Genomic DNA, 72089 nt, shown 5'->3' with positions numbered 1-72089 from the left:
GTACGATTCTGCTGATGTCATCACCTCGTTCTGAATGAAATACCTGGCGCAATGAACTGATGATGCCAAACAGATCTCACCTGCACCCGAGTGATGCGCAACACGCAGAGCTGTGAGCGAGGGAACGGATTTAAACGAAAGACAGAACTGGAATTCTCAGATCACTGCGAGGGACTCCTTCACACCTGGACGGTGACCAGGGTATAAAAGTGTCACAGCTAATAAGTACAGTAATTACAAGACTATTGACAACTGAACAAACCTTTAGATCTCATTAAGTTTGAATCTCACGAATATTAATGGAGTCTCACTTTTCTTTCTATACTATTTAAGGAGGAACTGTATTTCTATACTCTAAGTCTCCACCTGAAACAAACCGTGCCGATCTGGAGGGATGAGTGTAAATCTCCGTCAAACCACATTTCCTCCAAAGGATCTTATTTCACGCCCTCCGATGCTTCTCACCGGCTATTTGCTCTTGCAATTACGGATGAACTATCTTCTTTGACAGAACCTCGTTTTATCAAAAGCTGTTTTTCGCCAGTGCGGGAGGAGAACAGATTACTGTGGCCGCCCCCCCTCGATGAGCAGGAAGATACGAAGAGACGCAGAGATACGGCTGGCCGGGGCTGCTGAACGTCTCCGGGGATAATGAGATCTGCTCGTGCTCGTTTGTCACCGGGGAACATGGTGAGGCGAACACAAAGACGCTGCTGCTCATCTGCAATGCTGTGACCTTATCTTCCTATTAAGCGTAGGAACAGGGGGATAATTTGGCAGAATCGTGGACTCTGCTCGGCTGCTCCCGTCCCTGTAGCGGGGCGAGATATCGTGTGGGTGACACTGTGGCTAATTAACCACCGGTGATGTCAAAGCTCTCGGATATCGTACGAAACACACAGTGACTCACCGCCTCGATCTCTTCCTCCTCCTCGTCGATGGTGGACACTGTGACTGAGCTGAACTTGCCCATGTCCTTGGTGCGCTTCGTCATCATCACCTGTCGGGCGAGAAGAGCATCGAGTTGAGCGACGGTGGGGAGGAGTTTGGGCACAGACGGAAGGAAGAGAAGTCACACTTTCCAGGGGGAACAGAAAGAGAGATGAGAAGCGGACACTGAAGGGCATCCACAGGGGAGTCCATGTGGGAGGCAGAGACAGCTCGAGTCAGATGGGGTTTCTCTACACCAGTAACTCTAGAGAAAACATTTCCATTAGAGATTGAATGTCACTGGACAAACTCTCATTTTTGTCAGAAAAGCCCTCACACTTCTTAATGCTGTTGTGGAGGCGTGTGTGCGTGTGTTTAGGAATACTGTGCACACACTGCTAGTACTGTGTTAACTGGGATACAACTATGAAATCGCAATCCAGGGAAACACAAGCTCATGCAGGGCTTTTTTTTGGACGTATTCACACCCTTCGCCTGACCAATTTCTATAGTGGCAATGAAATATTGATGCACCCCTTTCTCGACTCGGTTCAATCAAGTGTGATCTTGACAGTTCTCTCCACGATAAATCATTCAATCAACTCTGAAAACACACTTTTGACAATAACTGTGAAGTTTAAAAGACTATAATTTAAGATAAAAGAATCGCAGGATACACACTTGAAAAGAAAGGTACAAATACCTTTAACTACAATGGTTTAGATGTGTAATATGTGTTTTTCCCATTATTACATATACTCCTTCACTCACCTTGGCCAATATGACATTTTGCAACAAATCCCAATCATGAACAAAGATACCAGCAATTTCATACCCTGCTCTTTTCCGTGACCCTTCCTCATTTCTGCTCCGTGAAACCACTCTCAATCCTTTCGCCATCACTTGTAATGATACAAATCTGTCATTAAGTTGAGACGAGGGACTGAGAATAGGCTTTCTCTGTCTCTCCTGAGGGACAGTCCCCTTCCGGAGGCAATAATTCAGCAGTAAAGTTCAGGAGGACGTGGCCCATAGTTTATAAACAGCCACAGCGCTTAAGCTGCCTTTGGGCCATGACTGTGGGGAGAGAGCAATCTCAACCAGCATTGCGCTGATAAGATTCATAATATAAACCAAAGGAGCAGTAAACACCATTAATCCTCTTATTAACAGGCACTTTACTTTGAGGGTTTAAGATACAAAACGTTTTCCGAGACTGAGGGGGAGAGGAGCTAATGCAACACAGACCCACTGCTCAACACAAAGTTAGGGGACAACAAGAAAACTCTGAAAACACGGGAGCAAGTGCCTCTAATTCTCACAATATTGACATTAATCTATTGGTTTACATTACCGAGGATACAGTTCATGCCAGCCTCTGTAGCTGAGCTTCACTATTCTTTGGGACTGAGGAATATTTTAATCATGACAGGATTGCCGTTTATCATATTCATACCCCGCCCTGCACTGACACAGGTGTAAACAGGACTTGTGCAACACCACCTGACAGGCTCTGAAGCGTACTGAAGCACAGGAGCCGACTCTCTCTTTCTGGTCTGGCCTCGTTATTGAGCCAACTGATGCAGGGACGGGTGGCAGGATTTGCTCAAATTAGGATTAGACACCAGCGACCTTCATATCACTATCCAAACACGGTATAAAGACATGACGGGTCTGAAATGACAGCTTAATGGAGCTGCGATGAGTCTAATGCATCCCGTCTATCCCCCTCACTGCTTCAGAACCAGCGATGTGTCTCTAAATAAATGTTAAATATTCCGGAGGAGCAGATGGGCTGCACCCACTCATACCTATCAGGCGGCACCCCGGCAGCACATTATCGGCTTTTTTTACTTCGATGTGCATCCGTTTGATGATGTTTTTCAATCCAGTGAGTCACGCTGGTCGTGTTCACTAGAGTGACACTGATTACTCTCCCTGTGTCATTTACATCGACTGTTTAAATGGCTCGAGGTATACTTTTACAGCTGAAAGTACCAGGACTACTACTACTACTGCAACTGCTACACAACTAATGTCAACATCAAAGCAAAAACGAGAACAAACTGCCTCCTATGCATCTCATTGTGAAATACCAACAGAATACTGAACAGGAGACTCACATTCACACGCAGAAGCAATTACCCACCCTCCGCATAAATCACATCATGGGCGCAGAGGTGGCCAGCAGGTCTTCTCCGGTGGGATTGTGCCAACTCCAAACACGCTCACTCACAATCCCGAGAGGCGGCATTGTGTGCAAAACAATTGAAGGGGTTAATCCTTCGAGATGTGCTAAATCTATAGTTAAGATATGTTTATATTACCACTTAATTAAACCCGCTACCAGCAGGAATGTGTAACTGGCACATGGAGAGAAACCAGGACACGGACGGGAAGGTATGATGATCGTTTCTCGTATGGCCGCGTATATCAGGGTTAAGAGGCAGAGAAGTGTGAGGGATAAATACATAGTGAAGAGTTATAAAGAGGGATAAGGGGAGGAGGCAGAAAGATCAATGGTTATGTTTTATGATTATTACAAATTATGGTTTTCACAAGTGCTCTGATCTGCCACAGTGTTTGTCATCGATGTGGTAGAAACCAAACTCAGAACAAGACATAAAATAGCACTTTTGAAATACTGGATACAACAATAACATCATGCATATTGTGCCACTGTCCCATCCCAATTTAGATTGGGGAAAAAAACCTCTCTCTCTCAGTAACTTAATCACATTACATTTAATAGCTTCATCCTCTCTACCAAATTACCCAATGCCAGCAAGAAGACTGGACTGAACCAAAGTCATGTTGAACAGTTCGGTTAAAGCTTAGAAAACTGAGGTAAATCAACGGACACTTGAAGAAGAGCTACGTTTATCTGGGACAACAAACCAGCGCAGGCCAAGAGGCTCTGGAAGAAATGAAATGAAGAATAAAAATAGGATGGAAGGCATTTGGAAACAGCAGGGTACAATAGGGATGAGATTATTATTGAATGAAAATTACATTAATAATTGAATAAAACTTGAAATAGAAAAACAATGTGGTTGGTCAGGTTATTTGCAAAATATTCAATATATTTCGGGAGAAGCCCATATTCTACAAGCAATAAAAAAAAAAAAATACATTTAAAATAATACATCCATCACAAACCTTTATAGTTCATTTGAAATTGTAATTAACATAAAATGTTGTGATAATATCAGGAAACAATAACTCTTGCCGACACGAGATGCGCGAGTTGACAGGTTTGCTAACAGCGTTTTTTATTACAACATTTCAGTACGTCTCCTAACAGGAAGGTATTTTTGACATTGTCTAATGTTTATTCATGTTTATTTAACAAAGTTTTTTTTAAATAAAGCTCAGAAGTTATTGCAATAGCAGTAACTGTCACATTGCATTATTTCACATTTAATTTAGTCTAATCTTCGATGGGGGGCGACTAGTCGAACAGCCATTGACAACAGCTGTGGAATTATAGATGTCACGCACATCCCTAAAACCGATCTATTTCCAAAGCACAGCATTGAGCCTCGATCACTAAATGCAACGATGACACAAACTGCAAACGTGTAGAAGCACGGATAGATGTACGTGACATCACTAAAAGAGTGAAACTGTTAACGGTCTGGACACTTTGGAAGACAGACAGACCAGAGATGAATTCAAGACGTTATAGAATGGATCTAAGACGAGACAGAAGATCAAGATGAAGAGGAAAATTAAACCAGAGGCAACAAGAGGAGAGATCTGGGGGAGATCCTTGGCCCAGCAGAGGATCAACACATCCATCGCACAGCTTTGGGAAGAGTTTGACGCACGCTGATCGTGAACTGAGTGACCGGTTAGCTCCAGGACGGGTGAGAAACAGTGGATCACATACCCGCACTTTCTTAGGAGCCTCCTGCTTCTGGCTGTACACGCTGGTGTTGCCGAAGCCCTGGCCGAACTTCACCACCGCCCCCTCCACGATGAACGTCACAGGGGTGTTCTTCATCTGGTGCTGGTAGAACAGGAACAGGCCACACCTGGGGAGCGAAGGATGCAGCTCTGTGGTTATTCAGCCCTCAGCGTGACTCCCAGGGGTCAGATCACGTCCAGTTGAGTCAACAGGTTCAACGTCATCCCCACCCCCCCGTATTGTACACCTCTCAACCACACTGCTATCCCTGGAGGTCTGCACACTGTAATTTGTCTATTTAAAAACACACTCATCAGGCAGCACCCATCAATTACACTCACTTCAGATGCAGACGGCCGAGACGAACATGCGCCGCGACAGCTGAAGTGATTCACAAATTGGACACAATGGTCGGTTGATGGACAGCTTCTCCCCAACTAGAGCTAAGGGTCCTAAACTTTCAAGTGATGACATGATTAATTGAGTCCTGATGGGCAGTTTCGATCTTTTCTATTCGCCATTCGTCATGATGGAAGGAAAATCTATGGCAAACAGGCGTGCTAGGAGCTGAAGTCCTGGGCTGGGTCACCAATGTCTTATTTGAATTTCTCCCCAAATACACACTTAGTTTATTTTAAGGTACTTGATCCAATATTTATCAATTCAATACACTGTGGTTGTCTTTGCGAGCTCTGATGCAGCAGTTCTCTCTGACCCCGGCACCTCGCTACAAGGAGTTCAAACTACGAGGTCTGGACAAGAACAAACACTGGCGTTAACCACTTGAGACTTGACCTTGAAGATGGGTACAGTGCTGAGCTGCTCCGCTGCGCAGGGAAAGGTAGGACAGTTTGTAGTAATAAACAGGTAGAACAAGCTCAGAGAAAAGGTTCAAAACAGCTGACTGGAGGACTGGAGGCACTTTCAATCCATTTTAATTTGTTATTGTGCCCTTCACAAGGCACCTCACAGAACAAAAACAATACGACACAGAACCGACACAAGACTTTCTGCTGTCGTCTCACCTGGGAGTGCGCCGGGTTTGAAACAGGACAGGGCTGAGTCCATAGATCCTCCCAAGCGAGACACAAGATCGAGATCATTTTCTGATCGTTTTAGTTCCCAAATGTCTGTCACATGACTGGGTCTGATATCTCATAATAAACAGCAGACTCAATCCCGAGGTGTCTTTCAAAGGCCTTGTGAACAGTATTTAATTAAAACAATTATCATCAACAACACTACTCCTTCTATTAGTATTAAGATGATAACTCGTCTGACGTATCACACTCCAGAGATGTAATCTGAATGATTCATAGATCATTCAAGATCTTGCACACAGACTTGACTCTCTCCCTCACTGCCAGATCGTGTTTCTCATTCTCCATTGATAACATTGATCCAAGTCTTCAAAATCATGAAAGGCATCGACCACATCAAACCAGAGGAGCTTTTCCAGATCAGCAGGGACACACGCACCCGGGGACACAAATGGAAATTGGGCTTCAAGGCATTCAAGACAGAAAACAGGAGACACTTCTTCACACAGAGAGGCATCATAACCTGACTCCCCAGCGATGTGGCTGAAGAGACAATTTGGGAACATTCAAAAACAGACTGGATAGGATCCTTGGATCACTTAGTTATTAATGGACACCAAACGAGCACAATGGGGCTCACGGGTTCCCATACTTTTTCTATAAATACCAGTCTTAAGCCTTCACAGCTGCACAAGGTGAAAACGAGTTTAAACCAGCCTTGCGTTTTACGATGAAGTAAGAATTGCTATTAATTAACAGCTTCAAGATCAAGGTGTAAAAAAAAAAAAAAAAAACACTAAGGGTAGCTGTGATGTCTCACTCGCCATCCGCTTACACTCCGAGGATACGTTTAAAGCTTCAAATCTGGAAAAGCGAACGGTGCGTTTCCTCTGGGGATGACTCTTGGCTCCGGGGACTGTGGAAGCGGCACTAAGATGAAACGCCAGTGCGGCAACAGCTGGTACGTCTGTCCCCCGCGGAGAGAGGGCGGTTGGCTCCGACTTCTTAACCACGCTAGCGAAGTTTGAACACAGGGAAGAGCTGCTGTCGGGAGGACAGACATCCTCGCCAGCGCACACCAAAATCTGATGTCGGACAAAGATGGCATAAAAAAGCATCCATCTGTCTCCCATTAGCTAAAACATGTCTGGCTTCGGCCTTTCAGTTGCTCTCAAACTCCTTCAACTGCCCTTAATTGACACAGAAAGACAAAACCGACACAAAAGCCTGCGCCTCTTCTCATATTGTCTCTGTATATAAATAAACGACAGACACATGAGAAACAGCCTCTGTTAACTCGATGACAGCGACAGTCTGTTGAGAAATCCATCTATTCGGAGAACACACTCCAACCGTCACAAGATCGCAACAGAAATCACTAAACAGCGAGACTATTTACAGAAATAAAATAAGATCTTGCCATAATAGAAAACCGGTTAAATGTCATATTCGTGTCTGCCGAGTTTCACCGGCTTTTCAGGGTTTTTTTACCCGTCGACTATAATTTCCCGAGAATAAGTATGTGCGGTGAGAATGACAGCCAGTAGAAAATAGAGGAAATAAATAAAGAATAGCCGTAAAACGAGATTATATCTGCACAGTCGAATGTGCACTTATCTCTCGCTGTAGACACGAATCTCCGAACTGATCAACAGGGGTCGTGGCGAGGACTTATAATGTCACAGATCCTTTCATGACTCATCAGGGAACACGGGGGAAAAGGAAGAGCACAATATAGGAGCGATATCGGTGCTGTTATTATTTCCTTTTAGCACCTCATTTCCCAGCAGCCCTCGGGGGTACTTCAGATGGAGGCGATCTCGCTTCGCATCCAGTGACAAGCTGTCAGTCAGACAGCGAGGGGACTCGAGTGCCTTGGACAGGGACATCACTTTCTTGAAACCAGCACATATAGTGTGAGTGTGTGTGCGTGTGCGTGTGCGTGTATGTAGATCAGTTAATTTTCTTTGTTTTTTGGTCAAACCCCGGCCAAGGAAATACTCACTTTCCACATTTCTTGCGGAACTGCCTCTCAATTCCTTCTGGTCTGGACGGAGAAAAAAGCACACAATTTATATTCATGTCTGCATTAACATCAACAACCCTTTTCTCATTAGATGTGTGGAGGGGATTATCTGTTCTTCATCCCATATTAGTTTTAATGTTCAGCGTATAAAACTTACTCCCAACAGATTCATACATTTTAAGAAGGAATATAAAACGTTAAACAGTAATTAGTGGCGTCGTTTTAAAACTACACAGCTGGTGCAAAAAACAAAAAATCTAAATGAAATGACAGTTCAAAAATATTACACTCATCGATTCTTCCTTTAAAAGGTGTAAAGAAAATAAACCCAACTCTTCTGCAAACCGAACATTTAAAAAATAATGGCGGGTGTAAGCCATCATTTCCAGCTGATCTGAATATGTATAAGGCGTGTTCTAGCCTACTTTAAAGGCAATATTAATTGAATAAGATAAATAATTACAGATGACAGCTTAATCCCGGCCTGGCTCCACTGAGACCTGTCAATTCCAATGATATCCACGGCGCAGAAACCCCTTCTTATGTCATCCGTACCTTTTGAGATAAACGCTCTCATCCTCGTCGATGTTGCAGAATTTATGCGCGTGTTTGGCGGCATCAATCACTCTGGCTCGGTCCCGCGGCCTCATGGGAAGTTTCTCCAGCTGGCAGTCTGCGGATGATCAGAGGATCGGTGCTCAGTACGGAAACTCATCAATGGGACGCTTCAAAGCATCCCTCGTTTGAGATGTATAAGAGAACGAAGTGTGCGTTCCTGTAGGAAGTCATCACTGGCGAGACGTAAACAATCCACAGTATAATTACCATGAAGTTCTTCCCAAGTTTGCAGTTTGAATTTATGTTGTTAACATGCAAAGCTACAGTACAAAGCTGTATATTTTACAATTAGATTTCCTATAAACTGGATTCTGTTGGGAATGTGTCATAAAACAAACTCCAGAAATATGTATGCTTTGTTAAATTCATAACAAAACTGTCCCGGTCACTGTCCCTTATGAAATCAAAATCAATAAAGGACACAGCATAGGATTTTAATTTTCCCTTCTAATCTGATATTGTTTATTTAAAAAGGAAATCCCAGGACCTTTCGATACACTAGATGATTGAAATAGGAAGTGACACAAACAGTCTGCCGAGTTTGTTCAGCTCAACACAGGTATCGGAAATCGGTGAGGAAACCAAATGCCAGCACACATTAATGTGCCACAGCTGCTGTGAAAGTCTCTTTGCACTCGTGTTGCCTATCATCAGGTTTTCCCCGTGACACAGTCTGTGGGGGATGTCACTGCAGGTGTTAAGTGCGCTCTACAATTACAACCCTGTCACCCTCGTTAATATCGAGGGGGAACAGAGAAGTGCTGTGCCAGAACTGATACGGCACAAAACAGAACACAAACGCCAGGTCTGTTTTTCCTAGACAGCAGCTCAGCCCAGCACTACCAAAGCAGGAGCACAGACTCACAATGGTATTGTCTCTCTCCTATTGTCACTTTGAGAATCACGCAAAACACTCCTTTGAGCTACAGGAGATAGGATGACAAATTATGGATCGGTAATAAACCCAGGAGACTGTTTTCCCTTTCTCCACAGCTTTGCCAATCACCTCAAACCACTGTGGTGTCCAAATTGCTGCAATGATTACCCAGAGGCTGTAGCGAGCAAATCAAGATATTCTTGCTCTCACTCCCGGGGTGAATTAAATCTCACACTTTCTGACAACAAAGAAGCAATAACAAGACTTTTCTTCTTTATTTCCCACCTTTCTTTCTTGTGAAATCTCTAACCCCAGGCAAGCTATTAAGCTGCTAAAGATCTAACAACAAAACTCCAGGCATGCGAGAGTTGATAGCTTCTTTTCTTGTCATACAATATGCCTCAGTTTGGCTTTGTCGAGAGACATTAAATAAAACATTTGCCACTTTTCTGTTCCCGAATCTGACCACAGAAATGTTCACTTTAAACACACTAATTAAAATATACCTAGAAAGTATCCAATGCACTGAAAATGTTCACAATTTATCATATGCTTTTTAGAAAAACATTTCTTTATGTAACGGACGTCTGTGTGCATTCGATAAAGTCAGGAGATGCCCCAAGGGTGAGGCACATATCTATGATTCATTGAACTTGTCACTGCAGACAGATACATGTGCAGATAAGTGTGTGTATGTGTGTGTGTCAAATAAGTCAAATTAAAAAGAAATTAAGTATTACCTAAACCTGGATGTTTGATGGTGATGTTAGGTATAAAATTGGAGTCTCTAATTCTCTTCAACACTCATCCAATTAAGAAGAGACAGCTTTAGAGCCTAGAACAGCAAATTAGCTTCTCACACACTTTCTAATTGCCAAGACTGGAAATATGTTTCATCTCAAATGTAGCCAACTAATGAGTATATAATGACTTTTGTTTTACAATTATTGTTCTGTTCTTCTCTCCCTACTCTGAAAAGCTGTTAACAAGCCAGGTTTAATACCCCCCCCCCCCCCCCCCCCCGCTCTTACTGAGACAGCACAGATCAGCTTACAGGCATCATCTGAAAAAAAAAATGCATTTTCAGGCCAGTCATTGATTTCTGCAGTGCTGAGGCATGCTAATCAAAGAGCTAATGGGTCTCACTAATGACACAACTGCCTAATAAACCACAGGGGTTGTGCTTGTGTGGCAGGTCAAGGAAACTGACTGACTTTGAGCTCAAACCTCAGCAACTCTTGGCCAATTGCAAGCTACGTGTCTGTGAATCTGTGAATTCTACTAACACTCTGCCACTGCCCAGATGGGACCCGAGAAACATCTGGACTGCAGGGCCCAAACTGCAAACTGGAGAGGTTTGTCAACTGAGCCACTCAGGAGTTTTTAGGCATGGGATTCTCTCATTGATGTAAAAAATACAACTTCATATTTTGAAGGCCGTTATGACAGCTATCTCGCTTTCTGGAAAACTGTCCATAAATTGCTTTGTTGGAGGAAACACCAATGTTGAGTCAATTTCCAAGTCAATTTCTGAAGAGGTTCTGCCATTGCACATTTAATATTGAACACAACTTTCACACCCTTTTCTCATTTAAGCCACTTGAATAAAATAAGTACTTACAAAGTTCCAAGGACTAATACTGTAGCCTTAACACAAAAACAGATTAAAAGTGTAAAACTGTTAAATATATATAAGATGCGTGTGCTCTGTCTCAAAGCCAGGGCAGTCCAGCTCATGTGCGATACAGTGCGTCGGTCAACACTGACGTCAGCACGCAGCAGCAGGCCAGTTCAAGTGGACGTTTTGAAGGAAACCTCATCAGCAGCTCTGACTCTCACAAGATGCGTCTGGTACTGAAGGACAGGACTTGACCAACGCATGCAAACAGTAATTCCCCAGTAGCTGAGCGCCATGAGTTAATGTCCAGTAGCTGGCTGTAAAGATGGACACTTCACGCTGGAGAGGGAAGCTCATGTTCAAACAAACTGCAGATGCTGCTGCAGCCGGTGGGCTGAGAGGCTGAGGACATTACTGTACACAGAATAAACCACTGACCCCACAGGGCTCACGGGTTCCCATATCACAGTTTTCATTTCGCATCTTGTTTTACTGTTGCAAATACGCGTGCATCTGTGATCTTCCCGCACCAATATACGAATTAGAGTCGATATTTTAGATATGTAAATCGAGTTATTATTTAAATAAACTCTTAAGCTAGTATGCGTGGGTTTTTTAATGCAAGTGATCCCCCGTACAGATATCGAGTCGCTGGTTCGTGGGGACTGCCGGCTCCAGCGCACACAAGCTCGGGTACTGAACTACTCGAGACCGTGGCCACTGAGCTCTAGGCCTTCCGCCTCCCGAGCAGCAGCGCTTACCCAAAACCAGCACCATCTGTCCGCACAGGCAGTAGTAAACGTGGAGAGGTTTCTCCCCGTCGTCGTACTCCTCCCGATCCCGGGTGTCTGAGCACACGACACTGCGCGACACGACTTTCGGCATGGTTGCGGTGAGGAACGATATCTACTGGAAGCGGTCCTTATGGGAGAAACACAACACAGCAGCCTGAGCGTCGCAGGGTGATTACATATGTGTAGCGCAGATTTCCGCAGGTGTGCGCATAGCTGCAGAATCTCTCCGCTCCTATTGGTGGAGCCGGGCAGAACTGCGGACGTCTGCGCTACTCAGCAATCACGGAGTCGCAGGGTGATTACGTCTCATGAAGTTTTACGTCATGTAATAACAACGTCACATGGATCTACAGCTCAATGGATCCTGTGTGGAAAGACGCAGGGAGGTCCTCAGGTAATTGGATTGTGTTAGAGAATCTCCTGCACCACAGCCAGGAAAACAACTACACGTGTTTATATTTTACAGCAGAACGGAAGAGGGGAAGTATATATAGTTTATAGTCTCTCCCTACCAAGCTAGAAACGTCAATTATATGTTTAATATACTTAATCTTGTTAAGTAGGGTTTGCAAAGCCTACTTGTTCAATGAGATTCCCTTTGAAAATAAGAGAGACTAACTCTATGGAGAAAAACAAACTTTGAGTTTTAAATAATGACTGCAGAAAGATAGAAAACAAACACTTTATCATAAATACATATATCACACATGCATCATAAACAGATTACAAAACATGTTTTATATTTGATGATGTAACAATTCATACTTTGTTAGTCATTTCAATTCAGTGGTTTACTGGCTGAGAGGGAATACAAATTTTGATATGTACAGAATAACACAGGCTGTAGATTTACACTCACAAGTATATATAGGTAGAAAATGAGTTTGATATATAGTCATAGAAAGAGGTATGCACTAATTCCCTGTAACTTAATTGAGATTACTCACATCTATAACTGCATACATACCCTATATATGACCATATTTCATGTATCATGTATGAGTCACGAACAAAATATTAAATATGTGCTCTGAAGTAAATTAAATCATATATTTTTATGAGAGATGTGCCATTGAAATGAAATGGCTTGGTCTTAATGACACAGCTTGAATTATACATCAGTAACTATTAGGACATTTCTATTCATTTTTGAAATATATTACAAAGAAAAGCATACAGGACTGACACCGCATGTATATATTACCTGTAAATACATCTTACATCTGACAATGATTGTATTTGCTGATGCGATTGAATTAGTCCGTGTGCAGAGATAGCACACCGGAAGCCTTTGTACACGGCCTATTCATTAGTCTTCGGTGCCAGCTTGAATGACTTCTGTTGTCCATCACAATCCATGCAATATGTTACATTTGGTACCTGTTTAATAGCTGTTCAATATTCTATTATGTCCCCTGTCTCACTCTCCATTCCAATCTGTTTTCTTTTCCTTAAAAGTTTGCTCTTGACTCTCACCATGTATTAGGATTCGGAGCTGAAACCGGAAATTAGAAAAGTGTCCTTGAGGGTATTTTTTCTACTAATGTCTAAAGTAAGTTGGCTTGAATGACATTGTAGAGTAGGGGTTCACAGTTTCATTAACATTTGAATTGCTAGGTTGTCAGAATTAACACACATCGTGACTATTCTCCCTCCAGACATGGTGTAGCTGCTTTCTGTGAATCTGTGGGAATTCTGCTACTCTGTCAGACCAAATCAGTTTGTTTTATGCGACTCTTATGAAAAATGCATGTGTTTTAATGTGTATATGTTCAGGCAGAGCTGAGGAGTGTATTGTATATCTGCAAATATAGCATCTGCAAGTCGGGGCCCCCAGCTCCAGATTCGAACCACACCAACTTGACTAAGCACCACACAGCGCCACCCAGTACAGCAGTGTCCCAGCCCTGGCCATGGGGAGTCAGAGTCCAGCTGGATTGTGTTCCAACCGAGATCTCAGTTCCTTAACTGAAGTAATAATTGGCCTAATCAGAGCTTATTCATAATTTTAAACCATTGGAGATGTCAAGTTAAATATGGAAGTATATAAGGCACCCGTATTCTCCAACATTTCATAATCGAAACCATTTTAAAAGTCGAGTGAAGGAAATTACAAGTTCAATTAAGGTTTCAATTAATTAATTGAGAGTGCATTTGGATAAAAAAAAACAGCAGGGCAGTGGGTCCACAGGGTTGGGAACCACTGCAACAAAAGGCAAAAGCGCTACACCAAAATACACACACTCTCCTGGTTCCCCACAGCGGCTACATCACCGTAAGGAGCTCATGTACACACTGAGGTCTGTTACACAAACACCTGTCACACCTGTTAAAGCTGCAGATTCCTCATTTTCCTTCAGTTAATGGAAAGGAATCCATCTGCAGCACATGATGCATCCCCAGATACAATTTTACTGAAATGCAATTATAAAAGCAATAACTAAAGCCCTCAGGATTTTATAAGACATACTTTAGCATGTACTACATAGGTAAGTGAGCATTATATTCCACTTAGGCTTTGAGTAGGTCAAGTACTTTCACTTGCAATGCAGTCATCATTACTTATTACCTACTATAATGATTCTGAGAATTAAATTGATCATCTTAGGGGAAGGAAACCATTAACATTCATGTAGGATTATTGTTCTCTGGGGCAATCTGTGAATCAAGTGCAGCAATCTTTTACAGACTTCTCTCTACAAAATATGTACATGCTGATTTACATCTTTATGTCCTGATGTGTAAAGTGGGAAAACAAGAGCCCTTTTAAGTTGGGTAAATATAAACAACATCATGAAACAACAGATGATACAGTTGTGCTGGACACCCCAAAAGACCAGCGATGAATATGAAAATGTAATTACAGTCTCTACCAGAGTGCTCCTCCTGCGGGACGTATTTGAGGACAAGCTCGCAGGAAGTGCCAGTTATTGTCGCTGCCAAAACTGCACTGCTTGTTCAGTCAGAATCAGTGCAGTCAACCCCCAAGCAGGTACAAATTGAATCAAAGACAACACATGTGTCACGACTGGCGAGATATTAATGTTTTTATGAGGCCATGCATATTCACAGCAGAATTATTGTGCTGTGTTCCCTGTAAGATTATTCATTTAAAAGACACTTTGGTGTTCAGTGCCAAATGCAGTTAATCTTTTGTCTCCTTCTAATGTATTCAGGAAGGGCCCACCCAACTCCCAGCCTCTTATAAGTATTCTGGGAAGTATGCGTGAATCCTCTATTAGCACCATCAAATATAGTGTCATATGTCCTCCCATATTCATTAATATAACAATGGAAGCTTTATTCCCCCCTTGATAAACAAATGTGTAAAAAAAGATTTGAAACTAAAAATAATAAATACAAATGGGATAGACTTAATTAAAGGGTGCACATATTGAAACAACTACAATATATTTCAAAGTCTCAAGCCATGCATTGTGCTCAGTTCCCTCAGATCAGCATCTAATGTTGTTCTGCGACTTGTTTACAGTTCAGTGGTATCAGATATTGTGTGTTATTCTAGTTTACTCCCTAACAAAGGAAAGGGTCACCTACTACACTGTGGGTAATGGAAAGACCAGTAGGTACTGGAGTCGGGTGAAGCCAGGTGGAGCAGATGCTCGTGTTCATATCTGCTGTCTGATGCTGATGCTCCAGTTTCCATGGAGTCCCGCTGACACAAAACAAGAAAGTTGGCAGCAAAACCTGTGTTGGCAAATATGACCAGTGATGCACTAACACACACATCGGGCTTGATTTGTAAAAGCTGCATTCAGGTGTAAATCAATACAAAGTACAAATCAATACAAATCAGTGGCTTTGTGTTCTTGGCTACTTTTGAAAACCCAGCCTTTAGAAAGTTAGAAATAAACCACGGGGTAAAGAATCAATGACACCTGAATGAGCTCAAGCCACAGTGTCAGTGCGGGTGCTTGTGAATCTCAGTTGTTGTTTTCTCTCACATTTCACATCCCTCAAAGCGTGATGAGACGTCAACAGTTAATGTGTACAGCTTACGGTTCAGAGTTCAGCAGTTCAGACCAAAACAAAAGTATTTCACAGTAGCCTGACGACTGTGTGGGGTGGAAAGCCAAAGATCGGAGGTTCCGTACTGTAGTGATCGTGATGGGGAACAGTGACTAGTCTGTTCGACTGTTATTGGAAAAGGCACTGGTTCCCAGCGGCAGTGTGAGCAGCGTCAGTTCATTGAGCTCCTGTTAATACAAACACTGCACAGCCAGAGAAGAACAATTGTGTTCACTGATGTAATCAATAAACCAGGTGGAATGAAAACCAAAAGAGAGTCCAATTTTGCAGACCTCCTATAAACCCACAGCAGCAACATTGTCCTTGTAATGAATACTAAACACCATTCCATGATTGTCAAAGCCTGCCACATATTTACCCCAAAGCATCTGTTTTCAAATAAACACATAAAATACAGGAATGCAGTGAATGGTTTGCTAGCATTGGGTTGGTGCTCCAGATGCACATATTCATGGATTTGCTCGTTTGACAGTCTCATTACCTCCTCCCTCTCTTTCTCTCTGAAATGCATCCACTGTGTGGATATGATTACTCAGCATTTCTGCAGTGGATGTTTACCTTTATGCATTTCCTATTCATTAGCTCAATCCCCTGGCCATGAATTAAATGCTACAGGGAATCGATCCGCAAATCCTTTTACCTCTCAGAAGCTTCCTTTTCTTCGCTGTTTTGATGAATTTGTGAAAATGGCAATGCATCATTGCAGAGGTGAAGAAACATGGAGTGTGATCGGGCACCGGTGTTACTAATTCTCTGATGCGGATTAATTTAGCTCTCCAGCTACAACTTTGCTTTTACTTTCTTGGCTGTACTCTCTTCAAACAAGCAAGGCAATCAGGTTAGCAAAGCTGTCTGCGGCTCTATTACTCAGAGCACAGCATTTTATCCTTTTGCTTTTGGACAGGCCATGACGTAATGCTTCTTGAAGTGCTTATAACACACGTGCATTGTAATACAGGTGTAAAATGGGCTCTGGCGAATGAATGATTGGACTTCACTAGTGCATCTTTGAAAGGTTACCAATCATTCACACAGGTGATGTGTTTGATGTAAATTATAGGGCTAAAAATGTACAATAGCTCTTTTTCTATTGTGAAATTATAACAAATCACTTTTACTGAGGTGAGAGGGTTCCCGATAACAATGGAAGAACAGTGAAACAAAACCAGAACTCGGTGTTAGTCCAAAGGTTGAAGGCCAACGGTGCGAGAGGAGGTGAATACTTACAGCCCACTTCTACACTGGCCCAATTCAGTCACCAGCGCCTGACTCAGCTTTTAAAGGGTCCCCAGAGGGTTCATTATAACTGTGAATACATGTGCTTTTCACCGTAACCCATACAATCATTTTACTTTTCTTCAATGTTCAGGTGTCTTGTGGTTTAAATTGGGTAAAACCTGTTTCAGCTTTATTGGGATTTTATGAGGGTTATATGCAGTTTATTTCTCTCTCTCTCTCTCTCTCTCTCTCTCTCTCAGTGCTCCTCTTTTTTTATCACCTGAAAGCAAAAAGGTTTTATGAGCCACTTTCTACAGGATTTTTCCTTGACAGTCTTTGTCTGCGAGGAAAGAGATTTCCTACCTGGGAAGTCAAGCTTCTTGCACTTGTTGACACTGAGAAACAATTGAAATAAAACACAGAAATGTGGTCTAATAAAATAAAAAAACAGCCGCTCAATAGTGCCCTGCAGATGATGAGTGTCTTCCCTTTCGCATTAAGCATATTTGACTGAAATGAGAACTGGCAAGTTATGCTTGAATTAATTGCAATACTCTTAATTTCCGAGCCATTGGGTCAAATAATGATAATGGTACAAGAATATGTCAGTAAAAATCAAAAACCCCAGCTAAGAAAATGTAATACATTATAACATATGAATGAATTGAACAGGTTGTTATTTTAGCATTTGGAATAAAGAGGATTTTTTAAAAGAACATTGGAAGCTTTTTTTTTTTTTTTTTTACAAATAATAAAACCTGTCATCGTAATACATATATGTATTAAATTGCAGGACATAGAACATTGAATAGAACATACTGTTCTATTCAAGGAAACAGTTATATTTAAGGATAACATCTTGCGTTATGTAACATTAATTAATTATTAATATTATTTATTTCTTAGCAGGCACGCTTGTCCAATTTATGCTTCATTATGTTATTTATGCTTCATTATTTTCTCCTATACAAGAGTCTTATTAGTTGAACTTGTACATTGTGCACACACAAGAGTGTAAGTAGGCTTTTGTAAATAATTTCAGTAAGAGGTGATGTATAAATAGCTTTTAATAATGATCTTTCAATTGGAAAATAGCACCCATGGTGGTTGGGACATTACATCATGGAACAGATGATGTACACCACTGATGATTGGCCTGTTGACGCAGATAAACCCTCCCACAAGCCGGACTTCCTCTCTTGCATTTCAAGCTCTGAGACAGACTCTCCGTCAGACTTTTCACTTTGCCTTGTATTTTTATTACTTGACAGCTCGAAGAATGAAAAGTGTAAAAGGCGTTTTTGTTTTGTCACAGAAGATGAACCTGCTGATGTGACATTAAAGCTGGTCTCATAGACCTAGATGAACACTAATCCTGAACTACCCTACCTGTGATAACGTTGCTGTTGGAAAGATTGTGTGTCCATACAGTAGTCACAGTGTGGAGCTGAGCTGAGTCAGCAAATTGTCAGCTGCTCATTGGGAAGTCATCGGGAAAAAATCATGATAAAAAAGAGAATACGTATCAAGTGTATTGCCTTGAGGACGGCAATATTAATGGTTAAAAGTAAGTGGAGAAACATATGTTCTTATTCAGCACTTTCCAGAGAAAAAGCAATTACTTTATTGCTCTTGGTATTGTATAAGTTGATAGAATTGAAATGTGATGAATTACATAATTTAAATAAGATATAACTTTAATTGAGTCTCCACCATCTCCACACAGATACACTTTTTACATGTTGACAGACATGTTTTAATCAGATCCTGAGTTTGTGGGCATTGCATCCATTGACTTTGAAGAATGAGGAGTATCAACATTAGGACTTAATTAAATGCATACGAGAGTCTTGGGCAATATCAACTCAGTCCAAGTTTTACTGAAGCACATAACTGTAGGAGATAAAGCTGTGTCCAACATTATTGATTCCAGTCTATTCCATGACTTTGACAAGGTACATTTCTGAGGATTCATGCTGTTTAATCCCTTCTCTGACCCAAATTAGTAGCTGACAAACCCAAGAAGCAACTTCACAAATTAAGTCACTTCTGAACGCCAAAGAGAATATAGAACACATATTTAAACAGGCGCCTGTGATCTGATCTTTTATAGTAGGCAGTGGTAGTAATGCTGTATTGATGATTTCCATATTGTTTATTTCATATTTAGAAATACTAATACTGAGTCCAGTTCATTATAAATGTTACCACTGAACAATATGTAACGCACAGATGCGTTTTACTTTTTAACCTCCACAGAACCATGCAAATTAACTTTAGAGTGAAATTGAAAGTATATTCGATTGGGAAATCAATTATAAAATGATAATGGTTAAGAATGGTGAAATAATCTTAGTTCGTTTTCCCAAATTAAATTGGGATGTTGCAAGACAATTACTTTTAACCAGAGATAATACACTCAAAATCCCTCCTGAACATGTTTGATCGAGATTCAGTTCACGTTGTCTAGTATTACACTAGACTTACAGGTCAGGTTGTATTGTAATTTCTAGTCATATGAAGAACACTGAGAGAGACCTCAGTATACAACAGTATTTTGTTTATGAGCAGAACAACCGTATGGATTGAGAGAATAAAGACTGTATTCCTTACCCTTGTTTTGCAGAGGATCAACTTTAAGCATGAAATGGACGCGTATGTTCAAACATCATGGATATAAAAGCACTTTTATTCCAGAAACCACAATACATTAGACCTTTTAGAAAGCCCTGCTTTCATGTTCAACCAATACCAGGAACATGATCAAATATTTTCTGTTTACAAAATGTAACATACCTAAATGTAAGACTGATTAGCCATTCTACCAGTGTGGAAAACTGTTAAAAATAAATACAAATTAACAGGTGCTTTGAACTATGAAAGAACAAGGTAATACAAGAAACCATTTTGGGCTGAAATCAGTATATTGGATGATGCATTGTAGCACAGTCCTCAAGCAGCTGAAGGGAGGCAGAGAAAAAAGGCAAACATCAAGTGTTCCCGTAATAATGCTGAATATATATTTTGTGTTTATACAACAGGACTAAAAGAATTATAGAACAAGGCAGTCTTTGATCATTTTTGCGCAAATGCCACCTTTTCATGGCACCGGGTAATAGATTTATGCATGAAAAGGTTCCTCCTGCTAAATGCATGCCTGTCAAGATCATCTGAATGAAAATCTCCTGCTGAATTGAGAGCATTTTGTTTTCTCTTGAACACTTAATTTCCCCATAACCATTCAATTTGTTTTCACATTGAACGGGACAAAATAAAAGCACTGCTGTCAGATTCGGCCATGATGCAAACACTGGCAATCTCTGGCTTTGATATTCTGAGCTCTCCCATTGGTGGACTGAGCGAGCACTGACCAATCGGAGAGCACGTAACATTAAGTGACCTGTTAGTAGAACATTCAGTCTTCTGACTTCTGACTTCTGACTGAAAAGATTTTTTTTGGACACTTGCGTATTATGATTGTTAAGCAATTATTTTCTACAAGCTTGAGTTTTAGCACTGCGGTTGCCAGAGTGTTAAAAAGAGTGTGAATGCACCCCAAAATGCCTGAGAATATCAAGCCTTTTCTAATAATGTAATAATGAATAATGTCTGGCTTTGTAAGAACAATGCAATACAAATCTAAGCTCTGTTCATATTCAGGTTATTATACATGACACTCCGTACACTGATTTCTCGTTATGAATTTGGGTTCATATCAGTTTATGGGAGAACAATACTGATGTACTGATGAACAATACTCTTTTAACGAGGTGGAATCTTCTTTATCCTACAACTGAATGAAAGACTGCTTTTCTAATCACACTAAACACCAACGCTCAACAGCCAGCACGACATTCTCCACATTTTCTTTTCTATTTGCCTTTTGTGTGTGTCTATTAATGTCTTACTCTATCTGTGAAGGAGGCTAAGATTTGAAATTAGCATCATATAATAGCGCTTGCATTTCGCTTGCACAAGGCACTCTGTGCACGTTTTCTGCTGAAATCCACATTTGCCTCCCTAAGTAGCTCTCCTGTCTTCTGAAATAACTTTTCAAAGCTTAAGCTGAAGACTCCACTGAAGATATATATATATTATTTCAACTGGTATTGTTGATTGAAGAATATATAAATGCAGACACAGTCTTCTCATTACTTTTATATACTGTAGGCTGAGGCCGATTAATGACACTGGGATACGGAATATAAGGAACTTAATGTAGTGCATTTTCTGTAAGCTACACTGGTACTGATATTAAGGTCCATTTTTGAATTGTGTTGTAATATGTATTTTTGTACAACTGGACTGCTACGTACAGTACACATTTTCTGCTTTGTAGCTATCAACACACTATTACTACTACTACTAATAATAACATCTATGACTACAAATAATAATAAATACTTTATAAAAATGTATTATAAATACAAAATACCAAAAAACAAACAAAGGTCAAGGAGCTTTATGTGATCTATGTCATTGATCTATTGTCCAGATGGGTTTTTTTCCAAATTAGATCTTAATTGCTTAACTGAATCCTTAATTGAACTAACAATGAACTTAACATAAGGCTCAATTATGTATTTAAGAGCTCAGTTGGAATAAAAACCAGCAGGACTGTGGGCTCTCCAGGACTGAATCCCTGATCTATGTGGTCTCCCTCATTGGCATTGTCCCACTGTGCCATTCTTGTACTGTGAGCTCTGGTGGAAGAACCTAAAGAGACAAGACAAGTGAACCTCAGGGGTGACCTTTAATGCGTTGCTTCATAAGAGTCCGGTGACTTACCTGTGTCTGGACAGAGCCGATGCCAGCACTGCGGTGTCCTGCAGGTCCTCAGAACTAATTTGCTCTGAAAGACAAAGCTCAGCTGCAGGCAGAGAAGAGCACAGTGAGTTTTTCATCTGTCGGGGGCACAGCTCACACACGGTGCCCAGATTCGGGTCAAGAGTTTCCGACGAGCCGCTTGATTAAGGACAGCCACAGTGCACCCCCGTGATTCTTCACCTTGGAGAGACCGATGAGGAGGGATTGAGGATAATTGGGATTCTGAAAAGTATCACAATGGCAACTAACATCAGAAGGTCACGTTTTTTTTCTTTTCTCCTTTCTTCTTTTTAATACGTAAGTGTATCAGAACAATTTTCAGTGAGGATGTTTAGGGCATTTTTTTATGGACTGGTTTCCTCCTGGTTAAGTTTTTCCTCTGTTTGTGTGTAGTTCTTTGATCGCCCCATTTATCAAAGGCTGTTTACCCGACAGTTAAGATTTGAGGAAATTCTCTCATCCTGTACCAGAGTATTTTGTCATTGTAAGATAGTTTCAAAGCCCAGATCGTGGTAATTTGTGCAAAACTGGGGGTGAGCGAGGCAGTGACAGGTGCTCTCCAACAGCATCAGGGTGACGTACAAAGATGCCCACAGAGGGGTGTGAGGCGCTGCTCACAGCATCCCCTGTCCCCCCACAGGTGCCACCAGTCACAGTGCTTGTGCTGAGCAGTGCTGGCAGATGGCACAACAATAGGAAGATTTATTTTTTATTCCGCTCCCTGTGCCTGTCCTTACCCATGCTTGTTTGAGTCAGGCCTACAGTAACACATTCATTCATACCTGTGTGGAGCCGGTGTCCTGGGGCTGCCAGGGAGGTTGTGATGTGCAGAGGACGCCATCTTTTACAACTTGATGTTGAAGTAGAGTTGGGGTTTGTGTGCCCATCAGCTGTGACCCCAAAAGACAGTAGCTATTACTTAGTAGTGGGGACTTGACTCAAGTCTTCAAAATCATGAAAGACATTGACCACATCAAACCAGAGGAGCTTTTCCAGATCAGCAGGGACACACGCACCCGGGGACACAAATGGAAATTGGGCTTCAAGGCATTCAAGACAGAAAACAGGAGACACTTCTTCACACAGAGAGGCGTCACAATCTGAACAAACTCCCCAGCGATGTGGCTGAAGAGACAATTTGGGAACACTTAGTATTTAATGGACACCAAACGAGCACGATGGGGCAAATGGCTTCTTCTTGATTCTATACTTTCTTATGTTTCTAATATTACATAAAATCAAAGAGAAAGCACCCTGCACACAGAAACAGATCCACCATTTTGAAAAACAGAACATCACATTTTGTTTTTAATATTCCGTCAGTTGATGTTTAATATACAAGTTGTTTCCAGAAGCATCATAAACACATGATTAATATTTAAATGGATTTACTGTACACCATATGACAAAACAAATAACCCGTTTTGATCTGAATTCCAAGATTATTAGCAATTTCCACCACAGCGGTCTGAGGTCTTTTGCAATGGCACCCACAGAAGTCAGCTCGGCCAAATATTAATTCAAGGTGGGAGAGATGATGAACGATATACCGCTGACATTCGGCAAATTTCACTTTTCTTCTTGGCTGGTTCAGATGTCACCCACTGTTGGAAATGGTAATTCACTCTGAGGAGATGTACAGTTCCCAGTGGTTCACAGCACCCTGAAACGCCGGAGTGTGAATCACATTTGGGACCCTACACAAAGGATGGAAGATGACTATTTATGGCTGCGGGAAAGCATTTATTAACAAGTCCATTACATTGATGTTTATATTGTTATTTCCTGATCTGACTAAACAGAACAGAGTAAAAGTAGTTCATTGAATCTTACTATCCTTGACGCGACTGACTTTCAACAAGGAACTGCTGGCTGGTTTAACAGAAACTACACAATAAAAAGAGTACAGCATTATTCAATGACAATTTAATAGACTACACAGTGCAGAAGAATAGTACAAGATACAGAAAATTTGTTATTTAGTAATAAAATACTTCTAAATGTCTTTGAACAACAGAGAAAGTTGGAAATCCTTCAGCTCTATAATCCCGCTCTTTGAAAAACAATATTAGGGGAATTAAGAAGGACAATAACAATTGTGATACTTGTATATTGTGAAGGAGACACCGCTAATTAAAGTCTATAATCTAATTACATTTTGCCATGCTCACGCAGTCCCCTGGGTGGTGTAGGGCCAGCCGAGACCCATCCGTCATTTTCAAACCGGCTATAAATGGTCTGCGTTCGCGGCGCGGCGCTGGGAAGATGAAGCGCGGGGGGCTTTGGGGGCTCATTACGTCTCATTCTGATTAATCCTAAAGAGATCTGCACCGGCTTTTGCATGAGTCATGTTGCGTTCAATCGGTTCCCCGTTTCTCATATCAGGAAATATAAACAATTGAATGCACTGACTTACACTCCCTGCTCCCTCTCGTTGCTCTACTTATTCTCTCACTTTAAATCTCTTTTCTACAACTGTTGTGCCACTATCGGCATTGAAGCACAATCTTGCAATGGATAGTGATCTGGATTTGGGTTTAATTAACTGGGACTGGTGTTTCTAGTGTTTCTGGACTGGTGGACTAGTGTATGTGTTTCTGCTGATGGTTTATGACATGTATTTATTTGTTGACACCTGATGCTGACCCTGGGAAAGGGTGCTATGAAATATAATAATAATAATAATAATCTGAATTGAATCTCCTTCATGTCTCCATCTGATCACAATCTCTCTCCTTGTCGTCCGCCACAGATGAGGAACCCCCCAGAGGGCTGGCGAACCATCCCAGAGAGCAGGCCGGCAATCCCAGAGGGAGGTCCGGACCGCAGCGGTATATAAGACCTTTCTATTGGTCATGCTGCTGTTTCTGTTTCATGGCCCGGAGGGGAGGGGGTGGTTAGGCCTCATGATTTACTGGTAGTTTTTCCATTGGTTTGTTTTATCCCCCATGAATTCCACAAAACTCCTGGACGGCTGACTCCAACGTCGCTGGCGTTTTGCTGGAAACAGGAGGATTCATTTATATTCACAGAGAAGCTCAGGGTGAGAGTTTTGTATTCTGCCAGTGATATTCCGCAAATAGATGCTCTTATCTAAATAACTGGCTCTCCGACGGGCTTTTCTAGCATCATATTATACAATTAATTTCCCAAGTAAGATCTGTACAATGTAAATCTGGCCTTAAAGGGGAACTATTCCAACAAAGCTTTGTGTTGCATAAGTAAGATTTAAATATATCACTTTTCCAGTTCGATTCTATTATATAAACAACTTTTTAAAATGTAAAAATCAACAAATCAAGGAGGCTGTCAACAGTTGGCGTGTATTTTATGTGTCGACTGACAACTCCCCGGATAGCGGAAAAACGACAAATGCAGCGGATGTGTCTTCCCCGCAGCAACTCTGTGTCATCATTATCAAGTCAAAGGCTAGTTTCTGGTAATTCTAGTTTCTGTAAACAGCGTTGCGTTGCTGCGGGAAAAAACGCGAAGACAGATTATCTTCTCCTTCGTGACAACAGAGGCAATGAAGGCACAGCGGAGATTGTTTGTGCAAATAAATTATTTCACCCTCAAAGATGGGAAATTCAGCGCTCGGCGTTCGAACAAGAGCAGACAGCATGACATCCTTCATGAAGTGCTGGGGTTTAACAATGTAAAAGCTGCAAAGTTGTTTATATGACAGAGTCAAATAGGAAAGGTGCTGCAGTCTTACTTAAACACGGTAGTGACGTGCAGAGAAGCATGATTTCAGGATTTGCTCTGGTTCCCTCTTAATGACGACGTGAATCCAGCTGAGAGAATTTATATTTCTCGGCTCTAGACTGTCCATTTTTTGCAGAAAATAAATCAATCTGTAATCCTTCCATCTTAAAAAACACAAAACATTATGGTTCAGAAATACTTCTCAGTACACTTGAAGGAAAGCTGTTCGAATTCTCACTTTCTGCAAGATTTCTCTTTTCTTTTCAGTTTGTCATTTGTTCTGCTGGCATTCTTTTTCCCCTCCCTGCCAATTTGTCCTTGCTGGTGCACTGCGTATTTAGTCAAACTTGTACTTCCTTTCCAATTCGGAGAGATCAACACAAATTATACACATGCCCCTGGTGTCTGCTGGATTTTGTTCCAGCCAGGCTCTCGGTTACATCAGTCACAGGACCAGGGTTGAGAGCCACTGATCTAGGGCTTGTATCCGTCTATTTCAGAGAAATTTTGAATCCTTAGCGACCCACGGACCTTCCCAGTGCCGTGACTGCGGTACTGGTGCTGTCTGAACTGAACCCACCTGCACCAGTAAAGCAGTGTGTGTTGGGAAGCCTGGTCTGAAGTAAGAGCACAGAGGCGGTTACTTGACAATTTGCTGTCTTTCTGGGCTGTGCAGACTAGTGATGAATGCCTTCAAACTTCAATCTTATCCACACTACACAAATAAAAAGAAATACATAAACCCAACCTAGTTTCTCTCCCCCCCAGGCTGCCACTGCCGAGAATGTATAGCGATTTCTAATTTCATTAAGATAACACACAAACCCAATGAATCTGATTATAATCATCACCTTGTCTTTCCCACAGAGGCTGGCGAAATGAATCTCGTGAAATAATTGCTGCCACACATTCACAGATCATCTGCTTCAATAGAAGATGTCCGGAGGGGCAAAAACAATCAGGGCTGCCCCTGTGTGTGTCAATAAAGCCTCAGTACCACAACCACTTGCCCTGTGAAGGAATCGACAGCGAAGCCAAAAGGGAGCTTTTACACTGGCTGGGGGGGAAAGCAGCATCACTATTTTTCATATCATACAGGAGGTTTCCCTCTCCTTCTGCAGGGGCTGTAAACGAGGCATGTGGCAAAGTGACAGTGTCTGTGCTGTGTGTGTGTGTGTATGTGTGTGCGTGTGTGTGCATGTGTGTGGCTCTGAAGGAGCAGGCGTTCTCACAGAGACGAGCGCTGGTGGATTCAGTCTCAACACTACATCTGCCTGCCTGCCAATCGCTCGGATCTAAGACCTCGATGCCAGAGACTAGGATGTTTCCCCTCACTGTGTTGACTTGTTTCTCCCTGCTGATGGCAACTGCAGGTAAGCCATTGTTTAATGCTAACGATTGGAGGTGTAATTCGAAGGACAGTGGTAATCATAATTCAAAACAAATAAGGACAAGAAGTTTGTCACCTGTTCATACCTTGGCAGAGGTACGGGGGGATGAGGGAAATCACCTAGGCTGTAATGAAGGGTCTTTATCATTCACCTTGAAGGTTAATTAAAATGTAATAGAGGTGTAACTGTTTCTGGTTTTGTGACCTGAGGCTGTAAATGATTTGGGTAAAATATGATGCTGAAATATATTCTCAGTGGCTGATCATTTACGGGGAGAAAAGATAAGCTCATGTTTAATATTTAGCCACTATTCTGGATTAACCTGCATTCTGTCCAGTAATTCACTATAATGAATTAAACTGGTCAATGTTTCTTGTGTCTGTTATTGTTACTTTCTTACTTTAATGCGGCAAAAGGATTGAACCCAGTTTGAAACACAATGTGCTTAATAATTTGGGAAATTGTAGCATTGACATTAGATTAGATTAAGTATTGTGCAGCAGCAATGACAGGAAATTATTGAATTATTTAGAAACAGCTTTTGAGCGTCAGGGAGCGACAGAGGGGCTGCAATATGTTTCATGCACTAACAGATCCAGACACACAAACTCCTGCTGTGTGAATTTTTTCAGTCGAGGTTAGAAACTGGATGTGAAGTGTACGAGATAAGTGATTCAAACGTCTGGGACATAGTGAAGCATAAAGTCCCACATAAATCCTACTCTGAGATTAATCAAAACTGTGCTGCAAAGTCCTCACCGGAAAATGGTGAAAAAAAAAATGTGCAGCTAACTGCGAAAGGCACAACACTGGGATCTGACTATAACTGTCGGATTTAAATCTTCTAAAGTGAAAGCAAGTTTAATAAATAACTGTGCTGTCTGCCAGTTTCGACAAGCTGTGTTATTAATGCCATGAGAATAAGTTAGAGAGCTAACTGGCCGAGGAGGCAGTGAAATGTATTGGTTATTTGGTGATATTTTGGTGCAATCTGATAGATGGGGATACAGGAGCACTTATGAATGGATAACTCGTGTTGTTAACATCAAGCTGTACACTTTTGTATGCAAATTAGCAGTATTTTCAATTGACTTGCTGCTCAGTGAGTTCAATTTGCAATTCGTACCTCGAAACATAAACTTAAGAGGTGGCAATGGTATAGATTTCATCCCTGTGTAATGCTGTTCATTTTAATTGTGTTTACACCATTTTGAAACACCTGTGTATATAATTTGTACAAAGTGGGTTTTGCACAATATGTACAATTGGTGCATAATTAATTACAGCGCATCAATCTTCATAGCGATGAAGTGCATATCTGTCTGAGGTAAATGGATTTATTCCGCCTTTAATAAATGGAGTGTATGTTCAATTGAAAGGAAGAGGGATGATAGGGCCAATATGAAATTGGAATAAAGGTCCTCAAGACATCGACTTGAAAAACGGCGAGTCTGTACAGCAGAGATTTTGAGATCTCAGTGTCCTTGGGTTTCCCTTTGAATTCAAATGACTTTTTTTCATGCTGTTTCACATAAACAGTAAATGAGGCGAATTTAACGATGCGAAAAAACAAAAAACAATAGATGTTTTTAATATTTTCTAATTGCTATAGGAAAATCTCCTTTTTTATTCTCAATGCCCCTATTATATCATCTTATCTCATCGATTATTGCGGCACATGCTTCATTGTACAGCCTTATTTATCATTCCCTGCCTTTCCCCTTTTTAAGACCGACACGATCATATAGCTCAGCCACCTGTTGACCTATTTACCATCTGTGAATTGGGTTTTTCAGAGCTATAGCACAAGCGCGTCGATGGACATAAATATTTTAAAGTTGCACTGTATTCTGACTTTTATACCATCGCCTCTCAAGTTTGATCAAATCAGGGAGTGTGTTTCTCAACCTCCCACACAAAATGGTGTTCTAAAATCAGCTGCTTTGCTTTTCATTTCTCATAAATATGTAAGTCTCTGTATTGTATATGAAGCAAGCCGGGAGTGTATCGAGTGCATTTGCTTGAGAATTACTTTTTAAAACTGAAAGCCAAGGGAAAATGTTCAAATAAACAATAGAGAACATGAAAGAATGCGTCACCGGCTTCGTTGACCGGCGTAGTCACACAACCTAGTGCCGAACAAAGTTGCGTTTCAGAGATTTTCTCTCTCACCAGTGAGGACAGCGGACCAATATATCATCGGGGAAAGTGACAGATTTTTTAGGAGAATATATTCGAGATATTGCAGGTGACCGTGGGTGAAAGGGGCGAAATGAAAGTACAGAATCCATTACGTCAAAGTTTGATCCACCAGGTAAATCTGTACAGGTGACACTGACACCAGATTTACACTCAGATCTAATTAATTTCTACAGCATTGTAAAGTTCAGCAATTAAAATGGAAATTGAGCCGAGCGATACGGGGTGTCTAATCCCCCACAGCTTCCAGGGCGATTCTAGTTCCACGCGTCTGTCTGCTGGCCAATCAGGGTGCCCTTTATTTAGCATTAAGGACTTCTCCTTTACATCGGAATGCAATTCAAAATGGTTAATCTGCAGCTTGCACCGCTGGAATAATTAGTCATTATCTGACAGGCCAAATGCTCCACAGCCCTTCAGCCCGTGCATCTGATAGCTTTATCAATTACGTTAACCTTTGGGTGAAATTGAAAATGCCAGAGTGGAGAGTGAAGTCTCTCTGTGTGGATTCAGACCTTGCTGAGAACAGGTAGACAAACCTGGACTGTAACGCAGATCACGGACTCTGAGTTTGGGTGTCCAACTGTTTAGCCTTTCCAGGTTTAGTACATTTAGAAGGTATTTTAAGGTGAGACTTGAGGGACTGTGCCCACCAGGCATGTAGGAGTTTAATGAGATTTTATTAAACTGGGACATGATATTTCCATTCCCTGGGTGCTAATCTGACTTTCAGCTTTTCTTTTTTCTTCTGCTTCAGCGTATGAGTTTTGGCAACACAGCAGGGTCTGTTCCTGGCGCAGCTCGATACGGCTGGCTTTATAGGTCACTCTGATGTCTCTATTTTTAAAGACGCATGCGCTATTGGACAGTTATTGACCAATCTCTCGGCCACTTCTCTCTTGAACTGGCGGCTCTTCAGGTTTGAGTTCCCAGCGCTCTGTTAATTAGTGAATTGATCAAAACAGCTGCTTAATTCAGAATGAAAGGCTTCCCCACATCTACACACTGATTTAAGGGTGATATATAGACTATTCTGGACTAGGGCTCCCCAGTACCTGATCTAGAGATCCCTACAATACCGCACAATCAATCGTCCCTGACTGATTTGATCAATGGCACAGCTGGCCAGTGTCAAGAAAATACTGTAAGTGTCTTATTAGATATCGATATTGAGACCTCTTTAGCACGTAGAGGCAGTCTACGTGAAACCATTTGCTCTAAATGTCAACGTTTATGAGGAGCCAAGCAGAGCCCAATCGTTTGTGGTACAGCCTTGTCAACCAGCTCAGAAAAGCATGAATGACTGTGGGGCAGCATGGCCATCAACCCATAAATAGAGCAGTTTACAGGGATGAAAAAACATCACACTGCTAATAAAACATCTGCAGAGAAGAGAAATCAGACAGGCAAGAGGATCAAAACAGACTTTCTAGTTCTTTAGAAACAATGTTCAGACATTCAACAAGTGCCAGGGACCAAACTGAACAAATTCCAGCTTTTGAACACAGGAAAAGCACAAACTGAGTTGCAATACACAGCTGACACACATGCACACGTGCAGACGAACCCCAAAGCATGACAGAACAGTACATTGTCTCAGCATTACTAGCATATGCCTCTCTGTATCATAAATATGCCAAACCCTCCATCTCTCAGACTGCAGGGTGGAGGGCGGCTCAGTTTGCGTTCATCTTTTCAAAGTCGTGGCTCGAGACACTAATAAAATGGAAATATGCATTTTATTCCTCAGTCCATTGATACCTTGTGTATACAGTGACCGTATGAATATGTAACACAAGTATGCGGGATTTCTTTACTAAATCACTGATGCCGTAACACAGTCTATGGGAACTGTACCCTATATGCTAGAATCAGCAATTTGCAGGTTTATAATAAAGAAAACTATGGAAATATTTGGGGGAATACTTGGTAGAAGATCATTTTCTGACATTGTACCTTAAACACTTCTAAAGTATTACTGCAAAGCTGCTATTTCCCTTCACAAGTATAGCTGAATCAAAGCTTTATAGGCCAGTTAGCTATGTAGTAAAAATAGTTAGTTTGTGATTGTTTTTATCCAATATCATTACTATTTTAACAAAAAAAAGGCTAAATCTTCAAGATGAACTGTGTGTTCTACAAAATATCAATATATACAATATGGCAGAGAAGTCAAGGGAAACTGCTGTAATATATTCTCTCACGCTGTTTCTTTTGGACTCCACAAGAGCCGTGGGTGTCTTGGCTCAAATGACTCTTCCTGGACACCAGAATGGGTTTGTAGGATCACTGTCTCTTGTGAAAGGATGGACAGAGCCTCTCCTAGAACAGGTCTCTCCCGGGTCAGAGCTGGTGTGGGAGGCCTGCTCTGTAACCTTCTCCTTGTGTGACATCCTTCGCAACCATGTGACCTGGAGCTTGGGGTCTTGAGGCTGGGAGGTCACAAGAGTGGTGGCAGAAATGGAAGTGCAGTCTGGGATTACTTCCATCAGTCATGTGACCTGGCAGCATCATGAACTGACACACCTGGGAGCGGTCCTCGGCTGACGGCATCTCTGCTTCCTTTATAACTCTGTCATCCAGTGGATATCCTAATGTAACTGTGTCTTGCTTGCTTTTGTATTTGTATTTCTATATATATGTTAATAATATTGTATTGTTGCATGTTTTATTGTTGAGAGAGCTCCGGTTGTGTCAACAGGAAAAACAGAGAGAGAGAAAGCCACAGCAACAAAACAGAGATCGATGCTTTGATGCTGTGCAGTTGCTATTCATATCCCGAGACCTGGGGTGACCGCAACCTTTCCAGGGATAATTGTAAATGTTATAATTTGAATTAGCACAGGAAACGAATGCTGTGTGTTCGGTGTCAGCGCACAGGGCTGTTCATTAATGATGTTCTTCTATTCACAGCACATTGCAAACACATGCCCTTGTACCTTCATCAAATTATACCCACAGTACATTATTCAGAGCTGGGGATGGCACTGCCCTTAAGTTAGGTAACTCATTTAAATGCAGCGTCTATATCTCCACAATGGGCATTTACAAAGGTTACAATGATGCCAGTTACCAGCTGTGGGGAAACAGATACATGGGGTGTGAATGTGAATTGGCACATTTTTGCGTTTGTCTTCATCTCTGTGTTGCCCTGGCCTTGATGTGATTGATTGGGATCTGAGCATCCCTGTCTCTCCACGGACTTAATAACTCCAATGTACGATTTCAGCTCTTTGGTTTTTCCTCCCCAAAAAGCTCAGCTGAAAGGTTTCAAACACACAAATGAAACGAATCCATATCGATGCCAAAAGCTCAAAACACGCTCAACAGTCAAACAGCAAAATGTGGAAACCACCCTAAAAGCTGTCAGTTTCCCTTTACATTTCCACAATTGTGTCGATGACACTAATCCCAGATCTCTTTTCAGTTAAGTTGCTTACGGCGTCTGTGAAATGAGATCCGCGCTTATTTAATTATTTGGGCCGAGTCAATAGGCGTTTCAAGTTTAATTCGATTGTGTGACAAACGCACACACACTGACACACACACACACATTCGCAACGATCTAAAAAGATGTCATTAAAGATGCAAATTGCTAACACAGTCAAGTCACGAGGTACGTATATATATTACTTTGGAATTGAGAATTAAGATTTGAAAGAAGCAAATCAATTCCTTCTTTAATGTGAGCATGAATATATTGATTTGCATGCCAAGTAGGCTTCAGAAGTCCCGGGGTGTTTATATTTAGGGACATGTGGGGACTGCATCTTCCAAGACACAGTTACACAGCAGTTGGATTTTCAACAGGCAGCCCAATCCTCTATTAATTAATAATTACACCTGCTTCCATCTCTCTGGCACTTAGATTAAAATGCTACTTTTACACAGTCAGACAGGATAAAACATTCCCACTTAAAAGTCTGTTACCATTCATTGAATCACTGCCATTTGGTTTGATGTGAAGTAACTGACAACTATTTAGAACAAAAAAATGACACATTCATTGCTCATTGCCTTTGTCGCATAGATTCTAATTCTGCCCCAGTTTGAAACATTGAAACAGTGTTTATAACGTTTCCTTTGTCCCTGCAAGCTGCCGAGTGATATTGGAGTGAAGCAGATACAGGCCTTTAAATATATTAGAATACACCCCCCGTCCCGTCACGTATGTTCAGTTAATTTTAAATTGAGAAGTATGGTTCCCTTCTGCATTCATGTCAGGTACTTTGTCTTCGTAATGAAATACATAAACCCATTTTCAGACTTTCTCCCCCAGATTCATGCTCACATCTGTTCTGAGAATCCTGTAAGGGTTCTCGGGCTCTGAATGTGATGACAGTGAGTTGCATTTACCCCGGCAGTTCAAACACACTGTTAAACTGTGGTTTGAACGCCGCTAATTATGTGCCGGGTGTCATGATTACAATTTTGTACTTTGCTGGAAATAAAAATACTCTGGGAGTAAAAGTCTTTCATGCTCTCGTCTGTTTGCCTGTGAATTCTGTTTGATGGTGGGGTGTCCTGCAGTTATGTTGAATATCGAAGGAGACATTTGTGTCTAAATGTTATTCATGGAGCTCCTTTTCTCGCAGTTGCTAGTGCACAGCTGTAGTGTGTTTGTGAACGGCTTCAGAGCCAGCTCTTCAGATTGACATCCTCTGTCTTTGACTTAAAACAGAGAGGTGTACTTCTCAGTTTATTCCTATTTAGATAATTGCATAAGCGACCTTTCTGTGGTTCTTGGCAACTATATATATGTTGCAGGAAAGGCTACACAACAGTATTGAGACATATTCACATGTTGATGAAGAAAATGAAGGTTTTCTGTACAAATGGAACTGAAGTACAACCCAGAATAGAAGAATCAGAAAATACTGATGTGGGAGAAAGAAACACTCTCTCTAAAAAGGCTGTGTTTGTTGACATTTCACTCAAAACACCCATTTTGTTTCATTTAAATATCATACCATCTAATATCAGCGGGGTTATCATCAAGTCATTCCTCCATATTCTTGTCACTTTCCTAGTTGCAATTTTAGGCTGAAGCTCTCCTTGTCATGTCTTGTAGAATATGTCAATTTATTATTTTCTTTAATAGAGAGATGAGAGTCATCTTTGTTTTGATCGCCATTCCTTGGCCACATACAGCTACCATTTGATTCTGTGTCTCATTGATTAAGTCAAGCATTGGAGTCATTGATTCAATTACTGGGATCTTGGCGTCATTTGTTGGATAAGGGCTGAAGTAAAATATCAGTAAGTCATCTCTGCTGATGTTGAAAAACAAAACTAAAAAGCAATAAGACAATTAACAACCAAACCAAATGGAACACCTATCATGGTTTTGTAAATCAATGTATGTACCTCTGTAATGCATTTTACAAAGTGTATATAATTGTGTATAACTGCCCAAAGCTCAAATGAATGACAGATGTGTGGTACTCACTGAGGCTGAAAAACCTACTTGTCAACAGCAGAGGGGTATTTAAAAATGTATTTGAGTAAATCAGATCAGATTGAAGAGGGCACACACTGGTTAGCTTTTGAGGAATACACGACTACAGCCTGTGTGGCCTCAAATGTTGCGGTTGAATTGCTCGAGTTACAATCCAGGACATTTTATTGCATTACAGCTGGTTGGAGACCCAGTAAATGGCAGGAAGTGATATGAAATCTGGCTGGGAAAGCGCACTGGCTGCTCACTCACTGGTAAACACAAAAGAAACACTCGATCTCCCTCTCTGTCTCTCAGACAAATGTCAGGGACAACAACATGCCGCCTCGAGTGGATTGTGGTTTTGCTAATAAATAAAAGCCTGATAAAAGCCTGTGTGACTTTCCATAAATTGCATGAGCAGTTTGTACACAGAAGATAAGAACTTTGCACACACCCGACTCCCAGGCTTTGGCTTGAGTCACGTTGTATTGGTGGAAAAACTCAAATAATTGATGATGTGGTAATGTCTTTGACTGTGTATCTCACTATATTTGTTTCCTGTCACCTATACACTCCAGGGGGAAATGTATTTTATATAACACCTGTTGCCTTTTATTACAATGAACACAACCCCCTAGCTGTAGTAAATTGTTAATTTTAGAGGCGGTTAGGTGTTTGCATGCATCTAAAAAACTATTCTGGAGTACAGATGATTATTAAACATAATGATAAGTGAAACACATGTGCCAACTTGGTTCAAACTGTAGCATCATTAAACCCCCGAGATGAATTGAAATGTATTTTTCATTTCTAATCTTAAGGAGCATTCACTCCGAAAATGCTTTGGAACCGCAATCTATGCTTTCATTAAAAGTAAATACATTTGTCTTTCCCCTTTATTCCAACCTGAGGCTTGTATGACATTGCATAGCATTTAAAACACAAATAAATACATGTGCTCTATAGTGGTGATGCACCTTGGCATTGTGTATTCAATTAAGATAGTGCGGTTGTGTACCTATGCTTCTGCCTGTTGGGACTAACAGTTTAATTGCACAATATGTCTATTGTAATTGTCAACACTGAACACCAAGCACTGCCTCAGAGGACAGTCTCCCTGGGACTTTTGTTGTTCAGCCCTGAGTGTTGAAATCCGATGCATGTCCAAAGTGCTTTTCTTCTTAACTAATGAAATCAACGTGCAATGGCGATGTCCTCTTGTTGTGATGAAGCCCCGGGGACAGATGTCTGTTCTGTCTGAGTTAGAAATGCTTCAGTGTCTCTTTGTAGAGCCCAGGGTAGTTGAGCCCGACCCCAGCGCCGATGCTTGCCCCCTGGGCCACTTCCCCTGCGGGAACCTGTCGGTGTGTCTGCCCCAGCTGCGCCACTGCAACGGAGTGACCGACTGCGCCAACGGAGCGGACGAGGAGAACTGCGGTGAGTAATAGAGCCCCCCAACCCTGCTCCTGAAAGAGCCTCCCAATCCCTCAATCACTTCCACTCAGCGCTCCTAGCTTCTGGAGATTGGGAACACATTTGAGTTATTAATCAATCACACAAGGCCAATTTAGGAAAATGTGGTCCTGGAGAGCTGGGGAGGACGTTTCAAATGATTTCTAAACTGAATCGACTGAGGCGCCCGGTTAACTGGACAAAATTACACGTTTCCACTTGACTGGAGCTCCATGATTAGGGCTGCGGAGAGACCTGGAAGAAGATTTTAATCTGTTCTTCAAGCCTAGTTAAAATAGTTTAAATCTCTCTATACACTGAGCTTTTTCCACTATTACTACTACTTCTGCTTATTTTCATTTGTAAATTAGTTTAATTGTTAATGCAAGGATATCAAACTCCTAGAAGGTTCTTGGAAGGTCTTCTTGGTTTTGTTTCAATCTAAGCTCTCAATGATTCAGTTCCTCTACTCAGGCAATATTCATCCTTGTTTTAAAGTCTTTAAAGTTTATGGCTTTGACTCATATATTCTGTATGGTACATATTAACTGACTGCCCAGGAATAGATTTTGAGAGAATGGTTGTATTGTGCCTATAAAGTTCCTGGGTGCTGGTCTGAAATGTATTTTATCGATTAAACTAAGTTGTCATCTTCCCCTGAAAAAGTGTGTCAATTTAAACCTTAATTATGGAAGATGGAGACCCTCTTAAAACTGTTAATGATTCCAGGGGGGTCTGCTGCGCTGGTCCTGCATAGTCATCCGATGCCAATGATTAGACATTAATTAAACCAATCAATGCTTGTGACGAATCAATGGCGCTAATCGGAGATCAAGTGGAACTGAGCTGCAGATCTGAGACAGATTAATTTAGAGATCTGTAATGTTCCCTTTGGACTGAATTATCACCACCATAGGAGTTAAAATTAATGTATTAATAGATACATAAATGAATAAATAAATGCAGTGAGACAAATGGGTTAAGAAAAAAAAATGGAAGAAGTGTATTTCAGTCCTGAACTAACATAGATGGAAATTGACCTACTTCTGAAGATAAGCACATTTCAATATATAGAACATGCCGCTGAAAATCAATCACCATTTTCATGCAACTCCAGAAAAATAAATAGTTTAAAAAAAAAAAAATGAGCGAACCCTATTTATAAAGACCAGATATGTAGCATGTATCCATCTGCTTAAAATGTAATTCTATTCACAGGGCTGTTGAGTGTTTAGTTTCGTTATTTAAGACAGCGTTTCTTCCCTGCTGCCTGTTGCAATAACTAATAATATATTATATATGTTATTGCCCATTGCCAAGGGTTTTAAAGTGATGGATATAAATCTAAAGTCTTGATCCGCGACCCAATCTGTATTACTCCGGTATCTACCCTTGATACCTTTTCATGGGTGTTGCTTTTTTCTCTTTCTCTCAATGCACTCAGGAGTAAATTCAAGACAATGATAGTCTCTGAACACTTCACAAATAAGGTTGAAAGAGCAGGATTAAACAGACACCGCTGTGACTTCCAAAGTAAATGGTGTCAGGCTCTCGAGCTCAAAGAATTACCCCTCGCCGTAGCTGAGAGTCCCTCTGTCGGAAGCCTGTCGCACCATCCAATTTTAATCAGACCTGAGTTTGGGCGCCACAAAAAGCATTATTGTTGGGTTGCAGTGCTGAGAAATTGATGCTTCGGCCAAAGAGCTTAGAGTGAAGGAGTGGCAGCAAAGGGCAACGGAGAGAAAAAGGGGAAATAGAACACGAAACTGTAACAAAGTAAATCATTTTAAAAATAAGTTGCAAATGCAATCTGGGTGTTTTTGAATATTTTAAAACATCCTTGAAATAGTTTTTTTATGATCGTAGAAGTGTTTATTTTTGTTACCCATGCGTTTCCTTTCCTCTCCAGTTGATAACAGCGGATGGCCTCACCTGTTCGATGCCTTCTTAAAGACGAGCGTCGAAGAGACAAAAGAATGCTGTGAGTAGAAACAGTTAAATGCAAATGGGGTGAAAGTCACTTATTTTAAAGCAAATCACTGCTCTGTGTGAAGGGTGACCCAGGCTCTCAATGAGTCACCAGCCACTACATCACATTTCCATTAGGTACCAGCAAAAAGCCTCTGGGACATCAAGTGCAGGAGTCTGTGGAGAGGATATGATTTAATATCGCTGCTATTGATGTAAGAAACCACATCACATGACAGACTCTTATTGAAACTGAGATTTAAAATAAAGTCTTTGCTCTTAAAAGATTAAAGCGCCTTCACAAAGATAGAATACCTCTTGTAATTATTCAGACTTCTGTTCTGATTTGAATGCCTGGCGCTGGGCTCGGTGTGATGGGGTTTTTCTCAGATTGAGCTGTTTCATTGGGATCAAAGGAGAATAATTATGTGTCGTTCTCTCACTGTGGAGAAGAGTGAGCCAGTAGATGGTGAAGATTGACTTCATCCCAGTCTGAGGTGGAAACTGATCAGATATCACATAAGACATCATTAGTGTGAGAGCAATGAACACCAGGTGGGGACCGAACATAGGTGTTAATAGGATCCCAGCAAAGTCGACAAAGAAACTAAGCATCTGCATTCAGAAGAGGAACTCCAGAGCACGTATTTCATGCTTATCAGCTGTCTTTTGCAATATAAATACAGCAGGATCAAGAGTAAGGGATGAAGACAGGTCTAAAGGAAGGTTTAAAGTCTTAAGCTGTAGCTGTAAGTCTTTCTATTCATTCACATCCACATTCTGAATCTTTATTTTATCTGCAGTCATTACATTTTACCTTCAGTGAAGTGGGAGGCATGACTTTATTAGCTGTAGAGAATATTAACTGGTTCGCCGGCCCCTCAGCGTCACTCTAAATGAATTCATTTAGCTCTCGGTGTGTGATCCCCGAGGCCAGTCTCTGCCGGATGAACACACATTATCCCACAGTCCCCACTCTTTATCCCTGGATCTCTGTGGGTGGGATGATGTATTCGATTCAGGTGCTTAGCTCAAATCCAGGGAAGGCTTACGCTGGCTGGTTATCAACTTAACCCTTTGAGCCATTTGAAGTGGGATGAGGCACAGGACACTGGTCTGGTGAGCTGCTGATCCCAGGGATTCATCTCCTGGGGTTTGTCACAGATTCTTGGCCATCGTTACTGTGCTTTTTCCTCCTGGTGCCACTGATTGGAGGGTTTTAGCCAAAGCGACTTTATTTCAATGTTAAAATATTCTCCCTCCTCTCCCTCACCGAGTTCAGACCCATCACACACATTAGCTCAGTACCAACAATCTAACTCTGATCCATAACGAAAGAGTGTAGTTTCTAAAACCCCACCCCCGGCTCAATTCATTCAAGGGGCGTTGGGGAGAACTCAATTAACAGAAAATGGATTTGATTATAGCAAATTAAATTGAGATGAGTGTTGCTCCTCATCACCCTCGTTACTGGTGTCAGGTCCTTCCTCCTGTCGTGTCGGTAATTTTAACGGAGATCTTTCACCCCTTCCCCCCCGGTGCCGCAGTGTTGGACGTTTATCCCGAGGAGTGCCTGTGCGAAGGCAGGAAGGTGGACTGTACCAACAAAGGCTTTCACAGCGTCCCTGCGGTCTCCTCCAACATCACCACGCTGTGAGTCACCTGCCACGTCTCATCAGCATCACAGTCCGTGGATTAACGCTTGAGTGATTTCCATGCCTGAGTACAGAAAACAACCTGTTCTTTCTTTTAAAGTTACAGCCCAGGTGAGTTCAGAGATGACATATGTGGAAAGACAATTATGAACATGATACGAACACAAAATGTATTAATTCTACACACAATTTATGCAGTTGTTGGCACGGCGGACACACTTTTTGAATTCGTGTGGATGTTGTTTAATTCATGCCCATGATTTAGTAAACTGTGCTCCCTAATTATTCAAGTGTGGGCAAGAATGAAAACCTGTACAAATTAAAACATTTCTGTCCATCTATGTCATCTCTGGTGCTCAGTAGGTTAGGGGACACAAATGGTCATTTATTATTGCTCATTTACATTAACTAACTAAATGAATCAGTTAAAAAAATTCTTTACAGGTGACTATTAGCACTTTTTAATTATAATCCAATTTATATCCTTAAATAGCACTTGTATATAGTGATTATATAGTATGGTATATATGTAGTATAGTATGTAGTATGTTCAATATATAATTGTATATTGATTATAATGTACACCTGTAGATATTGTCATTATGTTGGATACGGACAATAATAATACCATATAATACCTATAATACCAGTCACTTCTACATGTATTTTTTAGCTGTTCCTATATCCCACATTATTACGAGTTTATAAATGTAATAGAAGTAGCCCAATCTAAAGATGTATATTTTCTCTTTACAATAATCTGATTATATTATGTTGTGCTGTTCTTCACATATTGTATTGACTTTACTCTCCCTGTTTTGATTTATTTTATTAAACTAAACCTCATGTGGAAAACATCAAATGTTTGAGAGGCAAAACAATTCTCATGGAAGAAACGTACGGCAAAATTGCAGATAAAATGGCTTTATATAAAATGGAATAATACCAACTACAAATTGCTTTAAATCCACTTATCTTTAATAAGCCTGAAAAATGAAGCCCCTTGGAAGAATTCATTGCACTTATTTATCAGAGTATTTATTGTCCTTGAGCTGCAACTTCAATTCACGGCCCTTACAATGAGAATACGTCAGCGACGGGGCTGTTTACTATGCACTTATGAACACAATTAGAAAAAATAACAACCTTCACAGAGGATTAAGTGAAATTTCAGTTGTTAGATTAACTCTGGATTTAAATTAGTGAGATTGATTGTGTTTAATTACAGCCATTATTGTTAGCTATCAGATAATACTCTGCAAACTCTCCAAGTTGGAAAACCGAGAGAGATACTTAATTACTTTGCAGATAAATCCCACAACAGCAGAAAAGGTGGAGTCCGGCAAATAGTCAACACGTTGCATTGATTGCATTATGCCAGTGTGCCAAGATTAATTAAGAAAACTCAATCAGAACTCTTTCTTCAATCTCTTTAGCACAGAAATGTAGGTGTACACTCAATCTGTGTTAAATCATTAAAATAAATAATAAAGTACAGATTTGTATGGCTATTGATATTGTGTGTATCAATGACATATTGGTAAAAATCATATATAAATACACAATGCTCAAATGTATGTAGCCGATCAGCATTTCATTAATGCACTTTGTCTTTGAGGACAGACTGTGATGCTGCATGAATTTGGAGACTCCTGCAATTGCGCTGACTTTTTTCTGTCCCTCCCAGCATTACATTACATTATATTATATTCAGTTTATTTATTTTGACACCTATCCTCCCAGGTGCTCTCACTGGCATAAATAACCACACTCTGCAAAAAACACTAATGAGCCTCTTCTATTTTAAGAAGACGTCTGTGTCCTGCGAGGCCGAGCCGAGAACAGCGAGACGGGCCACATACTTACATCAAAATGATGCAGAAAAGTCAAGCAATTATATTTCTGCTTGCTGCTGTAAGGGCCACGCTCCCTCTTTAATGTTCCTCACAGAGCGTTTTAATTGCCCAACATGTGGGCCGAGGAAGAATAATGTTGTTTTTTAATTGACTTAATTGATTTCATTCCCCTGTCGAAAACAAGCCTTCATTTTACGATGTAGAAAACTAGTTCTCTCCTTAAAATAGTTGATGCATGAGTGAAGAATTACACAAATAATAATGTCAAATCATTCTTGGTGTTGTTCTCTTTGTCATGAGATTTGGAAAAAATATCAATATCAAGAGAAATATGTTGCTATGCCCCCCAGAAAGGGTTAATGTGGATAATTACAAAATAGGGAATCAGGCAAGACTGATTGTATATGAAATATCTGAAATGTGACGCATGCAGCCCCTGTCCATTCGTTTAGAGCAGAAGACCCCAAACATGGTCCCGGAGGACCCCCACCCAAACTGAGCTCTCAATTACTTAATTGAATTAACAATTTGATTAGATTAGATTTTTTAAATTGTGTAATAAAATAGTTGGTTCTTTAATAAGTTCTTTATACAATTATATACTTAACTTAAACACCTACTGTTAAAAGGCTCTGATTTAGGAAATTATTAGTCCAATTAAGGGTTCAATTAATTAATTGACAGCTTGGTTGGAACACAAGCCAGCAGGGTAGGGGCTCCTCCAGGGCCACGGCCAGGGACCACTGGTTTATAGATCATAGTTCCTGGTGGCAGGGCTGTGTATGTCCTCAGTGACACTGTCTGGAGAGACACGTGGGCTCGGAGTCCAGTGGTGGATGTCATGACTAATAATAAGCCTTAGTTTTGCTTACAGCTTGTGTTCAAATACCCTCTTCATGAGAGAAACACGTCTCTATCTCAAGATGAGACATAAGCTCTCATATGTTTGGCTGTTCAGAAAGCAATTATATTGACACTTCCTGCACTAAGTCTGCGCGTCTCAAACTATCTTGTACTAGGTACAGGAGACACCAGGGGAATGTAGAGTCTCTAGTCCTGAAAACCTGCTTTAATATATATATATATATATATATATGATAACAATTTTGCCATCACACCCTTATTTTTAACTGAATTTGATTTCTTTCCACGTATAAATCATCACATATGATCTGCAGTTCTATGTATGTATTTCCCAAAGGAGCTGTCATAGGAAATTGCCAGATAGAATTGACGAGATAGATAGATATTTTCTGTGAAAATAGCTTTATTTTAAATGTTTTATGAGCGTGATTCATAACTCCACCATTAAGGGTATTAAAAATGACAGCTTTAATGGCAGTATTGTGTTGTATTGTACACAGTGACAAAGCCAATACAGGAAGTTGCCTTTTTGCTTGACAGTATAATTATATATCATAGATATAAAACAATTACAATATAAAACAACTCATACTCATTCGTACTGTATGTATATAGACTCTGTTGTTGCCGTTTCAATGGTCTCACACAGTTCTGTGGCCAACGTCCTTGAATGTTTATGGCGTTTGTTCTCTCTTCTCCCCCCAGAGAGCTGAACAGCAATCAGATCACATCTCTGTCAGCGGACCTGTTCATCAGATACAAGAACCTGGAGAAACTGTGAGTGGACTCTTCCCTTCATAGACATGTGAATCCTCATCATTGTACTTGTGACTGAGAAGCCCTGCTTACTTCCAGCAATGTGCCACCGCGATTATCGAACCCAATAACCACAATTGCCATTGATCTATATTGGGATTGGCATCATCAGTCGAATCCCATCATCATCAGTGTTTCTGAACCGTTCACAGACATTCCCGCGGAGCACCCAGCCCCCCATCCTGGTGTCAAAATGCACCGGCTGATCTTTAAATACCAATAATACAAAATGATTCATATCACTGCGATATAGAAACTTTTTTTAATCATGTAACACAGCTATAAGGGTTTTTCTTTGGGGGGGCATTTAGATCCTATCCCACCATGACATATAACCCTAAAACCACGGATGCACTTACCCCATGTTCTCCCCTTCGCCCTCCTAATGGGAGGAATGGCGCTGCGTTGAGTCAAACAGAGAAATGAAGCATCGTTAGTGAAATATCATCACACAGAGAATGTTGCTCTAATTTAATCAGTAGTTTGTCTGACTTCAGTAAAATTCACGTCAGAAACAAACGGTATAAACATGGTCATTCGTCCTGCATTGGCATCGCTGGTCCAGGTCCGCACTTGGAGAGCCACTGCTTTAGGGGACAGAGTAATATTCTTCGCAGGTGGCATCTCACAGCAGCTCACAATGCCAACCAAATTATTCTCCTATTTCTTAAGGTCATTGCCGCTGACTTCCCTGCAGACCGGAGAGCCGCACTGCACTGTCCTCATTGTTCGTGCGCTGCTAACAGCATGTATCCGTACATATTATCCATTTAAAAAATTCATGAATAACTCTGCTTTGGACCCCATCCAGGAACGAACACCGACGGGAACAGAAAAGCCATTCCCTGGACTCAGTAATAGAGTTGTTTTAGAGCTGAATGTATCGTTTTTTGGATGACTTGAGTCGACTTGAATTCATAATTAGACAGGATTATTTTAGATTTTTATCAAACCAAAAAAACTGTTTAATCTAAATGCCCTCAACATATTCCTCTTAATGGTGCATTTAGAAATGTACAAATACATGGTGTGTGTTAATTTCTAATCTTCACGCTCTTTGAAGTTGGCCTGTGTTCTTGGTATGTTGTGAAATGGAAGGAAGGAATTCAATTAAGCAGATAAAATCGACATTGATACATTTTAATTTCCAATCAACGGGTTCTTAGATCCCTTATAATATATTCCACACCACTGTGTATAATTTTATGCACCAGCCATTAAACACTCTGACATATGTCAATATACATGTACACACACAAGCATAGCATGCAGCTAATGTCACGCTCTAAGATAAAGTAGAATTGATTATTGATTAATCAATAAATCATTTAGTATGAATGGATCCAACTGCTCTGTTAATGACTGACGGTGTGTGAGAAATCACTTCAGGGCCGTCTCAATAACAGGCTTTTCGGTTTCCTTGAGGGGTCGCCTAAAGCGTGTGCTAAGCGTGTGACATCATGACATCATATGCTTTAGTTGTTGTTGTTGTTGTTTCAGACATTTGCAGAATAACAGCATGAGCACCATCTCAAACAGAGCATTTTCAGGACTTCACAAACTCAGGAAACTGTGAGTAATTGATATTTTATTGGTATTGTCTGTCCTCGGTGTAGCTGAACTTATTGTGCATCTCTAATGGCTTTCTTTTCTGCCTGTTATCACTAATAGATATTTCCTCTTGTGAATCTCCAATTAGGTTCCTCAGCCAGAACCGGATCACGGTGCTGAAGAAGGGGGTTTTCAGAGACCTTGGGAATCTCGAGTGGCTGTAAGTGCAGTTCTGGGTTTTTTCCTTTTGCCTTAAAAAAGCACCTGCCTCTGCTGAATATCCCAACACACAGGTTTCTTTTGGGTTACACGTTACACAGCCCAGTGAATCATACCTGGCTCTGTAAATTGTTAATCCTCCGACACTCACACATAAATATAGAAAATAAATAGCACACAGAGAGCAGTTCTGAAATTCATCTCTGAGCTCGACTGGAGACTAAGAAGGAGACACCAGGGCAATGAAATATACAGAAACCTAATCTCTCCTTTTTCCGAATTCAGAGAGCGTGTACCTCATCGAAATACAAAAACAAATTGCCAGGCCGACACAATGCCAGCCAAAACAGTGCGGGTGTGAAATCAGGCAGCCGACCACCAGAGATATACACTCTGTTTCCACCATTCAGATAAATTAAAGTATTTGTTAGAATTCAAGTTCTGCAGACAAGAAACAAGTTGTTTTGTATTTTTTTTAACAACCCAAGCCCTTGTGGTCAGTTAGTAAGATTCAACTTTTATAAACCTAGTAGCATTTAAAAGGCTAAAAAATAAATCTCATTCTGGTCCAATGTTGGCCTGTGCTAATTTCAATGGTATTTAGTTTGTTTTCTCTATATTTCTGTCTCTGTTTAGTTTTGTCAGGGCTCCTTCTTAAAAACACGACCCAGGACAACACGTTAATAAACAGCCAGAGATTAACAGCTTCTCATTTAATTACAGGATTGAGACACTGAGTGGAAATGAGTTTAAACCTAAACACTCGTATCAGGCAGTCGTACTTCACTTCAGTCCCTCTTCACAGTCTTTAATTAAAAATAAAAGCTGTGTGTGTGTGTGTGTGTGTAATTAACCCCCAACTTGATCCCACAGTAATTCGATTAATTAATGTTTACATTAGTTAAAACTGCATATATAGTCAAAGGCCTATCATGTCAAGAAATTATGAAATTCCAAGACAAGACATATGTATTTTGTTCCGTGCATCGCTTTACTTCTTTACCATCCATTAAACTAAGATTAGTCTTGCATTTCATTTTCCAAATTACTTTTTCATCGCTGAAAGCTCACTTTGACAAATAAGGAATCAGACATTCGCACAACTTCATCGAGGAAATGGCTGCTGTTAACGGTGTAATTGGACCACCAATCCACAGCCAGAACATATTCTCTCTCTCTCACACTTTACAAGCCTTTATAACTGCCCTTCTTCACCTCCACTGATTCGAATTAACACATCCTGCATTCCGTCTTCTCATCAAGCCTTCAGTTAATCACTTTGATTGTATTTTTCTTCCAAATGTTGATATTCCTGTGGGAGTAAATGGGAATAGAGTTCAGCTAAACCAATGGCCATTGTGGACGAATGCTGAATGCAACCCTGGTTTTCTGAAAGGAAAAATAAGTTCCCCGTTATCGATTTGAGAGATAACCTTGATTAAAGTAGATATTAAACGGCGACCCGCATTTTTTTATGTTGTTTTTTGTGTTGTGCTGTTACATGCTCTCTCCTCTGTTTCTTTCATTTTCCCCTTTAGAATCCTGGAGGACAACAAAATATCTGTGATCAAGTGGAGGTCATTTTTGGGACTGAAATCGCTCTTTTTCCTGTAAGTAAGGTGTCAAATCACTTGACACACAACAGCAGGTGTGCAGTATCAACACAATAGGCAATCTGAGTGTTTGCTTTGTGTGCAAACATCTATAAAGATTGAGATGCTACTAGCACTTAGGATACCCATTTACAGGGAAACCCATATTTAACAATATCTGCTTTCAACAATGCTGCAGATACTTAAATAAATAAACACATTCTTGCATATATACATAAATACAAAATACTATTCATCCCTGTCTAAATTGAATCCCAATTTGAATCCCAATTTGTGTTTCTTTTCATTTCTAACAAAAACTGCTGTAAAGAGTGGATATAATATGGTTTAAAGATGCTCATGAATTACCTTTTAAACAATGTTTTAAAATGTTTCCTTGTAAAACTGTGAAAGAGCCTAAATAATAAGATGTTTCATAAAGCAATAAAGGAAGGTTCTGGTTGACTTTACGTAGCTATGAATGACTTAAACAATGCATTCCTTGACCACTACAGATTTGTTTAACTGTTATGGTCGAGCACCGTAGTTTACATCCCCGGTGCTGGACAATCAATGCCCGTTTCTTGAGTGATTACCACAATTAAGTGATTGTGACTCATGTGAAAAGAAAACCACAATGCCTCGCAAGACTGAAGTCCTACTTTCTAAGGAGTATTACTGACAAAGACAGATGTATCCATTAATCTTTAAATACAAATTATATCCTTTACTTCTAAGGTTGTTCTAAGCAAATTGGTTTTCCCAGTTTGTATCGATTTGTTTGCTCAAGAACTGTTTCTAACCGTTACTAATCATGACAGTACTACAGTCCTTGATACATACATACCGGTGACAAATTAAAGGAAAAACATGAATAAATGAGTGGAGGAACATAACGAACACAGATGCCTCCAAACAGGTGTACTGCATGACACAATTAAGCAATTAACATCCTATCATGCTCTGTGGCATGTATACAAATGCTGAGCAGGCCCAGCTGACCTCGATTTTGGATAAAGATGACAAGAGGAAAGGATCTAAGTGACTTTGAAAGAGGGATCCGGAGGCTCTGTTATGCTGTGAGAGTCATTTTCCTGGCATGGTTTGGGTCCACTTGTCCCCTTAGAGGGAAGAGTCACTGCAAATCATGACAAAGTTATTCTGAGTGATCACCTTTATCCTGTGGTGACACATTTCTCTCCTGATGGGAGTGGTCTCTTCCAGGATGACAATGCCCCATCCACAGGGCACGAGGGTCACTGAATGGTGTGATGAGGTTGAAAATGATGTGACTCATATGCTATGGCCTTCACAGTCAACAGATCTCAACCCAATTGAACACCTGTGGGAGATTCTGGACCGACATGTTAGACAGCGCTGTCCACCACCATCATCAAAACCCCAAATGAGGGAATATCTTTTGGAAGAATGGTGTTCATCAATCCAGTAGAGTCCAGAGACTCGTACAATCTGTGCCAAGAGCATTGAAGCTGTTCTGGGGCTCATGGTGCCCAACACCTGACTGAGACACTTTATGTGGGTTTTTCCTTTAATTTGTCACCCATCTGTATATACATATAAATCTATCTCTATCAATCTGTATCTATAATTAACTCTCTCTCTCCTCCTCTGTATATATGCATATCTGTGCGATCACTGTAAAACACAGGCCATGTCTTGAGACACAAACACAGCAGCCAGCCTGGACCGCGAGACGCGTCCCACACTGTGGCTCTGGTCTGCACGCTGTGATGCCTCCGTATCTGTCAATGAGATCCTTGCAGATAGAGAGTGCGGCTGAAGATGACACGGAATCATATAAAAATATTCCATCAGGCAGAATATTATTAAACCGAGGGGCGGGGGAGACGTGCCCCTGTAAGATCGGGGGCAGACAGCCTCATTTTGTAATATTCATGTGCTTAATATAGCTCATAGCTTTCCAAAAATCCCATCTGAAATGGTTGTCAGCACTTGTTTCATCACAGGCAGTTCCAGTTGCCAGGGTGACGTTTGTGATGCTGAGAGAGCCGTCCCGCTCTCCTCCAAAAGTCCCCGATACGTCTCCAATTATCAGACTGCGTCCACACGAGAGGGTTCAATAATTACATTTAAAAAAGTGCTTCACCACATCCGCAGCCTCGTCCTCGTGCATCATTCCTGCCGACGGACGACGCTCATTTGCTTTGAAATCCGCGGCGCATTATGTTATTTCTTTTGCTGTAATAACCAATTTAATTTTACATGCCGAGCGGACGGCTTTTCATCTGTGAAAGGACGCCTCTGTGTGATTGTGTCGTCAGTTCAAAGCGTGTGGGAGAAGGTGGCAGCGCCAGGTTGAGAAGTCACACTCTAATGAGGCACCGTAGAAACGCACAAAGCAGAGCCGACCACGGTGCAGATTCGTAACCAGGGCCCCCGAAGACTCGCTTTCAAACACTGTCTCTTGTCTGCTTAATAGTTAAATACATATGCACGAGCTTTACACTCACAACACCGAGAGTTTTTCATGTTTGCAGACTTCTTAAGTCGCAGATAACATCGGCTAACAACCACTGATGCCAGTAGATCTTACGTTTCACATGAGACAGAAAAAAGCATACAGATGTCTACTGATGGGACTGATAAGGCACAGAGCTTGTTCGGTCTGAATATGATTTTCAGTTTAATCTTAAGTGGAATACATAATCCTGCGCCGTCCTTGATAACTTATCAGATGAGTGTATCTTCACAACAGGCTCAGATACAGGACTACCCTCTTCAAGGAATGAGCAATGCAGCTCTTACTAAAAGTAGCTCGTATTAATGGTTAAAATTGCCTCTGAAGACTTGAAGCTCATGGAATATTAATAATGTAATAGGCTATTGCATTGTGTGACATTATGTGTATTTAAATCTATTCTGTTTAATTCTTGCATTTGTTTTAGGTCTCTACTGAACAACTCACTCGAACACATCCCCAAGAAATCGTTTTGCCAGGAAATGCCGAGGTTGAACTGGCTGTGAGTTGCAAACGTATATATATAGCGTCAGATGTTTTCTCTTTTTCTTTGGCCTATTTCTTTTTTCTCCCCTCCATTTATGAATAATAAATCTGATGCTAATCACAGTATTAAGGTAATGATATCGATGTCAGTAACCAACCCATGGGGACAGATATCCAGAAGAGCTCTCTAAATTACTGAGTAGTACTGAGGTCACAAGATACATTCAGGCAGAGAAAGTGAGCTAACACACAGTTAAAATGCAAAAACGAACTTGACTCCCTTCTGTTTAGTGGTGTTGGGACTGCAAACACTGTTCATGTGCACAGACTTCCTAAAATGTTTGATACTATTCGCCCCCAGAGTGGGTGTGTTTTAAATCACGGAGTCTGCAGTTTGATGATCTTAAAAGGCACATATAATTTCCTTTTCTTCTCAGGGAGCTGGAAGGCAACAAGATCTCGTCATTGAGGAGCTCCGGTTTCCGAGACTGCGCCTCTCTGACGGTGCTGTGAGTGAAGACCGAGTCGATTCATTTCCGCCTGAGTCCGGCCGTGTGGCACTGGACCTCAGATAACACGTCGGCCCTGACTTTCCCACTGTGGGCAAGCAGCCTAATCCACAGGATATGAAATGGACGGGCTGTTTCTCACAGTGGAAAACTAGGCCCTTGTATGTCTTGATAGACTAATATGACAAGACACATGTGCGCCTGCATGTGTTTCAAACCCTGATAGGAGTGATCAAATGGCATCGTGAGAAGAGCTCTTGGTAAACCGCCAAACCGCAGATCACAGGAGTATCATCAAAGTCTGCAAGGCTGCAACACAACTTTCAACAGCTCAGGGTGGAAATGTACCAGTGAGGTTTTCAAGGGAGAGTCTAGCTTCCTTGTGTAGAAGCGAGTCTTAGTGTTGTACAATTAAAAATCCCCTTGGATGAGGAGCAGACAGTCACAAACTCATTCCTTACACATAACAGGAAACTTTAGGAACATGCCAACAACATACGTGTTAGCTTTCATGCGACTGAAGGGAAGTTGTCAGGAATTCAGCTACCAGGTGGCGCCCCGTCACCCGATCTCCACCGGCCTGCCGGTGACAGAGAACAGAAGGAGCTAGTCTGTTTGAAAGGTCAGCGCTGGTGGGGGGGAAGAAGAAAAGATCTTTGTTACTCGGTGGACTGAGAGTGAGAGGAGAAAATCATACTCACCAGCTCCCAATGCATCCTGCAGTGCAGCCAGTGAGTCGCAGGCTCGGGCTCATCTCCCTGCAGTTCTCCGCATTGTCATCCTTCTTGCAGATGCGTTCCCCTCGGAGTCGGGGTGAGGGAGTTCATTATTTTGTATCCTGTAGTGCAACATGGACTATAGTGTGTCTTATAAGCATGACAAGACAAAGACTCATTTAAACAAACCTACAGGGGGATTGTGCGAGAAGAAGAAGATGACAAGACGTAGAATTATTTAAATTGTTTTCCACTGTCTATTTACGAAGGTGGTGTATTTCCATCTGGTGTATAATGTGACAGAGCCTGTCAAACCGATGCCTCTCCAATAACTCAGACATGCAGAACTTCCAGAGCATGTTCTGCTAAGAGCAAGGAAGTTTATTAGTTTACTTCTTATCCTGGAGAGCCTTATTAAGATGCCACCGCTTGGAGAATGTGGTTTATTATTATTAGTGAAGGCTTTACTCTTGTGTAGCTGACACTGGTCTTCCCAAAGAAGATCCGAAACACAATTACAATGAGGCTGGTGACTATTCCTTTAATGATCTTGTCTGTGGGTGCAGATTAGGACTGAAGAGAAGTCCCATGCACCACGTCTACTGGATCACTTTAGGTTCATCGGCTTCATGGAAATATTTGAATGGAATTGTGGGGTTTTATTACAAGTATATAGAAAATAAATTAAATGTTTTGGCAACATCAAGGTTGGCGGTTACAGTATGGTATGAAAAGAAGGTACTGTACAGAAATCTTTTGGCCGTAAGTTTGGTTTCATAAGGTACCTTTGTGATTCTTTTCCAAGTATGAAAGTAGGATCTTTTTCCTGTACCTTTTACAAACCCTTTTCATGCCAAACTAGTTAGAGGTATGTTAGGATGCTTTCACAGCCACTGAGTGATGCACAACTCAGAAAACAATCAGATCTTCTGTCTGGCATCAGAAGCACTCATTCTAGTTCATGTCACCTTCCATATTTCCCCCAGTACCTACTGGACTGCAGGCGACGGCAACAGAGTGCTTGCTTATGTGTAATTTTTCCCGCAGACTCAGCAAAGTCACAACATATCATCAATATTGCTCACGGCGGACGCCTCTGGAATGAGTCGCTTACTCCCAGAGATACAAAACGATATGTAAGCGCTTTAAGGGTTGCATTGCCACTAATTGGCATCTCACACAATACAGGTTTCTGAAAGGCCACCCAATAAATGAGAACGTTTTTACTGTGATTCACTGTCCGAGTCACCTTAATTCAAAGCAATTACGACCATATGTGTTATTAAAGCTTGCAAGAATGTCTTAAAAATAAAATAAATATTTACGGAAGCATCTCAAGTTAAAAGCCAAGCGCATTATGTGAGCATTCATCACCCTCACGCCCACAGCCCAGAGTGAAGTGACTGCAGCAGCAAACACACAACAGACTCACTTTCTCCAGCCAAACAATGTGTGGAAGCAATAAAAAAGGAAAACACAATGCTAGGGTATATTGTCAAAAGTGTAGAATTGAGAACAAGGGCAGTGATGTTCAGACTGTACAATGCACTAGTTAGAGCTCATCTGGATACTGTGGACAGTTCTGGGCTCCACACTTCAAGAAAGATATCGCTGCTCTACAGGCAGTTCAGAGGAGAGCAACCAGACTTATTCCAGGTCCTACTGAGAGACTGAGGGACCTGAACTATTGGCGGAATTGCCATCCAGCATTTTTTAGTTTGGTGGGCCGCTCGACTCCTGTGCGGATTTCCGGAACGCAATTGAGAAGAACATGCTCGTGTAGGAGAAGATGATGGTGATGAAGGCAAACAGATTCAGCCCTGGAAGACAGAAATAAAGGATTTTGTTCCTCTTCAAAATGTGCAAAAGAATACAGGGCACAGCTAAAGTCTGATTGTCTGCTTAACTACGTGGGACTAAAGGGATATCTATAGTAATCTGTTGTTAAAAAGTCTTGCCTGGAGCAGCAGGTTTTTGCATTTTTAATGGCTTTTATAACCGAATAGATTGCTGTCAATTATTGTGACACCGGGGGAACAATACGTTTCAATCACAGTCCTAATTGCAATTTTGCATTTCAGTAGGATTATTGCAGCAGCAACATGTTATTTTGTCGTGTAAAATCTACTTTACTTCCAGACAGAAAGATATATACACTCACACACATTATACTGTATACTGTATATAATACGTAAGATGCTTTACTTTACTCATATACTACTTTCTGTGATTTAAATGGATACTGTAAATATTGTAATACATTTTCTCACCAGTTACAAGCTGCAATTCAGTATTCAAAAGCAAACGCTGATTAACTGTCCTCTCTGTGAAATTAAGTACATCCAAATGGCTAATTAAACTGACCATTGTGTTATTAATATTCCAGCGGTGCTTTCATTTAAATTAGACTTCAATTGTAGTTTCCCTGGGGACAGATTATTCAATGGGGATCCATTCATACAAACATGAATGAAAAGTAGGGCACATCTTTAAAATAAAAGGGTCTTTCCTCGCCAACTCAACCATATTCAACTGTAATCATGAAAGGCATCGACCACATCAAACCAGAGGAGCTTTTCCAGATCAGCAGGGACACACGCACCCGGGGACACAAATGGAAATTGGGCTTCAAGGCATTCAAGACAGAAAACAGGAGACACTTCTTCACACAGAGAGGCGTCACAATCTGAACAAACTCCCCAGCGATGTGGCTGAAGAGACAATTTGGGAACATTCAAAAACAGACAGGATAGGATCCTTGATCACTTAGTTATTAATGGACACCAAACGAGTACGATGGGGCGAATGGCCTCCTCTCGACTGGACACTTTCTGACGTTCTTAGCCGTGACTCTTCTGTCTTCAGGTTTGCTGTAGTCTAGGTGAATTATGATTGGAGGTCGAGATTATTGATGCTCTTGTGATGCGACATGTAACTGACAATGTAAATTTACAGATTTACCAATGAGTTTAATGTTCATGTATGTCATTGGTTCTGGAGTGATAAATGCTGCAAGGATGTTGTCCAAGGACACCAAACATGTAAATAGTAGTAACAAATTAACTTTTCTTATGTACGAAATAAATGATGAAGTTACGGTATAATATTTATCCGTATTTGTACGGTAGGAAAGATTTGTCACTTTTTTCCAATAATGTAGATCATTGTGATCTGTACCACACTGCCACCCTTGGGTGGTATTTGGCCGATTTTCCTCTTAGAGGCTACTCAACACCAGAATTTCATCCCACCATTTCTTGAAGGAAACCAGAGAATCAGTTTCTTCTATACAGCTGCGTAGTTTCGGACTCCCTCTAAGCTTGACGTAACTAACTATACCAAATTAGATGTAAATGAGGAAAAACAGGCCACTCAGCCACTTTGATCATGACCTTGTGCTTTTATTTATAAATGGGTACAAGTTTGGATTACAAAGTTGACAAACGCCTATTCCAACTTCAAGCTTCAATTTCCAAGCTTCAATTTGGTCTTGGGTTTAGTCTGTAATGCAGTGAGTGTATTTACAAATAATCATCCCCAAATCAGGCAGAGTTTGGAACTTAACCAACTCTATCACAACTTTTTTCTTTTCTTTACAGGGCGCTCCGGAGAAACCAGATACAGATGATTGAAGAAGGCGCTTTCTCAGCCCTGCACCGGCTAATAGACCTGTAAGGCAGCGCTCTTGTATTTTGTTCTCTGTTATGCACCATAAAATTCAATTTCAAAGATGCTTGCCTTCGTCCCTTATCTGTAAATCAACGTTGAATGGAGGTTTTCGTACAGATCAATTATCTGTGATCAAAGCGGGTTTCTCGATTGCCCAACACAAGCTGCGTCTCACCTCTTGCACAAGCAGTCGATCCGGTTATTCCCTGGAGGCTGTGGAGACTGGTCTGTCACTCAAAGACCCTTTAATTATTTACATGCTGTTTTGAGGCTGTAAACTGTATTTTAACAGAGACTACATTATCATGTAGCTGTGTATCTTGCATTTCTCAGTATCTGAAAAAAAGGTTAAATTTTACTTTCTTAGAATCCATCCTAAACATCTAAAGATAAATTAATGACACTGGCTCTATAATATGTTGTGTTGTTAGTTGTGTAGTACTGTGTATGAAAACACAGGCCAGGAACTCTCGCAGCATCCCATGCATAGGAGGCTTTGACTAGAGAACAATGTGCCAATTGGTGAGATATTGTATTTTGCCTGTTTCATTTCAGAGACTTATCTGTCAATCGAATTCAGGAGCTGCCATCATCCGTCTTCACAAACCTGCAAAACCTGAAGCAGCTGTGAGTATCATCCCAAAGTTATTCTCCAGAGCAGGAAAGGTCGGTTCGGACAGGGGAAGCAACATCTATTTGCAGCCGAATCAGCTGTTTTCATTATTGCTGTCCTCTCAGTTTTTCCAGAAACTGCATCCTCCCCCCCAAAGCCATTGTGTGAAGCAGTGCGATGTCTCTCAGTAACGGCCTGTTAAAACGCTTGTAAAAACAATAGAGGAGCGCAAGGGGGAAGGAAATTGAGGCTTGGCGCGGCGGGGCGGCCTCGTAGGGATCCTTAGAGTTGCTGCCGGAGAATAAATGCATTTCGCAAAGAAAACAGATGAGATGGAAGAATATGTAATGGCAAATTGCAAAAAAATTGAAACTAACAAAACTAAATAATGAAAGGCAAGACTATATAAAAGCTTTGCTAAATGTTTCAAATGTTCCCTGTAGTGCGACTAAGGAATGAAATTACACTTGAGGACAAAGCTTTTTCCTGAATTTCATTTGAGACCCTAAAAGAGATGCCAATATCGCTCTTTGTTAGCGTCTGTGTGGAAGCATTTTGTGTGTTTTATTGAAGTGTTGTGAAGTTTTACTAAACTGATACACACGATGGATGTAGTCTCGTCGCAGCACACAGAACAAAGGGAAACTTTACATTCCTGATCTCGGGAGAGAAACGGAGGGAGAGCGTGTGTGCCGGCAGCTTTTTAATCAAAGCCTTCTGAATGCATGCATTTCCCCGAACGTTTCAATCAGCTTAAATCAGTCGAGTGGTTTCCGGGTTGTCTCTGGCTTCTGTCACATCATACTTAACATACAGATTGAGAGATCTATTCAATTAAATAGCAGACAACAGCTCTCCCGAACATCCTGTCAGATGTGTACTTGAGTTCCCATCATCACAGGGCTGCCTTAATACTGGAGCTGATCAAAAAAAAGTTGACCTAATTAATAGTTCCAGTTGTTACTCTGCTGGGGATTTGATTAGGCTTTCAGAAGGGTATTATTCACACGCGAATTGAGGTACCTCAAGTAAATAAGAGTATTGTCAGTGTTTAGTCACTGCTACCTGAGGACAGGTTTTACAAATACCTTCAGCTGGCTGGGGGCATGTCAGCTTTCTTTTAATTGAGCAGACCATCTGGAATGTATTAACGAATCTGTATCACAGAACTAAACCCAATTACCCATCTGTAGCTTATATAACACTGAAAAGTAGCCTGTCTGTATTCAGGAGCACTACTGTAATAATGAAGGGAAGCAACACCATGTCATCATTGTAGGGTCTTGTACGATTCTTCTCCAGTTTGTATTTTCTGTATCATGTGCAGTTTTTAACCATATATGTGACTTTAAAAAATATACTCCCAAACGTACAAATGATGTTGATTACGGTGTCTGCCTTTGTGTTTTTCAGGAACATCTCACACAACCCTTTCAGCCACATCTACGAGGATCAGTTTGACAGCCTAGTCAATTTGCAGTCGCTGTAAGTACTCCACGCTCGTTTCCCGAATTAATGCTACTGCGCTGTGAGCTCAACTAGATGACAAACAAATGCAATTAGCAGCTGTAATCAGGGCTGTGTAGTGGGTTGATAGCTAATCAGTTATAAACTCCACAATTACATGGTTATTCACTTCACACGGACATGTATGTACTTGATAATGAGCTGATGATGCTGAAGATGATGATTATGCCTCTGTTTCTTCCATTAATTCCCCAGATACCATATTTTTTCTGCCCCAAGTTGTTTTGAGGTTGAGACCTATTTTTACATCCAAGCTGTGCATGTCCAGAGATAAAAAAATGGGTAAAGTCTAGTTAACTGTCACGTATAAATCAAGTAATGCAGAAGTGGAGTTTGACTGGGAACTGAGGAGAGTGACAGATCGGTCTGTAATGGTCTCATACAGCGCTGAAATCCAGGTTGTATTTATGGTCATGTGTGTTACATAAACAAAATATTGCAGAACTACTGTTTCGTTTTAGAAACCCTGTGATCTGGGGAAACTATTTATTACTTTACAAGTGTCAAGCGCACAGAAGGGGCAGATTGAGAGGCAGTTGACAGGGGTAACATTTTTATTGATTCATTCTGTACTTAAAGCAACACTGCACTGGTGTTTGGTTTCATACATTGTTAATGATCTCGCTGTGGACCTGTTTGGAGAGGTTTAACTTCTGTCCCCCCCTGCCAAGTGACAGTAAAACCCTCAGATTTCTGTATTGCCAGTCACTTCTCCAGGCTGAATCTGTATTCAACAAAACAGAAAATGTATCTCTGACAAGTCAGTGGAGTTTAATTAAAAACATTGAGTAAATGAATGAAACACCAGATGCCGTCGTTTTAGGTGAAGAGTGTGAATTCTCTCAGCTACATCTGCATAAACAGGACCATTGGGGACACGATGTCTGAAATATTGGTGCTTTAGAGCACTGGGCAATTTCTTGCCCCTGTGTATCGTCTCTTTCCAAGTCATCATGGACAACATGGTCACTGTCCTGTCTTCGTCCCTGGGAATGTGTTACTTGATATCCCATTTACAGTGAGGGAAAAAAGTATTTGATCCCCTGAAGATTTTGTACGTTTGCCCACTGACAAAGAAATGATCAGTCTATAATTTTAATTGTATGTGTATTTTAACAGTGAGAGACAGAATAACAGCAAAAAAATCCAGAAAAACGCATTTCAAAAAAGTTATAAATTGATTTGCATGTTAATGAGGGAAATAAGTATTTGATCCCCTATCAATCAGCAAGATTTCTGGATCCCAGGTGTCTTTTATACAGGTAACGAGCTGAGATTAGGAGCACTCTCTTAAAGGGAGTGCTCCTAATCTCAGCTCATTACCTGTATAAAAGACACCTGTCCACAGAAGCAATCAATCAATCAGATTCCAAACTCTCCACCATGGCCAAGACCAAAGAGCTGTCCAAGGATGTCAGGGACAAGATTGTAGACCTACACAAGGCTGGAATGGGCTACAAGACCATCGCCAAGCAGCTTGGTGAGAAGGTGACAACAGTTGGTGCGATTATTCGCAAATGGAAGAAACACAAAATAACTGTCAGTCTCCCTCGGTCTGGGGCTCCATGCAAGATCTCACCTCGTGGAGTTTCAATGATCATGAGAACGGTGAGGAATCAGCCCAGAACTACACTGGAGGATCTTGTTAATGATCTCAAGGCAGCTGGGACCATAGTCACCAAGAAAACAATTGGTAACACACTACGCCGTGAAGGACTGAAATCCTGCAGCGCCCACAAGGCCCCCCTGCTCAAGAAAGCACATGTACAGGCCCGTCTGAAGTTTGCCAATGAACATCTGAATGATTCAGAGGAGAACTGGGTGAAAGTGTTGTGGTCAGATGAGACCAAAATCGAGCTCTTTGGCATCAACACAACTCGCCGTGTTTGGAGGAGAAGGAATGACCTCAAGAACACCATCCCCACCGTCAAACATGGAGGTGGAAACATTATGCTTTGGGGGTGTTTTTCTGCTAAAGGGACAGGACAACTGCACTGCATCAATCTTGGGTGAGAACCTCCTTCCCTCAGCCAGGGCATTGAAAATGGGTCGTGGATGGGTATTCCAGCATGACAATGACCCAAAACACACAGCCAAGGCAACAAAGGAGTGGCTCAAGAAGAAGCACATTAAGGTCCTGGAGTGGCCTAGCCAGTCTCCAGACCTTAATCCCATAGAAAATCTGTGGAGGGAGCTGAAGGTTCGAGTTGCCAAACGTCAGCCTTCGAAACCTTAATGACTTGGAGAGGATCTGCAAAGAGGAGTGGGACAAAATCCCTCCTGAGATGTGTGCAAACCTGGTGGCCAACTACAAGAAACGTCTGACCTCTGTGATTGCCAACAAGGGTTTTGCCACCAAGTACTAAGTCGAAGGGGTCAAATACTTATTTCCCTCATTAACATGCAAATCAATTTATAACTTTTTTGAAATATTGCACTGTATATGTGCCCCAAATATCTGTTGTCCTCAAAACCGTTTGAAATGATGACTAATATCACCAGCACTCTGCACATTGTTTTAGAGAACATTGACTTTACCTGACTGATTGAGTATCTACCTTCTAGAGTAAATATTCAATACTGATGCAGTTTAATATTATAATAAACCCAAACATAAAAAGAAGTACCAAACTGTTGCATTCAACCAAATGAATGGTTTAAAAATGACAGGCTTGTCCTTCATCTTTACTTCACGTCACTGACTATCAAATTCACTGCTCATGGTTGGTTTGTCCCCCCACGATCTGTTTAGTGACATTTGGCTTTGGTTTTCTCAAAATGTGACGACCTCAGCCTCTCCTATCTGTCCCTTCCCGTCCCATCATCCTTCTTGTCCAATTGTGCCAGGCTTCTGCATCCCCAAGACTCAGCTGACAAATTCCAGGACCTGTAACTTGCTTGCTTGTTTATTGTCCTTAATGGAGTGTATTTCATATTTTCGTCCCCTTTCAGAGGCATCGAAGGCATCGAAATCCCCAACATCTGTAACCGGATGTTTCACCCCCTTGGCAATCTCTCTCACATGTGAGTACGGCTCCGAGTTTCTGTCATTATTCTACCTTGGCTCCGTGCAGAAGATCTATTCCTGCCATTATTTGTCCGTGGCTCATTGATTAAGAGGTAATGGGCCGCTTAATGACGGTAACATTGCTTTGCCTGCTTTGCCAAATCACAGATTTTCACTCTGCCTCATTTAGATATTTTAAGAAGTTCGAGTACTGCGGCTACTCCCCCAACGTCCGCAGCTGCAAGCCCAACACAGATGGCATCTCGTCATTCGAGAACCTGTTGGCCAACATCATCCTGCGCGTGTTCGTGTGGGTGGTGGCGTGCATTATCTGCTTCGGGAACGTGTTCGTGATCTGCCTGCGCTCCTGCATCGCCTCAGAGAACAGGCACCACACCATGTCCATCAAGTCACTGTGCTGTGAGTAAAGCCGCCGTCTGGGAGGGGAGCTGACAATCATGCCAGGAATCAAACCACACTTCCACATCAAGGGAGCTGCCATTCAAAGCCCAAATCCAGAGCAAAAAAAACCTTAAACAGATCAGGTTTGGCTGGGGGAATGCGATCTTCTCAATTATTCTCCCAACCCCCAGACAAATTTACATTTTCCATTTCTGCTGCATTTGAACCTGAAACCATCCCCAAAGCGTGGTGTTTTCATTCCTTCTCCAAAGCCCACATCTCCCTGCTTGGTACAGATCGCATGTTTTAATTTCCTCCTTTGATTGAATGTGTAGCGATTCCCCGGGTTCATTTGGGCAACGCTTTCTCAGAGGTGGCTTAAACTTATTAAAACATTTGTGTGTCGAATTGGCGTCCACATCTGTGAAAACTTCAGCTCGTAAAAAGTTGTGTGGGCGTCGGTGTCGTGTCTCTGTGCATCCAGTACCCTTGTGAAAAGTGCTTAACTGTACACTAATTGGATGAGAGGTAAAGCATGCAAATTAATGCTCTTAATGCTGGTTGCTTCGCAGAGTAATTCAAAAGTAGCCTCTAGCACTCACACTGTCTATGTGAGAAAATTTGTGTAGCAGGTAAAACCGTCACACTTAATTGTTTATGCATTTCTACTGTAAAAGTGAACGTAAGTGTAACGGTATATTGACAAGCAAGGCTTATACGCAACATACGGATAGAGCTTTAACTGAGCAAACTGCCTGGAGTAAATTGCTGCAGTAATGTTTAAAGTGCTAAAATGAGTTCCCAAGGTTAATGTCTTTCTTTGTACGCGGGATGAAAATAACAGTCTGAAAGTGTAGTAAAGCCCTCTAGGTTTTGGTAACTGACAGTAAATTAGGGTTGGAGAATTATTTACCCTAATTGTTACTGTAGCCATTGCTTTGTTTATTAATTATTATGGCTTTAACAATTCTTAATTTAGATCTACTGCTGCCAATGAAGGCTGAACCTCACTAGTCCAACTTCCTGTGAATTTGTGTCCTTGTGTCTGTTTTTTGACTGCTTTATTCTCATTTCTACAATTCTGTGTGTGCAAACGACTCTGAGCATCGTGACCCTTGGCCTTTTAAATTCATGTTTTTAATTGAATACACTTGTTAAGCTTGTCTTTTTTTGTAATTATCATTTATTAATAATGACTTGAGTGGGTAATTACAAAGCGATTACTGAGTTGTTTTCGCAGATCCCCTTTGCTGGGCTTAATCTGTGATCCATATCCGTCACTACATTTACTTTAATGCAAGGAATTCTGGGACTTCAGTACAAGACTCTCTAGTGTGCTATTCTTCAGTGTGTTCACTTGGTTGAAGGCTGCATTGGAGATTAAGCTCCCATCACCCATTCCCAAAGGAACTTCCCCACCAAAGAAGATAACAAGGAGCAAGGGAACAGTCTGGGACGCAGCCAGTCATTTTACCCCCTCAGCAATATCTATACAATGCAAATTCTGTTCTTGTTCATCTGTTAATAAACTCTGATACTTGAAGATAAAACTTAATGTAATGTTTCCATGTCCTTCATGAGTTCACAAGTTTTACATTTTGACTTTAAAATGTCAATGAAGGGATAGTTTGTGTCGATTCATACAGCTATAGTTAAACGTATTCACCCACTTACTCTGAAAAATGTTAATAAGTGATTCATCTATTGCTAAAAAAAACAATGGAGCAACTGTGGAAAGTTCACTGGACCCCTGTCCATCCGATGAACTGGAATCTTCAGATTTATCTAGGCTGGAAACTCAACAAACTCTTGAAAGATATATGAATAGATATATTTTCCCTGAACAATATGTATTAAATTAAACAAGGCTGTGAAAACGTTCAACTACAATTACACTAAATTCAGAAATGTGAATGGGTCAGAGTGAATTAAACAGCCCAGTGCAGAGTAAAAGTGTGCTCTGGTTCTGCTCCCCAGGTGCCGACTGCTTGATGGGAGTCTACCTCCTCTTCATCGGGGCCTTCGACATCCGCTACTGCGGCGAGTACAATCGGCACGCTCAGCTGTGGATGGAGAGTCTGCAGTGCCAGCTGATCGGCAGCCTGGCCATGCTCTCCACAGAAGTGTCCGTGATGCTGCTGACGTACATGACCCTGGAGAAATACGTGTGCATCGTGTTCCCTTTCCACAACTACCGGGCGGGCAGGAAGCAGACTCTGTCCACCCTCATCTCCATCTGGATTCTGGGCTTCATCATCGCCGTCATCCCCTTCTGGGACAAGCACACCTTCGGGAATTACTACGGGAGGAATGGTGTGTGTTTCCCGCTGCATTCGGACCTGACGGAGAAGCCGGGGGCGAGGAGCTACTCGACGGGGATATTTCTGGGTAAGGGGCGGACAGACGGAGCCGTCTTTACGGTTGTTGGTGTCTGGAATAAACTGGGAGAAGGATGCGCTCTTTTGTTGATGGATTAAGTGAATATTTCATGTTGTATTTTAACTCGGAGCCACGGCCGGATGAGGACAGGATTTTCATCATCCGCCGTGTGAAATTGAATTCAGCCTTAGCTTTAAAGGTTATCTCTGCCTCGACTTCATATTTCCACGGAGGCGTAAGGTTAAATGAAAGTCTGCTATTACACATATGTCTAGATTAAAGGTAAACAAAATCTATCACAGGGAGATAAATGGATAATATGGAGAGAAATGTATCAAATCTTCTTGTGTGTAACAACTCAACCACTGCCATCGTCCACCCTCACGGATTTTGTTAGAAAAGTTCACCTTTTCAGGTACGCGGAGTAAAAATAGTGATTTTTATTTCCCCTTCGATCTATGACTTGTCAAAGGTTGTCCTAAAGTGCAAAAGGGACCTTTACAAGACTAGCATTTTTGAGCTCAGAATATCTCAAACCTCCCAGGTGAATTTTTCTACCATAATTTGAGAGGGTTGGGCAACAAAATGTCACGTTTATAAGAACATAAGAACATAAGACAGTGTCCAATTGAGAGGAGGCCATTCGCCCCATCATGCTCGTTTGGTGTCCATTAATAACTGAATAATCCAAGGGTCCTATCCAGTCTGTTTTTGAATGTTCCCAAATTGTCTCTTCAGCCACATCGCTGGGGAGTTTGTTCAGATTGTGACGCCTCTCTGTGTGAAGAAGTGTCTCCTGTTTTCTGTCTTGAATGCCTTGAAGCCCAATTTCCATTTGTGTCCCCGGGTGCGTGTGTCCCTGCTGATCTGGAAAAGCTCCTCTGGTTTGATGTGTTTGATGCCTTTCATGATTAAAGTTGAATATGGTGGAGTTGGCGAGGAAAGACCCTTGTATTTTAAAGATGTGCCCTACTTTTCATTCATTCCCCATTGAATAATCTGTCCCCAGGGAAACTACAATTGAAGTCTAATTTAAATTAAAGCACCGCTGGAATATTAACAACACAATGGTTGGTTTAATTAGCCATTTGGATGTACTTAATTTCACAGAGAGGACAGTTAATCAACATTTGCTTTTGAATATTGAATTGCAGCTTGTAAATGGTGAGAAAGATTTAAATCGCAGATAGTATATGAGTAAAGTAAAGCATCTTACTTATTATATACAGTATATAATGTGTGTGAGTGTATATATCTTTCTGTCTGGAAGTAAAGTAGATTTTACACGACAAAATAACATGTTGCTGCTGCAATAATCCTACTGAAATGCAAAATTGCAATTAGGACTGTGATTGAAACGTATTGTTCCCCCGGTGTCACAATAATTGACAGCACTCTATTTGGTTATAAAAGCCATTAAAAATGCAAAAACCTGCTGCTCCAGGCAAGACTTTTTAACAACAGATTACTATAGCAGACAATCAGACAGGACTTGGCAATAAACGCTACTTTAGCTGTGCCCTGTATTCTTTTGCACATTTTGGAGAGGAACAAAATCCTTTATTTCTGTCTTCCAGGGCTGAATCTGTTTGCCTTCATCACCATCGTCTTCTCCTACACGAGCATGTTCTTCTCAGTGCGGAAGACAGGAGCCAAGACGGCGAGACAGAGCGTCTTCAACCGAGAGGTGACCATCGCCAAGAGATTCTTCTTCATCGTGTTCACGGACGCCTTGTGCTGGATCCCCATATTTGTGCTCAAAATCCTCTCTCTACTGCAAGTGGAGATTACAGGTAACATCCATCACATCCTGTCACTGTATTCAATGTACCCTGGTCCCGGTGAACTGCAGTTCAGCAGGTGTCATCAGTCACCGTTTAATTGGCAATTTATACATAGAAACATTTAATTGTGATGAATTAAGCAGCGCTCAGGCAAGTTCAGTCATTTAGAGATCATTTGGCTGAATACCCTTCAGCCCTCGACGTGCAGAGGTGCTTTAATTGAACAATCCCCTCGCTTAATTGATCAGTAACGCGCATTCTTTTGCACTCTTGAGAGAGATATGGCAGTGAGAAGTGCCAGAATGAAGATGCTCTCCCACCATGGGCACCGACTCTGATTGCGATGGTCTGATAGAGTGAATTGCTTTTTGAATGCGGGACTCTGTACGCGGACAGATTCCCGTTTCAAATGTCCCTTAGTTGTATATCATATTGTTAATATAAAATACAAAAGTATAAAATGATGTGTTTGGATATTTCTGTGGCACAACCGAGATACACAGAATATCGTGTTAATTGAAATCTGGACAGTTTTACCACACGTATGTTAAAAAAAGATAAGCTATTCTATAGAAGAGACATATTCTGTTACACACAGTGAGTAAACACATCACCAGAGCTAATCTGTAACTTGTTCACACTGTCCAGATTGGACATGAATGCTCGAGTCCCCCAAAACAACTAGGGTCATTTAACAGACCAACTAGAGGTGTCAGCTTAGCAACTGTCTAATAAAGAAAAGCAGCTTAAATAAAGTACATGAATTACGGTACATAATGTATACTGCTTTCTAAAGGCAACACACCAAAGCACCCCACAGTTGCCACCATTCTTAAAAAGAATAGATAAATAAGGGACACAGAATGTAATAATGTGTGTGCCTTGTTCAGTGCAGTATTACCCACCTGATAACAATTAGAAAAATAAGACAAATGACACATTTAACACTATGCTTTGTGAGGAGTTGAACACAATGGTGACTTACAAGTCAAGTTAGGCGCCAACAGTAATAAGTGCAATAGTTTATACCAAAACCCAGGAATGGATGAAATCAGCTTCCCCTGCAGGAGTGGGGATGACAGGGTAATTTAATAGAGGGGATCATTTTGTTCGTAGTCGTATCCAGTGGTTCAGTCACAGGCAAGAGCAGAGAAGCAAAATAGGATGTTAATTAATTGAAGAAAGGGGGATTCTACATCACTGCTCTAGCCCTTCCCATACAACAGGTCTACCCACCATCTTGTGAAAGGGTCTCTGACCTGGACTCTGTCTCCACAGCAACGTCCATACACCAGTACAGTGCTTTGTGTCTGCGGTCCGCAGCGCAGAATACCATGATCGACAAGCACGTCACCACCTCGCAACACCGGAGTCAGAGCGCAGGTGTCCACCCCCAGAGTGGCTCTTAAAGGCGGCACTAATGACTCTCTTTAGAAATGAGTGATGACGGGCAACCTGTACAGAGAACTGGAATGGAGCTTTTTAGGATTCATGTTCAAAGAAGATTTTAAGATCGAGAGCCGTAGATGGAGCAGCAATTAGCGCATTGTGTTGGAAATTATAATTATATCAAAATGCAGCCGCAAAGTGCATGTCTTCTCAGATGTGCTGTAGTTTCGTATGACACCGACTGAATGACTACCCCCCTCGGAAAGAGGATTATATTCCCCGGGATCCTAATTACTGTTCCCAATTAAAGCAATTAGTAAATAAGAATACGACTGCTTTGGCAGAAAAGGTGGCATGCTTCTCGATCTCTCCCAGAGCCGGTGTTGTGGAGATTAGCGCAGCCCCGTGGCGTACATCCTCGCCATTGTTCCCCTCTCCACAGGAACGTCTCTAATCTCCTCTCTCTCCTAGGGACGATCATCCTGTGGGTGGTGATCTTCATTCTGCCCATCAACAGTGCCCTGAACCCCATCCTGTACACCATCACCACCACGTTCTTCCAGGAGCGCCTGAAGCACTGCCTGCAGATGAAGTGGCAGCAGCTGGGCATGCGGGAGACGCGGCACAGCATCTCCATGATCTCCACGCACACCCGCGTGAGCGCCGAGTAGCAGTGTACGAGCCCGACACCACGACAGAAGCTCGGCCGGAGGAAAGGAAACGGCGCTCCTGAACGCGGGACGATAGCCAAGCGGGAAAACACGATGACAGCAGGGAGTCGAACTGGGGGGATTATTTATACAAATGCAATTGTCACACCTGCCTACCCGTCTGCCTCTTCCTCACCATTCCTGCATCTGTTTCTCGAGAGGAAGGACAGTATTGGGAATTGAGGATCGTGTCTATATCAGACGTGCCACAACCTGAGGTGCCTGTCCCGTTCTTTTAACACAAGACAAATAAAAACAGAACGAGTCTTGTGCCCTTCGGAAACAGCGAGGAAGACTCCCTAACGAGACATCGCTTTGAGTTCACTAGCCTCCCAGCATTTCCGTCTGGAACAAATTGTCTTGTATATCAATTTGAGTATCCAAAGCAAAAGAAGACAAATGCCCAGGAGTTGCCGATTTGGCGGCACAGGGATGCAAACCTGCTCTCTCTGAGACTCGCCTGCCTCCCTCGTATCCTCAGCAGCGACACCAGCAGCTGGCCCCTTCATCCCCCCTGATGCTTCGAGAGAGGAGAGGATTTCAAAGTTCCTATTAATCTCAAAGAAATAGCTTTGAAAACCAGGAGCCCCGTGGTAAGGCTTTAGCCAACGCATACTGTGGATTTCATGTGAAGCCCGACACACATCTAGTTGCTATTTTGTAACTCGCAGGACATGCATCTTAATTATTGTTGTGACAGGACGAACACACACAGAGCATGCTGTTTCCAGTGGATGATTAATTACCCACAGTGCAGGACATTTTTTTTAACCGTTCTCGGCATGAATTACAGCGTTTGTCAAAATAAGAAGTGGGTTGCAAAGTGGTCTCCAGAACTTCACATCACTTCATGAAGTTCAAAGAGATTCTGTCAGATGCATCAGGTATGCACTTACTGCACCTTACTGTATAAATAGGAGAGTTCGGATAAATAAATCCTGCTGTAAAAAACCCTGACTTCTTATTGCGCCCATCAGATCATGCTGTCAGTGTCTCCATTTAGATGTTCACACCACAGTAATAATAAGTGATTCAGCTCTATGGTCACTGGGGGAAGCACGCTGGGCCCCTCCTGTCACTCTTCCTGTGGCAGTGCTGGCGGACCCCCTGTTGAGGTGGGTTGCTGTGGACCAGCGCTCAACCCACTTTCCACCCGTCCCAGGGAGCGCTAGAGTGGTCTAAGAGTTGAGCATTTTGGACTTGCAGTGGAACACAACGTTGGATGACTTGGGTAACATGCACATCTGTCCTGGGGGGGGGGGGTGATGGACCAATTGGCAAGTCCTCATTGGATTGAGAACTGTTGGTCTGGAAACAGTTTTTAATCATTGTTTCATTTATTGTTTAGCTACATATACGTTATATTTCTCATCATATATAGGCCCAGAATTTGCACTCCTTACCCATATAAGGAATACGGTCTTACAGGGGGGTTGGAAAGATCGGGGACAGATTTTGGTGACGAGTCGACAAACTCAGCAGCCCAGATTACTGGATCAACTCTGAAATGAAGGCTGAACTGTAGGTTTAAGTTGACATGACAGAACGCCACAATGTTGAGGCCAAGAAAACAATGCTGATTTGGCAACAATTAAACTCTAGGTTATGCATTCACTTACTTTAAATGTGGGGACAACTGTAAAACTTGGTCTAACACGGGAGAAAATGTGAGTACTTATTAACCAATTTGAAATCTCTGAGGGAAAATCTGTCATCTGTGTGTGTGTGTGTTCATATGGGCACAACATTCACACACACCCATTACACCTGTATGCAGACAAGGGTTTTTATCATTACAGTGCATTGTGTATTTCTTATTTTATATATTTTTCAGGAAATAATTATTTGAAAATGCAAACAAATGCAATAAGCAGTTTTATATTGATACTGTTGAACAGAAACTGTGAGGAGATCTGTTCACACGGCTGCAGATTTCACTCGACTGTGTGACGTGGGATAATTGCTGCAGATTTCTATTAACAGATCATTTCACGTTATTGAAATAAATGGCTTTACGATGCAGATCTACAGTGTTGGGGTGGAAGTGGTCAGCAGTAGAAATTCTCCTTATCCTGTCAGACCCTTTTCTTTAGTGAGTTTGTTGCTGCTACAGTGCTGCCCTCTATCGCCCAATTAGTCACATGTACATGCCAGGGTCAGTCGAGGTTTGGACCTTGGTTTTGAACTTCACCGGCTCAGCTTTTTTCTGCTCGCTTTAAACATCACATTACTTAAAAGTCAAAAAGCATATCAGACGTGCCTCAATGCAGAACTCTTGTTTACATGTAAATACAGAGCGTGTCGATCCATTCTAGTGCCCAGGGGTCACATAAGGGTTTCAGTTACTAAAAGAGGTCATTTCTCTCGATTTGCTGTCATTGCACTTTCACCACGTCTTCTGCCAGAAGCTAAAGATCTGGTTAATTTACCATTATAGCTACTAATAGGGATATCATGAAAATGAAAACATAAGCACTGTTAACTAACAAAAATAAGGTTTGAGACAAAAAAGCAGAATGCAATACAGTTTAATTATTTACCACACTTCCACTGACATAGTAGGGGTGTCCCTTGCCCCAGAACCGTGGCAGTGCAGACCAGAGCTGTCCTGCACTTTAAACCTGAGCAATAAAGCTGAAGGGAATGACACAGACAGCACCAAACTGTGGAAGTCATTGAATTATCATCTCACAGTTTTAAATAAAATGTGCTCCACTGGTGGATTCATTAGTGTTTTTAATATGACCATTTCAGTCCAAACCATTCCTGCCAAAGAACAAGTGCAGAAGTAAATGAGATACACACGTTTCCAGTAGACTCTGACTTATCACCCCAACACATAAAAACATTAAAACCATTATCCCATAAAAGACAATCTAGGCATGAACTCTGCTATGGCCTTAAACAGTAATACAATCCAATTACATTGACATATATAGATACTAGTTTACCATACCATACTTACCATCATCTCCACAGAAGAAAGAAAAGGAAAAGAAAATGACAAACATCAGCTCCAAACCCAGCGAGAGGTTCTTAACGCCATTATTTGCTTTATTTTTTTTTCAGATTAAATCACCCAATTAATCGTGACCTTGTCAGTAGTTGACGATGAATCATTCCTACCCATCTTGAACCCACAGACAATTGATCATTTCAGAATATAAAAAGATACTGCACACACACAGACTCCATGGCGCTACACCGGAGCTCTGATCCCGTTAGGTCTTCCTAATTACTCCGTTTCTAAACCCGGGATATCTGAAAGAGAAAACCGCTCCCCAAAGGGAGCAGGATATGACCTCATGAACAGGAAGTGCTGAAGCGTCATAAGGAAGCTGCTGATTGGCCCTGTGGACTGTGACGGACCTGGTCCCGCCCCCAGCTCCCTGCACACAGAAGGCACTTCCTCTGTGGCCTGCAGTCTGACAGGCAGAGTGACCTGCGCAGGACAGACAGCCATCACCTCCAATGGCCTGTTCTTGTGAAGGGGGGTGATTACTCGCAACAGCAGTAACAGGAACACTTCTTTTAAAAACTGTCTTCAGAAAGTGAGCACCCAGTTAGTGTTGTTACATGGCAGGCCAAAACTCCCCCATTCAACAGCTCCTGCGAGAGCTGCAGAGGGGGCTCCTGTGAAGGGTGCAGCAGCATCCGGCCCCCGAGTGAACAGCTGCTCTGGCCACCGCCAGCCAGCGCCCCCCTCTCCTACACTGAGAAACCCTGTGGACTGAAGTGCTGTCTGCTGGCAGCAGAGAGGAGGAGTGCAGGAGAGCCTGGACCAGTGTGCCATTTGTTTCTAAGCGAAAGGCTTAGAGTAGTTCCAGAGGACTCACAGCCAGAGGCTTCCTGCGCACATGAAAGCAAAAGAGGACGTTCCGTCTGGGGGGCGTGGTCGGGGGCGGGGCAGGTCTGTCGCAGCACACAGGCCAATCAGCATTGGGCAATATATCCCATAATCCCTTTGGAGAACGATTTTCAAATTGAAAGGTCACGTTATTTATTGATCAAAGATGTAATTATTGTGTGTAATAAAGGAAACTCTTTGGGGCTGAATGGTATTAAGAGGTTTGTTCCAAACGATCTTTATGTTCCCGAATTTACCAAAACACCTGCTTTAATCAGAATGAAATGTTTATAAATTGCTAATTTAATGGCACTCTCCAGGACTCAGAGCCCCAGACTTAGGCAGTGTGATCCTACCAGGCAGTACTGAAAGAGGACCGCAACTCAGCCCAATTAAGATTACTTTATAATGAATGTCTGCTAAATGGTGAAAATGTATTAATATTGTGGACAAAATAAGATAAATGCTAAGAAGACCACAGTCTGACAGCTTGCATTCTCCAATAAATGTGCAGCGATCTTTGCAGGGCTTTTCTGTTCAATTCTTGTGAAAACAAGTTTTATTTCTCCTCTGTGAGGATATGTGTTCTACAAAACCAACATCAACAACAGAAAAATGATTTATTAATAAAAACTTGAATAAATTAAATAGCTTTGCTGTATATTACGACAATTTATTTTTCAACAAATAATATGATATGAAGTTTGCATCATAAAGTGTATGGACAAGATTTTTGCTTAGCAAAGCTGCAGAATGTGTGTGTTTTCTCTTTAAAGAGACATTTCCATGAAATTTCACTGTACAGTTTAGATTGTTAATGTATGAAATGTATAATACACTTATAATACACTTTCTTACCATATTCTCTGCTCTGCAAAGTTTCAGATATCACTGAACAATTATGTTTCTTGAAAGCACTGTATATTGCTAAACAGTTCCCAGTTAATTAATAAATTCAAAAGTGGAAACAATGTGTATTCAATTAATTGTGCCGAATGACGAATAATTGCAAATAAAACCAACTAGAGACATTTGTATGAACTTCAAAAGGGATATTTATGAAAGGAAGTGAAAGTTGCACTAGTTGTAAAATCACAGTATTATATGTCTTTATGTGTTGTTATGGTGTATAACTCAGATACAGACCACTCTTACACATCGAGTCAGTCATGTATGCACCTTTAAAAATGTCAGATTCAAAACTTACCCAATAATGGCGATCCGGATGTGTCCCGCCAGAACATCTTGGATAGCAGGAAAACTATGGATCGCTGGATTTCTCTTCCCAGCGGCAACTGTTATTTGGTCGCCATTATTGTGCACATTTGGGAAATTTTGACATTTTTCAAAGCTGTTTATATGACATGTAATATATGTATATATATATATATATATATATATGCAATGTATGTGTGTGTGTGTAGTGTGTGTGTCTGTGTGTGCGTGAGTGAGTGTGTGTGTGCGTGAGTGTGTGCGTCTGTGTGTGCGTGAGTGTGTGTGTGCGTGAGTGTGTGTGAGTGTGCGTGAGTGTGTGTGTGAGTGTGCGTGAGTGTGTGTGTGTGTGCGTGAGTGTGTGCGTCAGTGTGTGCGTGAGTGTGTGTGTGCGTGAGTGTGTGTGAGTGTGCGTGAGTGTGTGTGTGAGTGTGCGTGAGTGTGTGTGTGTGTGTGTGTGCGTGAGTGTGTGCGTCTGTGTGTGCGTGAGTGTGTGTGTGCGTGAGTGTGTGCGTCTGTGTGTGCGTGAGTGTGTGTGTGCGTGAGTGTGTGTGAGTGTGCGTGAGTGTGTGTGTGAGTGTGCGTGAGTGTGTGTGTGCGTGAGTGTGTGTGTGTGTGTGTGTGTGAGTGTGTGTGTGCGCGTGAGTGTGTGTGCGCGTCTGTGTGTGCGTGAGTGTGTGTGTGCGTGAGTGTGTGTGTGCGCGTGAGTGTGTGTGCACGTCTGTG

At 41.5% G+C, this 72089-nt stretch overlaps 2 protein-coding genes across 2 annotated transcripts in view; one reads left to right on the top strand and one right to left on the bottom strand.

Annotated features, from left to right (window-relative positions):
• Positions 1 to 11993, bottom strand: part of steep1 (STING1 ER exit protein 1) — a 13739-nt gene extending 1746 nt beyond the window's left edge. The window contains exons 1-5 of the mRNA XM_066714732.1: positions 11781 to 11993; positions 8462 to 8579; positions 7886 to 7927; positions 4823 to 4967; positions 911 to 1000 (exon numbers count right to left, since the gene is read on the bottom strand). Coding sequence (XP_066570829.1) covers positions 911 to 1000; positions 4823 to 4967; positions 7886 to 7927; positions 8462 to 8579; positions 11781 to 11904 — 519 coding nt within the window. The 5' untranslated portion in view covers positions 11905 to 11993. The remainder of the gene's footprint in view (positions 1 to 910; positions 1001 to 4822; positions 4968 to 7885; positions 7928 to 8461; positions 8580 to 11780) is intronic.
• Positions 11994 to 35908: 23915 nt separating this feature from the next.
• On the top strand, positions 35909 to 67199 carry rxfp2l (relaxin family peptide receptor 2, like). Its single transcript, XM_066714621.1, has 17 exons — positions 35909 to 36077; positions 38002 to 38073; positions 39608 to 39713; positions 43141 to 43212; positions 44752 to 44823; positions 44951 to 45022; positions 46560 to 46631; positions 49541 to 49615; positions 50037 to 50108; positions 54424 to 54495; positions 55049 to 55120; positions 56520 to 56591; positions 59586 to 59657; positions 59831 to 60060; positions 62020 to 62430; positions 63999 to 64214; positions 66066 to 67199. The coding sequence occupies exons 1-17, from the start codon at positions 35909 to 35911 to the stop codon at positions 66263 to 66265; spliced, it is 2127 nt and encodes a 708-aa protein (XP_066570718.1). The 3' UTR covers positions 66266 to 67199.
• The last annotated feature ends 4890 nt before the right edge of the window (positions 67200 to 72089 follow it).

This window comes from Amia ocellicauda, chromosome 10 (assembly GCF_036373705.1).
Source record: "Amia ocellicauda isolate fAmiCal2 chromosome 10, fAmiCal2.hap1, whole genome shotgun sequence".
NCBI classification, from domain to species: Eukaryota; Metazoa; Chordata; class Actinopteri; order Amiiformes; family Amiidae; genus Amia; species Amia ocellicauda.
Note: the sequence above shows the minus strand (reverse complement) of the source record. Positions and strands in the feature narration are given on the sequence as shown.

Bases quoted from the DNA above. Each gene is read 5' to 3' on its own strand.
- rxfp2l (XM_066714621.1), top strand. From the start codon at position 35,909: ATGCTTCAGTGTCTCTTTGTAGAGCCCAGGGTAGTTGAGCCCGACCCC. The intron at 55,121-56,519 runs GTGAGTATCATC...TGTGTTTTTCAG, and splicing joins CTGCAAAACCTGAAGCAGCT to GAACATCTCACACAACCCTT. The intron at 64,215-66,065 runs GTAACATCCATC...TCTCTCTCCTAG, and splicing joins ACTGCAAGTGGAGATTACAG to GGACGATCATCCTGTGGGTG.